Source organism: Amphibalanus amphitrite, unplaced genomic scaffold (assembly GCF_019059575.1).
Source record: "Amphibalanus amphitrite isolate SeventyFive unplaced genomic scaffold, NRLGWU_Aamphi_draft 001878F_arrow, whole genome shotgun sequence".
Lineage (NCBI taxonomy): Eukaryota > Metazoa > Arthropoda > Thecostraca > Balanomorpha > Balanidae > Amphibalanus > Amphibalanus amphitrite.
Window position 1 is genome coordinate 13,487 of NW_024883371.1, and position 70,054 is coordinate 83,540.

Sequence of the window (70,054 nt, forward strand, 5' to 3'; positions counted from 1 at the left end):
AGTGAGTGTCTACCTACATGCCAACTTACAGCGCAATCGGCCAAGTAGTTACCGAGATATTGCAACAATTACAAAAGTGACACCTCTTCGTTTTGCACGTGGCACGTGCATAAGGGGTCACCCACATGCATCGGGAATAGTCCAATACTTGGTAAAAGGAATGAAGCTACCCTACAAAAATTACCGCGTGTAAATCGGTCAAGTAGTTGCTGAGATATAAGCTTCGCAAAAGCGTGACCACGGCCGGCCGGCCGGCCGCTCATACTCAGAAATTTCCGTTAATCTAAGGAAAGACTACGCTCGCTTCGCTCGCTCCGTAACCACGCTTGCCACTTGACCTCTGAGGGACTGCTCAGAATGAGATGAGTGTCTTCTGTAATCGCAGGCTGTTTCAAATAGACAAACGCTGTTTGCTAAAATTGTGTTTTTCTATTGCTAATGTTAACCGCAATCGCATTTCCCCTTTCTGTTCTCTAAATTATTACGGAGCGAGCGAAGCGAGCGGAGTCTCATACTGAATTAAGGGAAAATCCTGAGTATGAGCGGCCGGCATGCCGGCCGTGGGGACGCTCTTCAAAAGCTAATATCTTAGGAACGGGACATCCGATTGACAAGCGGTCTTCTTTACTGAATGTCACTTGGACGTAAAAGTTCTGTGGTGTGATGGCCACCATGCGTTCTTGCCAACCACCGCACGTGACGCGTGGTAAAGTTGGACATTTTTTAAGAACCCCCAAAATTGCAACCTCAATAACGGCACAACGGTTGGGCCGATTGAATTGAAACTCGGTACACAGTTAGGTCTCCATCAGATAATTCATCTGCATGTGTTAAGGTTGGGGTGCTACAGCACGTGCGCACGTGCAGGGGGCGCTCCCAGATCTCGAGAACGGCTGGGCCGATTGCGCTCAAATTTGGTACACAGTTGGGGACCAGTTAGTAGGGTGCCGTGCAAAAGTCAGTTTGGATCCCGCTTGCACGTGCGCACGTGCAGTGTGCCGCTTCCAGATCTCGAGAACGGCTAGGCCGATTGCGCTGAAATTTGGCACATCGCTAAAGACCGGTTAGTAGGGTGCAGTGCACAAGTTAGTTGGAGGTACCCCCTCGCAATTTCGCACGTGCAAGGCCCATCCTCTCGCTCGCTCCGTTGGTCGCCCAAAAGGCGTTTTACTGGTTTTAGAGAACAGAAAGGGGTTAGTTAAATTATTTTAACTGACAGTAGCGGCGGAACACCTTCAATTAAGGGGGGCACTGCCGACTTTTGGTCCCATTCTTTCCATGCAACGCCCATAGGGCTAATGTTAAAATGCCAAAATCAAAGGGGGGCACGGTGCCCCGGTGCCCTCCCCGTTCCGCCGCCTATGTTAACTGATATTTGAAACTTGGACCTCAATCATCTTCCTACAAGACACAAGTCAACGATAAGTAGCTGGAAAAGGTTATCTTTGTCAGAGGCGGATCCAGCTCAGAGTTTTTTGGGGGCAAACCATAACAATTTATCGATTCTTTCCAAGCCTCGTCCATTGGCGTAATGTTAAAATTATGCCGTTGGGGGGGGGGGCAAATGTCCATTTTGCCCCCCTCCCTGGATCCGCCACTGATCTTTGTGTCAACAATGACGCTATCGGACAGATTATAGAAAAGATGTTCTTGGTTGGAAGTCCATAAATATGTATTGCTTAGTAACAGCCTAATGATATCATCAGCAGTCAGCACTTCAATGGGTATGAAGGAATTGTGCTCAGCGGACGAATCAAACATTACATAATGGACACTTCAGTTTTATCTGTCATACTTTTTATCCTGGCTTCATGTCTCTGCCAGTCTAAATGCATTTGTCTTGTTAGAGCAGTCCTTAGTTAGGTTCTTCTTTTTTAAGAAGTTAGGCTAAGTGGATACTCGAATACATGGCAGGGTACTCGAATACATGGCAATACACGTGTGTGTCGCACGTGCCACGTGCAAAAACTGAGCACCTTATAAGTGCCTACATGTGCGACCGTGTCCGACCCATAGCGCCCATAGCAAGCTATCGTTCCTATCTTTAAAGTTTATCAACTGTTCGACAACCTATCCAGGATCAATGATGTGTGATGAAGTTCTATGGTCTACTATGGACGTCAAACCCCTTGAGGCCCCACTTTTTTGCGATAATTTTTAAATGCGTCAGCTCTCGTTGACAATATTCTGGCAATGTGTGTTTTAGAACCTGCCGAAACTTTTATTACTAAGGTATTTTGACGCCAAACGATTATGAAAGGTACTTCTCATTCACTCGTAATGTTAAATTTCACGGAACGAATCTGCTGTTTGGGTAGAGGCTACGCGCTCATGGGGCGAAGCCACGCAATGACGTCAGCGCTAAGCTCCGCCCTACCCCTCCGGCGCTCCTTGCCCGGCGACCGGTCACTCGCGTCTCTCGCTCCATTCAGGCTTGATGGTGGGCGGTAGCTGGTAGCGGTAGCGGGCGCTGGTAGATGGCATTTAGAGCAGATGGCGCTGGTGGCGGGGCTCGAGTGTGGCCGAGCGCAAGCCTCTGCCCGGGCCTGAATTGACCTTAGCATTACGAGTGAATGAGAAGTACCTTCCATAATCGTTTGGCGTCAAAATACCTTAGTAATAAAAGTTTCGGCAGGTTCTGAAACATACATTGCCAGAATATTGTCAACGAAAGTTGACGCATTTGAAAATTATCGCAAAAAGTGGGGTCTCAAGGGGTTTGACGTTCATAGTAGTAATTGATGACCTCAACTTCGAGCGCCGTGTCGATAGTATCTACACTTTGAACTTCAGCTCCGTAACTGTTGACCTTTTGTGTAGCATGCAGGTGAGGTGGGCGTTATCTTCAATGCTATTCTATACGTCTCTATTTTATATGCACCTACCAATCATAAATATGCTCGTATTGTAAAATGATTTATTTGATCATTTGCTTGCATGGCAATTCAGTTTCCGACATTTAGCAGCAATATCATCGAAGTAACAACATCATGGCTCCCAAGCAGCTTCAGACGCAAAAATGCGACTTTCTGCGAATTTTGAATAACGCTATAAGCGTAAAATATCGCCGCATTATCCAAAGTCTTCATCAAAAGTTGCTGGAATTTCAGTGTTCAGAGAAATTAGAGCCAAAAGGTGAATCAATAAGTGACATTTATTTTCTTTGACGGCACAAATTATAATGTTATGATCGAATGATCTTATGATGATGATGGTACTGCATGAAACATTATATTAAGACCATGTTTTAAATAACGGAACAGAATCAAACTATGAGAGTCAAACCTATCCAGCAATGGGCCTGGCCAGCAGTATCCCCACGCTCAACTCGTTGAGCCTAAAATCCCAATGATTTCTTCTCGCACAAAACCGCTCAGCGTTTACAGTTGACCCGTTGGGCAGCCAAGGTTGACCCGTGAGGCAATCACAGCTCACCCGTTGCATTATACCACTGTGCATGTCGCAGCGGCCCGCCGTATAGAGCCACCCACTTGTCCTTTTTAACAATGCAGTTACTCCGAGCCCGGCAGAGTTTCTTTATACATTTGACGCCTGTGTCTATTGACAGTGTTCCGTTGACCCCGCGCCCGAGTTTACTGGCAATGACCTGTAGACCCTTTCATGTATCTACTGATAGTGAACAGTAGACCCCAGAGCTCACGTCTATTGACAATGATCTATAGACCCCACTCAGGTGTCTATTGACAGTGGTCGGTAGAGCCGGCGCCCAGCAGAGCTCGCTTGGAGACCATGGGCGCGAAGATGGCGTAGCCGACTCCTGCTCCGGCGCAAACGGCTATCATGATCCACGAGCTGTACGTCATGGTGGCCAGCATGAGGAAGTAGCCGCAGGTGACCTGAAGGCGGAGGTGCGACAATGGTCAATGCGGCCAGGGGTGAGAGGGTAGACAGTGGTAATGGTGCACAGTGCACACATTTCTGAGTTGTATTTGATGATTTGAACACCCATCTCTATCTGACTTGTTCCGTGGCGATTAGTCCTGATATTGGCCTGATGTCATCATCATCGATGGCCTTTACGTTGCGTAAAGTTGCAACTGAACCTAGCCTCTGTGAAATTATTATAATGTAGAAAAATAAATACTGCCCATAATTTTCCAAATTGATAGTGCCGCTGCCAGTGATCGATATACAGCAAAATACTAGTGCTAGATTAAAATAGATAATTTTCACCAAACCATATTCTACTAACCTGATAACTGGCAAGGCACGCAAATCCGACCACATGCAGGCTGGGATCGACACATTATCGCCTCAAGCGGTGGGGGTAAAATAATTTTTGTCTTCGAATGTCATACACGTCAGCACAATTATGTCAACTTTTTTGGAGAACAATCTTCCAGCGTCATATAAAATTTGAAAGAATCTTGGCTACAGTAAAAAAAAAAACTTACTTGCACAATATGCAGGAAGACTTGAACCCTGAAAAGAAAAGAAAAACGAATGTGAAATGTAAATAACCAAGAATTACGAAAGGCATACAAATTGGAGGCGTCTGCTATCAAAATAATCCAAAGTCTATAAACGAACATAAAAGAATGGAAGAATTGAATACCGTAATTTAACGCTCAATGCTTTATAAGCTCTTGCTGATAGATTTATTTAGCTAGATAGATATACTAGTTTTGGACTTTGTAAGGTGTTTTACTTCCTTCCTTCATCACTCACCAGTGTCCAGGAGACGACAGTCTGGAAGAAGCTATTTTGTCGACGAGGATTAACCTGCAAAACACACAATCGAATGTCATAAGAGCTGTCTGTTGTTGAAAAGTTAAGTCCAGGGTGTTGGTGCAAAGTACAAAGACCTTGTAAGTTGTAACATTAGGTGCTCCACCGTTGATCAAATTGAGATTCAGTTGATCAAGGCGAGATCAGGTTAAGTACGACGCAAGATGATTGGCCGGTACTTCATCAGCTGCCATGAGTTAACATTGGAAGGGTAAAAGATGTAGCTGTGTTTTCAATTAATTACTATCCCATTGATAAAGAATTTCTCACTGAACTAGAAAACAGCGTCCCCCTCCCCCTAAAGTGCGCTGTATAGCCAAAATTTACGATTGGAAAGTGTCGTAGAATTGGCTGCGCCTTCCACCAAGGAGTGGTCTCGCTGCACTATCCGGACTTAAAGTACTAAACCATCTGGACAGTGACCTGAAGACCTTGAGGCCCTCGTAGAGAGCGGCCATGACGCCGACTCCCAGACAGGCGGCAGTCAGCGTGCCGGCGTCGTGGATGCCGAAAGATTTGAACCAGAGCTTGAAGGTGTTATTGCCAAAAAACGTCATCTGAAACAAAGTGCATAGTTTATTTTAAAAGTTGCCAAGACGAGCTGCAACTAATAAAATGACTTAAGACTAGCAAAAATGATAAAAAGATGTATATTATTTGGTGGTGAGCTGGTTTGCATGCTCAAAAGAAGCGTCACATGATAATAAGCATTAAGCATGTCTATCACAGAATGGTGTAATTGTGAATCGCTCCTAATGTACCGAGTTCGAACATGCACTTACAACTATCTGATTTAGTTATTAAGTACATAGATTTATAGTGTCACGCACCTGCATCATCATCATATCGCCTAGTTCGGCACCCATAGAGTCTTCTGTGAGTGCCACGGGAGTGTCTCCACTGGCACCGGAAGGAGGCGGATCCACGGCTGTGCTGACCAGCATTGGAACCGCTGCTGGCGACATTTGGCCAATCAGAGACATCGCAGTAGCCATAACACTTCGGCATGCGACATAATTGAAGCAGAAATTGACAAAAGTGATGTGAATATCGGGATACTAACAACGATTAGTTTCAATTTTTACAAGCAGTATACTTCAAGCAAAAGTGGTGTTCGCTTTTTTTTTCTTTTTTGAATTACAAGCCCCGAGGACATTATATACTCATCACCTTCGCTGTTAATGTCATATTTTTCTGTACCTAATAAAACTAAGTGATCTTTTAAGTTGAGTATTTATACTGACACGATAGATATCAAGCTGAGGGAGACCATTTATTCAAAGTTTGTTGCATCGGACTGACCGACCTTGATCTAAACCTGAGTCCCGCTGGGGTGGACAGAATCTGCACCCTCCCGTTTTTCGCCAATAACTTCTAAGCGCGTTTGACCCGCGACGTCAAACTTTAAGCACTTCAGCATGATACATCAATTTAACATCTTTCCTAAAATTTTGAGCGAAATCCGTTTTTTTTTTTTTTTAGAAAATGACGTTTAAGTTACGTCGTGTCTACCATTTTCGCTTCAAAAACTGCAAAGCTTCAAACACCTTAAACATCTCCAGTTTTTTAGGAATCAAGACGTAACAAAAAAAAAAACTTGAAAGCAATCATACATTGTCTTTTGAGTAGCAAGCTCAGTTCTTTTTTGAAACTTCTTGATTTTGGTCCTGATCTTTTTTCCAGCTGTGTTTTAAATCAATATAAAATCAAAAATTTGAAGCTTATCGAAAGAACCTAAAAATATATATGTTAGAATAGTGGTCTCTGTGCACCTACCTTCCCATTTTTAGAAGAGTTTGGTAAAAATGTAGGAGTTATAGAACTTTTTATGACGTCATGTCACACACAATTTTCAACAAATGATTTTTTTCAGTTCTAGACCTCCTACGGGAACAAAAATAGCACCATGCAATTCATCGTGAAAAACTATAAGACGAATATCTTTTTAGGTCTTAGCAATCACTTCAAAACTTGATCTGACCTTGACCTGACCTCGAACTAAAATTCATTAAAGGGACCCTCCCACCTTCAAAAAAGTTTATGAATTGGCATGAAAGTGATGTCGCTCGGTTCAGAAAGAGCGAAAACGAATATCTACCAAATTTCACCGAAAAATATTCACCGGTTTTCAAGATATTAGACTTTTACTTTTGTTTACTTTTTGGGATCTCCGCTGTTCCTAGCGACTTTATTTGGAAGCAATAGTTTGGCAGCTGAAAGAGCGGCATTTGTTGCGCGCAAAGCAGCATATACCACCGCGTGCTATAAAACGTTTTAGTCAAACATTTAAAAATCGTTAGATATCTGCGCTGACGTCACACATTCAGAGGGGTATTCCTATGCATTAGCCCCTCTGAATCAAAATGCTGCAATTTTGAAATTCAATATTTCCGATTTAAGGCATTTCTCGATGCTGTGAGTGCCGAAACCGGTAATTGTGAGCCAGGGACCCCATTTTGGCTATCTCAACTCAAATCTAATGTTAAGGTGGGAGGGTCCCTTTAAACTGTGGTCCGTTGAATTCTATGAATAAAATGACCCATAGACATGTATCATACATGCCCTTTTCATATACCGTTTTTGGTGACTTAACCTGACCTTGAACTTGACCTTTCCATGACACTGTATGCAAAGTATCTTTTCTTGATGGCCTTGGAACACGTTTTGGGTCTCAGTCCATTCTTCGCCTACATACTGCGCTCCAAAGTCGATAAGGTAGAAACTTCATTTTTCACCCTTGACCTGACCTCGATCTGACTAATGACCTAGTTTGGCAAAAAAGACTCAAATCTCTGTCTTGTTGAGAGATTTCGATTGCCCTTTTCCCCGTTTTTCTACGACCATCGGTTCGTAAGTTAGGCAGGGGCAAAATATGCCACCCCCCCCCCCCCCCCCCAGCATGGCGCGTATTGCTGGAAAGCTCAACGGGGCGCGGGTTAAAGGAAATATATCACTTCCCCATGTTATCTCCTTTTTTGCTCTAGTTTCACGAATTTTATGCTTAAAATGATTAGGAAAAAATAATGAATACTTACATGCAAATATAATTTTTATTTTTTATACAGAAAAAAACTATTTTCTCTCTTTGGTAGAAGCTAGATAGTGTCTGCAGCGGAAGCAAATTACGCATTAACCCGGCACCGCCTGGGCTATTTCCGTACCCACGACAGCCTGGGGGGTCGGATCCGACCCCCCCCCCCTGTTATCTCGAGAACCAATGGTTGTATCGAGCCCCGCGAGGCGGCGTTCGAAAGGTCTCTACGAGACCTTCCTAAAGCACTCTTAACCCTCGCCCGTATTGGTGTTTTTCCAGCCGCGAACGTATACGGGGGGTCCGTTGGACCCCCCTTGCCGTTTCGCCCCTGATCGAGCTAGAGCTTCGCGGAAAAACGAGCGTGTTGCCCGTGACGAGAGGAAGCCGATGATACCCAATTTTAAGGTTCTAGGTTATTGGTTGACTTTGCAGGTCAGGTCAATGACCCCAAAGGTGGGAAAATCGGGACCTGTTAGAACGTCGTAAAGTGTGGCTGCTATGGGGTTTTTCGGGGTGCTGATCACGAATATCATGTTAGTTTTGATCACAGATGATGTCTTCATGTATTTAGGCCAGGTCGGGTCATGTCAGGTCAGGTCAACCAGTAAGGGTATTCGTAGTAGGTGGCAACCGCCTCTGACAGCTTCGTAACATGTTACGAAGGCACCAAAACCACTTCGTAAATGTTCATATGGTTGCTAAATTCGAATTCAGCTCCAAAAACTGGCCTAGAAACATGTAAAACTCGAAAAAGTGAACCGAGGTCATCAAAGGTCAATGACCTGACCTGACCTTCAGGTGACCTTGACACCCACCCTAATGCATGGGGGCAACATCATATCACATGTTTCAACGCTTGAAACCACGAAAAGACTGCAAACACGCGGCTAATGCGAGCCGACATACGCCGAATCGCGATTCCAGCCAAACATGGTCTCGAAAAGTAGGTCACAGGTCAAAGGTTATTTGGGTCAGGGTCATGAAATTTTCAGGGTAGGTGTGAAATTGATGAACGCGAGGGTACTGAAAGTTTCGTCGCGATCGGCCGCTTTTTACGCGAGTTATTCGCGAAAAACCATGGGGGGTCCGTTCGACCGCTCCCCTATACGGGCGAGGGTTACGATTTTAAGATTGAGGTCAACTTTCGGGTCAAGGTCAGGTCAAAGGTCAAATTCTGGGGTTTTGCATGATTAGGCTTACGGACAGCGGAATCGATAGCTGCTGCTCGAAACTCCCCAAAAATGAACTCAAAGACCTAGTGAAGGTACCATGTGCGTATAGGGGTCATACTTGGTACGGGTCAAGCTCAGGTCAGGTCACGAAAGGTCACGGTTTTCACTTTCTGCTACATGGGCGTGCGACACATGTTCTATGGCTTATTTTTCACAACGAATCCGATGGTAATGGTTATATGTAATCCCCAGGTCACTGTGCTGGTGATAAGTGTGCATTGAAAGCATAAAACATCGTTTATACCATACATAACTAAACGAGGGCTAAGAAAAAAAGTCAATTTTCAACTTTTTATTTTTGACATAAAAATGCACTTTTCTAGACGAGCGTTGTCCCAGAAATCTAGTGGTGCCATTTGTTTTTACATGCGATGTTCAAAAGTGCCTCTAATTCACGAAAGTGCTTATGACGTCACCACGCCCTATACATGTTGGAGCTATTTTTTACAATATGGGGGTCAAAATTCAAAAATCAAGATAGAAAGCTGGAATTTGGGACATCCTATGTTCTAATAGAGCTCTATAGCATATATTCCGGTTTTTATAATAGGTACTCAAAATTTTGGATTTTATTAGCTGTTTTCCAAAAAATAAAGTTTTTTGAATTTTTAGGGGTGAAAAACGCATTTTATGGAAAATCCGAGATGACCATTTTAACCCGCGCCCCACTGGGGGGGGCTATTTATAGCCCCCCTCCCGTTTTTCTGCAATAACTTCCAAACCGCTTGACGTATCGACGCCAAACTTTCAGTACCTTAGGCTGCATCAATTTGACACCTTGTGTCAAAATTTAAACTTCGTACCTACTATAGGTGGGCTGGAAATGACGTCAGAGTGACGTCATGTTCGGCCGATTTCGACGCAAAACATTGAACCACGGCAATCGCTCCCAAGAGCTCGGTTTTTAAGCTAGATCCAATTTCTTTGCATGAGAGGACTCAAAATAGACTGCGCTATCAAACTGCTATCTCGGATTTTCGAAATTTTGAAAATTTTGAAAATTTTATATAATAATATCCAAAATTTATATTTTTATATTTTTTTCAAAAAGTTTTTGACTTTTCGAAAAAAACCGGAATATATATAATAGAACGCATTATTATGACTAACTCTAGCAAGTTTTAGCTAAATATCTTTAAAAATGGCCAAGTTTTACGCATTATTGCAAAAAAATTCACAATTATTAATTTTTCATATCAATTTTTCAGCACGTATTTGACATCGTACGCCAATATAAATAGCACCATCGTGTTCCTGAGCTCAAACTGCATCCAATAGACACCTTTTTTTGAAAAATTTCAACTTCAAAATTTGACCTTTTTTGACCTGAAAGTGACCTAACATAAGCTAAATACGACACAAAATGACCTCGAATAACACAGACGACATCAAATTCGAAATCTCTGACCTAAATGGACCATGAAACATGTGTCACGTGACCGACGCATTATATAATATTTTCGTGACCTGTGATGACCTGACCTTGACCTGAAAATCAAAGTACAAGTTTGGTACCCTCAGGGTAACTAGAGCATCTGTTCCCGAGTGTATGATCCAAAAATGAGCCTGATCTGACTTGTAAGACGGCGGCCAGAGCCCAAAAAGTGATCAAGCCAAAATGCTAATAATTTTTACTTTGACCTGACCTGTGACGTCATCGGTGACCTCGAGGTCAATGAAATTAGGTTTCGCTCGACAGTTTTTCCGGAGCTATCAGGCGCCGTTTGAATTTTGACGATCGGCTCAGTAGTTTCGGAGTTAGGAGGGGGGCTATGAATAGCCCCCCCCCCCCCAGTAGGGCGTGTTATACGCAGACCCCAGCGGGGCGCGGGTTAAAGAACTTGTTGAGTTGCGTCGAATTATGTCCTTAACCCTCGCATGTGTAGGGGGGGGTCGGATGGACCCCCCCCCCCCCATGGTTTTTCGCGAATAACTCGCGTAAAAAGCGGCCGATCGCGACGAAACTTTCAGTACCCTCACATTGATCAATTTTACACCTACCCTGAAAATTTCATGACCCTGACCCAAATGACCTTTGACCTGTGACCTCTTTTCCGAGACCATGTTTGGCCGGAATCGCGATTCTGCGTATGTCGGCTCGCATTAGCCGCGCGTTTGCAAGCTTTTCGTGGTTTCAAACGTTCAAACATGTGATTTGATGTTGCTTCCATGCATTAGGGTGGGTGTCAAGGTCACCTGGAGGTCAGGTCAGGTCATTGACCTTTGGTGACCTCGGGTGACCTCGGTTCACTTTTTCGAGCTGTACATGTTTCTAGGCTAGTTTTTGGAGCTGAATTCGAATTTAGCAACCATTAAAACATTTACGAAGTAGTTTTGGTGCCTTCGTAACATGTTACGAAACTGTCAGAGGCGGTTGACACGTACTACGAATACCCGTCACGATGCCTACTGGTTGACCTGACCTGACCTGACCCGACCTGGTCTAAATGCTTAAAGACATCATCTGTGATCAAAACTAACACGATATTCGTGATCAGCACCCCGAAAAACCCCTTAGCAGCCACACTTTACGACTTTCTAACAGGTCCCGATTTTCCCGACTTTGGGTCATTGACCTGACCTGGAAGGTCACCTAATGACCTAGGACCTTAAAATTGGGTATCATCGGCTTCCTCTCGTCACGGGCAACACGCTCATTTTTTCCGCGAAGCTCTAGCTCGATCAGGGGCCAAACGGCAAGGGGGGGTCCAACCGACCCCCCCTACACATTAGAAGCTGGCAAACGCCGCACACATGCGAGGGTTAATTTGCAATTTGCTTTAACCCGCGCCCTGGTGGGGTCTGTTTATAGCGCGACCTGGTGGGGGGGGGGGCTATTTTTTGCCCTCCCTCGTATCTCCGAAACTACTGGACGGATCCACAAAACTCAAACGGCGTTCGAAAGGCCTGTCAAATTTGTCGAAGGAAACCAAATTTCATTGACCTCGGGGTCACCGATGACGTCACAGGTCAGGTCAAAGATGAAATGTTTCACCGTTCACGAGTCTTCTAGGGAATGCGCTATAACACCGAGGAAAACGCATTTTGTCGAGAATCAGCGATAGGGCGTCAGTTGCCTAGTAGATATGTTGCTATTAGAGGTCACTGACAATACCAGGTCACGTCACAGGTCAGGTCACCAAGGGTCACAGGTCAGGTCACATGAGCCCAACTTTACTAAGGTTGTGTGATGCATGTTTTATGGCCAATTTTTCATTTCCAACTCAATGGTGTTGGTTATAAGACTATCAGGTACGGCTTAGGTCACTTTCTGGTGAAGTTCAGGTCAAGGTCAGGTCAAGGTCAGGCCAAAAAAAGGTCAAATTTTAAAGTTGATAGTTTTGCATAAAATGGGTATTGATTCGATGCAGCTCGTCACGGGGAGTCTAATGGTGGTCTTTGTTTTGCGCTACAGGGTCTAGAATTGCTAAAAATTGAGTTTGAAAATTTGACGTCATCAATTTTGAACAGTTTTTTTCGTTATAACTTCACCAAAAAAAAGAGGTATCAATCTCAAATTTGGTATGTGGATGGAAGGCGGTAAGGAATATCACATATATTCCGGTTTTTGCGAAATTCAAAAAACTTTTTGGATTTTTCGATCATTAAATCAAAAAAAATATTTTTTGATTTTTGGGGGTCAAAATCCAAAAATTTCAAAAATCCGAGATAGCAGTTTTGTAGCCCTGTCAATTCTACAGCTTTTATGTTTAATCATTTTTCTGTATTTGCAAAGCTATAGGCCTGACAGCTCTTCCCGCGAAACCCTTTTTTGGGTCGAAAACGGCAGAACATGACGTCACTCTGACGTCATTTCCGGCCAACCTATCATAGCCTTTGGAAAAAATTTTTGGTCACCATGTGTAAAATTGATGTCCGGGAGGGTACTGAAAGTTTGGTGACGATCGGCGCAGCAGTTCTAGAGATATATCGAAAAGTCTGGAGAGGGGCAAAAAATAGCCCCCACCAGGTCGCTGGTTAAACATTGATTTTAGGCGATTTTTTAAACATTTACCACTTTTTGACTGAAAACGCCATGTAGTTACATCACTAAAATCGATATATATATATATATATATATATATATATATATATATATATATATATATATATATATATATATATATATATATATAATTGGAAAATTTTCTTAAAAATTACACAGAAGACGTCAAATTGATGGGGGAGAAGGTATGCCAAGTTTCAAGTTGATAGCGTAAGCGGTTCATGAGTTATTCGAGAAAAACGGAGGGGGGTCGGATCCGACCTCCTCCCCCCCAGGCGGTTGCGGGTTAACCAATCATATCACCTAGCTCTGACCAACTGCATGCTGATTGGCTGACGATTGGCGTCTGCCATAGGTGGCTGCATTCTTGGAATTCTTCCGTAAAGGAAATATTTCTGCGCAAGGGAATGATTTCGGGACGAGAAATGGAGTGGCTTTGCCTAGGGTGATCGTTGGGCCGTAAAAGCTCCTGATTTGTGCTAATCTCAGCCCAAGCTACAAAACTGCTATTTCAGTTCAAAACCCCTTTTTGAATGACAAATGTCGTATATTTCCTTTAAACATATATCGGCCTCAGCTTAAATATTATCTGATTGTAAAAATAAACGGAGATTTTGAATCCGTTCTTATGAATAACTTATGAGACCTTATGTCATCAGCAAGAAGACGGATGGTCAAAATATTTCAATGATATCTAATTAAAATATGATTATCAACTTTCCACAATTGTTCAACTGGCGTAGTCTTTCTTTCCTCTAAACGTGGAGACCGCGTACTTGTATATTTTTACCCAGTGTTCAATTTATAACAATTTTTCGACTTATCAAGCTTATGATGACGCAATCACACCATCCTTGTCTTGAATGTGTCTCCTTCACATGTGTATGTTATGTAGGTGCAATGTTCACCAAAGTGATGCACTCAATGCTCATGCATCTATGTATATTCTATATCTATAGAAGTTATATCAATCTTATCAATGGACAGGCGACACTCACAATGGTATCAATATCCTATTGTGGCGATAACCCACTGAACGTCCCACTTGAATAATTAGTAGGTATCTAATGCCTCTTGCCCGGTCCATTCATGGATGGAGTCATAGTAAAGCTCTTATGCCTGTAGGCCAAATAAATAACGAGATCGTGGGAAAAATCCCCAATGGCTCAAACATAGATAACATGAATCTGAATGGCTCAGGTCAAGAATGGCTCAAATAAAATTTAGATCCTAGCCTCGAGCTATGATGATCAGATCCACCCAGGTCACCGATCCAATACTTGAATTAATGCACAATGCACATTGCACATTGCACAAGTCTGATGCCATAGTACTAAATCTCGTCCCTGGCGTCTTCGCTTCGAATTTGCAAATTCGAACAGGTGCAACTGCGAGGGTTTTGTTGCAATGAAACAAGACACGCTAAGGCAAGTACGTTGTGTGACATAATGAGCAATAATTACACTCCTAGAGCAATAATTACACTCCTACTATCTATTCTGCTGGTTGCTCTTACCTGCTGCGGGGGCCGGGGCCGCTCGACAGCCGACCCCGCACACCACTACCGCCAGCAGCAGCGGCACCGGCAGCGCTCGTCGTGACGACCTCATGGTGCACCCTTTTCAGCCGCTGAGCACACACCGAGCACCGGAGACCAGCGCCGGAGCACACGCCGAGCACCGGAGAGCACCGCAGGAGCGCTACAACAGCAGCCGTCACCGGCAGACCCGTGTCTGTCCTATCGCGGCCGTCGCCGGGGACCCGCCGTGATTTGCAGAATGTGAGGGAGGATAGAGGGCTCGGCAGATAATCCGTGGGGGTGTCCGCTACTCGTCAAGAGGGTCTCTGCGTCAGCCAGATAACACGCGAATTGGAACGGCACGGTCCTTCGTATCTGAAGGACCGTGCACCAAATACGGGATGCAGTTCCCGGAATACAATGTACCAATCACTTTGTGTCTCATGTTCGAACGCCACCACACCAATTGCTACTTGAATCCGAAGTTCCAAAGGTTTGAGAGGAGCTTCTTAAAGTTTGTGTGAAGATTAATGATTCAGTTATCAGCATGCCGTATATTCCTATCATTGTCCTTGACTTTGATTAAGGACGCCAATGCAACTGAGAGTAAAGAACGTTATTAAATAATTGTATTTAATCCGCAAGCTGCTGGGGGAGGGACGACGAACCCACTTTTTTGCCGCGCTCTAGCTAAAAAACGGCGCGTGCCGCAGGCGCACCAAATTTTGGATACTATATAGTGGTAATTACTTCAAGTTTATTGTGACAAAGTTTTTTATTCTGATTGTTTTGGGTATTGAGGTTTTAGTGGCGTCATGATTTATGAATTAACCCTCGCACGACCAGGCCATTTCTCATAACACGAACGACCAGGGGGGGGGTTGTTACGACCCCCCCCCCCCCCCCTGGCGTTTCGAAACGGAAGGTCGTAGAGCTTAGCGGAAAAAACCAACGGATTGCTCTCAACGAGATCTCGCGATTGGTGGTATATTTTTTTGGTCCTAGGTCAACATTTGACCTACTTTTGACCGGTCAAAGGTCAAATTTTCGGAAAAATAGACTTTTTTCAACTTTCGGCGGCGATTGCGGCAAAACGGTGGGAGATATCGACTTGAAACCTTCACTATCGTGTTCCTTGATCAATTCTCTATCGTTTGGTATGTATTTCGTTTCCCTAGCTCTAAAAATGGCGCGTTGGGAGCGCCGGAAGTCGGCAAGGTCACAGTCGGCGGCAGAAATTCGAAAAATCAAAATTTAAATTTTTGAAATCTGATTGTATTTTTGGATTTGGGAGGTCCATTTGCTCCCTATAGAAGCTAATATTGCTGCATATTCCCATTGAGGTGACAAGAATTAGCAAAATAGTGGTTCGGGCGCTTTTCAAAAATAGTACCGGACGCTGTTCCTCTTGTGACGTCATAGCTCCGTGACCTGACCTGACCCGGTCAAATTTCTTATACCATATGATAGCCAATACTTGCCCCAACATGCATGGGAAGTTTCATCACGATCCATCAACCGATGTCCGTACCACCGGCAGGAAACCTCGGGCGTTGGCACTCAGTTTGTGAAAATCCGGCCGGAGGCTGTACCTCTTATGACGTCATAACTCCGTGACCTGACATGACCCGATCAATTTTTTTCGGCAAAAGATGCGCAAAGGTTGCCCCAGAGGGCATTGAAAATTTCAGCCCGCTACGACAAGCCGTTTAGCGTGCACTTCGAAAAAACCTCAGGGGGGGGGGTTGATACAACCCCCCCCCCTAGGCGTTCTAGGGTTAAACGGCATATGTTCAAAAAATCATAAAACCACAGAACAGACGTAGGGGCATGCCGTCAAAGCTATTAGACTGCCAAGTGCCAATACAATGAATAATCAAATGGCTAGCTTCGATTTTTGATTACCTATCGTTGTACATTTTTCAAAATCTTGGGCGGAATCTTGGAAAATTCTCGTGACAACTTCGCGACCATGATGCACGCATTTCTTACAATCGATCTTTTTCGACACAACACGTATGTGTATGTACGTATGTACTTGTATATGATAAAATAAATGTCACCATCGTGTTTTACGCTCAAAAGTACCCATAATACATTGTCCTATGCTACAAATACCAGCTTTGACTTTTGATTTTCGGTGATATATGCTGACCTGATTGACCTGACCAGTGACCTTGCCCCTGACCTATGCTTGACTGGCCCCTACATGAATCTGGCATTCGTGTAGCACTTCTATGAAGGGCTGTGCACAGTTTTGACAGAGTTTATGACGACTACGAGAGGCGCCCAGTGCGAGGTTCTAAGCTTCATGCTACTGAAAGCCCAATTTCAGGTGTTTGACCTGACCTTGACCCGACCTTTGACGTCAAAATTCATTTAGAAAATACTCGTCTGAAGCGTCTTGTCGCGTCCTTTCTTTTGCCGCCTCACGCGTTTCGCAGTGCCTATTGGTTCTCGAGTTATCGGCTGGGGGTGTATTAACATTAACGCCCCCTCCCCTCCCAGTGAACTGTGGTTGACCTGAGGTCATATTTGCAAGTTGACCTTCCAAGGTCAAACTATAGTTCATTCCATGCATCTTGACGATAGAAACACAATGCAAAAAGTAACCGCTTACAAGGTTTGAGCCAAAAGTTATTGTAGAAAATCTGTTTCCTCAAAAATCGTATATTTCGGCAGTTTTTGCCCCCAGCAGGCAAAACTGTTGACGTTTGGTCAAATCTGAGAGGAATAATCAGAAAGAACGTTGTATAGGGCTATCAAATGTGCTTTTCTGGGGCGCTGTAGCTCTCTTAGTTTTCGAGGTACGTACGCGTTGGCTTGTTGAATATTGTCGACCTTTGACCAGAAAATCGGCGAAATGTGGCCTTTAATGACCTCTGGTGACCTGACCTTTGACCTGACCAAAAAGTGACCGAAGTAATTTCGTCATAATTTTCACATTATTTCGAATATCGGCTTCTCCGTATCGCTACGTGGCCCAGGAGCCGGGTTAGAAGCGGAGTGTTCTAACACATCCCCTCCAGCCCCCCCCCCCCCCCAGCAGGGGATGGAAAGCCAGGACCCCAGCGGGGTGCGGGTTAATGGTTAGTCCCTAGCCTGAAACAAAGCAAACGCCTTGTTCTGAGCTCTGTTCGGGCGTTGATCGCAGATATCTAATTGGGAACGGTGGGGACATCAGAAGTCGTAGGTAGTGAACTGAGTACAAAGGCCATTCCAGTGTGACTCACCATATATTTATTCAACAGAACAAGACACTAATCAAGCGTTCATAAAGGCTCTATATGCGTAGGAGCACAACGCGAGCTCGCTCAGCAGCGACACACACAACATTGCCATACCTATCTTCATAGTTCATTTGACGCACGACGCTAATAAGTTTGGCGATAAGGACAGCTCAATGTGCGTTGTGCAGGCCCCCATTGGTCGGATTTGGAAGCGATGTGAGCAATTTGTTTGTTTTATTTCGCTGGCTTATGCCTTTTCAGTTTTTTACCGCATAGAAAAGATCTATGTAACGCGCCGCGGTGATTGAGCTCATTCCTTGGGGACGGGGCTGCAATGGTGGGCAGTCAGGCTGAACAGGTTTTTCTGTGACCAAGGATGAGGATGGGTTGGTCCTGAGGATTGATGGGACGGACGAAGACAAGCGCCGTGAATGTGTAGAGCACCGAGGCGAAATTTCTAATGAAGAAACTTGACGTCATTCAGCCAGAAATTCACAGTTCACGCAATGTCACGCCGATTTCGGTATACTCGTCACATATCCAACACTCAGTTACACGACTATCCTCAAAAACTGTTCGACCACAACATTTGGCGAGTGAGGCTCTCCACCCTTTGTGACGTAATTTCGTTGGCTGCCCACCTGCGCCGGGTTTTAGTACGGCCGTATACTCTCGAGCAGTCCCGTCCTCTGGCGCTCCAAAGGTGCTGCCATCTAGTAAACCTTCCGCTGCTGGTCCGGTGTAGTCGACAAGAAGAATGGAGATGCTGATTTCCACGACTCGATGTTGGGGTGACTCATGACTTCATCGGCCAGCGGGTGTCGAACTCGTTAGACAGACTGATGTCCCAAAACCTGCGGGATGTTATAAATGTCATTCAGTGTTCAACCATAAATGCTCACGATCATGCAATCAAACAATTCCGAAAGAAGCCGTGAACACAGTTAGCTATGCATAAAGGGAAACGATGTTCCACATGAAAAAGATCACGAGAAACGGAAGCTAAATAAAGCACAGAAAACTGTGAATTGTTTCTCAGATGTATCATTATAAAAAAAATTACTATCTAGTATCTAAACATTTGAGCTGATGCTTTGACACGAGCGTTGCTTCAATAGGTACCTACCTAGCCAATGCCCATGATGTGAGCAGATGAACTTTCTCTAACACCCCTCCCCCGGACCCCCCATCCCCCGACCACCGCGTCCCTCTCTCCGTACTCACCAGATGTCCACTATTTCTCCTGCACCTTGTAGCGGAAGCTCTCGCAGGCAGACAGGTTGGTACTGTACGGGCCGCCGGCCGCCAGTGGCTCGCCCGCCTTCATCGTGTACGGGTCCCAAAGGAACACGTAGTACAACGACAGCATGATAGCCGCCGAGGACACGCAAAACACGTAGCCGAGCACGGTGAGGATGCGCACGATCTTGATGTTGGGCCGCGGCTGCTGTTCAAACAGACGCTCCACGCCGCGATCGTCGGTGGAGGAGGCACGCTCCTCGCGACGGGACTCGTCGCGACCGCCGGGGCACGCCATCGCTGCCGATCTGAGCCGGTCGATAGAGCGGCCGTCGGAGACGACGACCGTCGGTGCCGATGGGCCGACGGGGTCGTCGGGCGCGCCGGCGCCGGCGCAGCACCATGAGAGGGGCCGGGCGGGCGGGGTAGAGCTGTTTATATGACGGGTAAACCTGAACTGGCGAGGAGGGTGGGAGCTCTCTTTATCTCTCCTCTCTCTCTCTCTCTCTCTCTCTCTCTCTCTCTCTCTCTCTCTCTCTCTCTCTCTCTCTCTCTCTCTCTCTCTCTCTCTCTCTCTCTCTTCCTCTCTCTCTCTCTCTCCCTCCCTCTCTCTCTCTCTCTCTCTCTCTCTCTCTCTCTCTCTCTCTCTCTCTCTCTCTCTCTCTCTCTCTCTCTCTCCCTTGCTTTGTCTCTCCACTGGTTTTACTTCCCGAACCCGCTTTTAAATTCCATGCAATCATCACGCATTACAAAATACTAATACAACTTAGTGGCTCGGCGGAGTCGGCGCCCGCCAACAGTCTGTTCCCGGGACCAAGGCCGCGTTCGGACGACGTGATTGTTGACACGGACGTGGCGTCCCTCTTCGTGCGAAAAGCTATGTGTATGTAACGGATCAGTCTAATTCTGTTCGGACACGTATGCACGATACGCTGATTACCGACCTCATAGCTTGGACACTGAAGGGAAGAGCCTTCTGTGGGCCAAAGCAAGGCCGTATAAGGTCAAAGAAAACAACCAAACGAAGAAGTGTCTGCTATTGAATATGATGCAGCCTATAATGTGTCACGTGAGTCACTGCGACTTCGCCCTGCTTGCGCCCACTGTAAGAAACCTGAATGTCCGGAGACGGCAAATATGTTATGAATGGTGATGTGCATTTGTCACTTGTCTATTGTCAGTGTCGGTGAACGGCGGTGGCATGTTTGGCCCAAGAATCCGTTTGGCCCACCCGAGGAGGGGGCACTCAAAATGTCTTGACGCTTGTTGGTGCAATCGTATAAAGTATGCTGGTGCAATCTCAAATGGTGATTGGTTATAACTGCAGGAATTGTTCACTCTGAGTTCAGAGGGGATGAATTTCCTCTTTGATCGACATTTGTATTTTATTTGGTATCACAACTACAAAGCATTTCGCCGCCAGCAACCTTCATCAGCTAGGTTGTGATCAACATAAATGCGCATGCATTACAGATCCGGGAAATGTCGGCAGTAATTTCTTCAGGCAGTGGCGGGCAGCTTGCAGAGGAAATGGAGCTCGTTTTCGCAATCTTGATCATCCCACTCGGCCCCGTTCGGGTTGTTGTAATACGGCAGGTGAACGCAGTCCTGGCCATGGATATCATCGGGCTGCTCCGGAGCCCAGTTGGTGAAGTCCACCTTGGAGCCGTCTCTCCACTGGAACGAGCCCTCCGTTTCGATATCGTTCAGCCCAATCCACGTGTCGCCAAAGTTGTAGGTCTGCATGACAAAGGCGTTCTCGATTAACGAATGAATCGAGGCGAGCTGGGAACCAGCTCCGACCGTGGGACAGGCGATGACGGCCTGCTGCCACGAGGTGGCGTAGGTGGAGCGCCAGTAGCAGAAGCCGTCGAACTCCTGCCACTCGACGTTGGTCGGACAGCCAGCCGAGGCCAGGCAGGCGCACAGCGTGACAGCCAGCAGTTGGTACAGCATCTTGGCGAACTGATGAGGTAGGTATTCTCCTGTGTTTCTGAAAACGAATGGCAGTCAGCATGAGTGCACCATAGTTAAAGTTATATCCCCATTATTGACATGACAATGTCGTCAACAAATGGGCAAAGCAAAGACTGGCGCACGTATACTTCTCGGCTGAAGTGCCCTGATTTACATATTGTCTTATCATGAGACATTGCAACATCAATAACGTGAAAAAAGGAATAGGCAGCATTAGAACCAGATGAATAGGTACCTATATGATCATGTAGTTTGAACACTTCCCTATCTTGAAGTTAGTACTAACAAACATGAGATTTCGCTTTGGCACATTTTGGACCGTTTGACATACCATGTGAAGAATTAGGAATGAATTATATGAATTGCCTGCGTTATGGTTTCTTACTTATTCCAAGTTAAAGTAATTTACATAGTCACCAAATTCCACGAGTTCTTCAACACGAAACATTATTTAGATATATAGGAACATGTTTCTACCAGGCCAAGCAAGAAGCCCCTCTTCTAACCTGATCGTCAGTCGCGCAGCGTTGCTGCGAGGCCCACCGAAGGACGACCCACTGAGTCCCAGATACCAGCCTCCGGGTGTAGACGGCCGTCGCGCCTCCGACAGCTGTGCCATTCTCATCATGACCGCCCCCCAGGTAGGAGAAGATAGCCCCGATTTGTCGATGAGAATGTTTGAGTGTAATGTCTAGGTCGAGGCTTCATGAGGTGTCTAAAAGCAAAAGGGAGGATTATGTTGCATTTCGTGGCATTCTTGGCACGTGGTTCCATAGACCGAAAATTTAGAATTTGCATGTATATGTGTACAATGTACATACATGTGTGTATAATCTACATGTACCTATATTGTATATGTGTGATACCTACACCTAGATAAAGGAATAGCCTGAAAAAGAAAAATATAGCTTAAAGGGACACTCCCACCTTAACATTAGTTTTGAGTTGAGATAGCCAAATTGGTGGCCATGGCCTGCAAATACCGGTTTGGACACTCACAACATCGAAAAATGCTTTAATTCGAAGATATGGAATTTCAAACTTGCAGTTTTCGGATTCCGTTAGGCGGCACGGGCGGACATCGATAGCAGCGCCTCTATCGGTCACTAGGGAAAGCTGGGCTGTAGGCGACGAAATACCGGCTGAGTTGTCACACGTTGAATAGGTTTATAGCCATCCGTCTTGTGAAAAAGTTGAACGTTTGCCTTTAATATTTCTACAGGCAATTTTAGAAGTGTCTTCACATGGATTACAAAACCGTTTAGATTATTGTATTCACTTCAAGCCTTCCCTATTGTTCTTGATGATGCGGGAACTATTTCTAATTAGTGTTTCTAGCTTAGTAAAAGAACATACTGTGCAAACGATGAAAAAAGCATAAATGGGGCATTCCACGTCAAGTGGGACAAAAAATGATCATTTTGAACCTCACCTCCTCCGATTTTTGCGAAACTTTGTGAACCTAGTCATCTATATGTGAAAAGAAAGGAGACATTTTTTTGTCAAGATATGACGTCACGTCTCCGAGATACACGTCATCAAACATTGACTTAGGCAAGGCACATTATCATTTTTAAAGCGTCATAACTATTGAAGTTTTAGACATATCACCACGAGACAAAGTGTGAAATGGAGGGAATAGATCAGGCTTTCATTTGAGGATAACAATATTGACGTAATTAACTAATTAGTGAACTTAATTAAAATTCAAAAAATAAATTTTGATTTTCTGAAAAATGGGTACCCTTCGATTTTGCTCATTTTTACATATTTTATCCTCCTATACATTAGCTACATCATATAAAAAATCCAGAATGGGCCGACGTCTACGTAACTGTCTTTTGGACTTTGTAATGTCTGGGGCTCGCGTGTTTCGTTTTAGCAACCAAGGAGAGGCGCTACCCGGAGATGCTTCTTTCTACCCCAAACTAAAGCAAACCTAACCTGACCTGACGTGACCTGACCTAATCTAACACGCGTAAATATGTACAGCCCTCACGGCAGTTGCCGACTGGCCAAATGCTACCTAGATAGGTGCGAACATTAGCCCTCACGACAGTTGCCGGCTGGCCAGATGCTACTTAAAAATGATTGCGTGTTAAAACACTTCAGGGCTTAGGCTGACCGGCCGCGAGCCAGCGACCTTTAGCTTTCGAGGTGGGTACACTCGGCACACTTACTACTAAGCCACGAAGATAACTGGTCATCGTAAGCCAGTTTTTTAATGATGAAATTGGGTATTCTCCGGGCAGCGCCTTTCTTTGGTTGCAAAAAGGAAATACGCCTGCCCAGCGCTAGGGGAGAAAGGCCCGGTTTAGCCAAAAAAGGTATTAGAAAAACGGAATTTGAATTGTAGGTGGGGCGATGGGGAACTTTATCGTGTTCCAATTTCATGGTCCTAGATCAATATCTTCAAGATCAAATGAGGTTAAACGTGATCAAATTTGCTATAGTGACTATTTTGCGTTTATACGCCCATAGCTCTAAGAGTTACTGGCCGATTTTTCTATTTCTTCCTTTATACGACATTTGTAGTGTTATGAGAATCTCTAGTTAATCTTACCATAACTTTGGCAGTAAGTGGCCTGCTAAGAGTAAGATGGCGCCGGCAGAGGCGGGGATCGGCCGACGCGGGAAACGTTTCAGTCACAGCTTGTGTTTGCACCCTAATACCTCAATTTTTACTAGTTGATTTTCGTATTTATTTGAACATTAGATTGCCTGTACATTTTTAAGCCTTCACACAAAATTTGACACGAATCGATCATAATCAGCGGTAAGAAGCGAGGTGCAAAGATGGAACCGTCCCGCGCCGGCACAGTCTACCATTCAGGCGGCAACGGCCGGCGCCGGCCGCCAAGCCGCTCCGCCAGGAATGTTTGACTTTACACCGCTATTACTAGAAAAGTTGTGGACCGATTTACCTATTGCTTGCACGGGAGGATTTGCAATTCAATTCTGGACAGATACTGAAAGTTTGACGTTAATATGATAATTATGGCGTGAGTTATTGGTGATAAACAGGTGGAGTTAGCGAAATCGGCCTCTTCCACCGCCCGTGCTACGTTGCACTACTTGTTGCTATATCATCCAAAGTTATCGTTGGCCCACTCTAATTTTCTCAGCACGTGTGCCTTACGTGTAGTGGAAGACAATATCTAAATTTGAGCGAAATCGAAGGGTACCCATTTTTCACAAATAACATTTTAAGAAATTAATTCAAAATAAAATAAATTCAAAATCACCAAAAAATGTAAAAATTGTCAAATTTAACTAGCATAACTCCTTATGTACACGTTTCAGTTTGTTTGAAATCAATAGCTTCAAAAATGTTGAAGCTATAGATCTTTCAAGATTGCAATACACGTCCAATTCTGCTCAAAAAGCAAAAGTTTAGCGACTTGTATCTCTGTAGCCCGAGGGCATATGACAAAATCCTTTCACCCTCAGAGGTTTCACCCAATAGCCTATAAGTATACCAAGTTTGAACAAAATCGCAGAGGTGGCCGATTTTGGCTGTCCCGGTTGACATGGAATGCCCCAAATGGAAGATTTTAAATGCAATTTTCTCTAACAATTAATGGTAAATTCTCTACATATCAAGGAAAAGGTGCATGCTAACTGATAATTTAAAGTTCTTGGGGCCAGTTGTTTTCTTCTTTTCTTACGTCGCCCCAATGGCCGCGAATACACTTGTGATAACGCCTATCGCTAAGGGGCTAATGCATTGGAATGCCCCCTTAGAATTTGTGACGTCAGCGGAGATCTAACGATTTTTAAATCTTAGACTAAAACCATCGTTAACACGTGGTGGTATACGCTGCTTTGCGCGCAACGTCTGCCGCACTTTAAGGCTGCCAAATTATTGCTTCCAAATAAAGTCGCTAGTAACAGGGGAGATCCCAAAAAGTAAACAAAAGTAAAAGCCTAATATCTTGAAAACCAGTGAATATTTTTCGGTGAAATTTGGTAGATATTCGTTTTCGCTCTTTCTGAACCAAGGGACATCACTTTCATGCCAATTCATTAACTTTTTTGAAGGTGGGAGGGTCCCTTTAATTTGATCCTGAGGCATTCTGGGTGACAGGAGAGGCGTAATCCTCCCCTGCCACTTGAACATAAAGTTAAACAAACTCAGTTCTATTAAGTATCTAACCGAAATTCGGCTCGTTTATTTGATAAAAATTCATGTAAATGTGCATAATGTCACTATTTAGTTACTTGGCATCCCAGCTATGAGGTGCTCTCCCACCACGCTGGATAACATGGTTCTAGTTGCTTGGTCATTATTACGCTGCTGGCGAGCGTCGGGCGCAGGAACTGTTTAGGCAGTAGCGGGCATCTTGCAGATGAAGAAGTGCTCGTCTTCGCATTCTGAGTCGTCCCACTCCGCTGCGTGCGGGTTGTCGGGGTGGGGAACGCGCGTGCAGTCCTGGCCGAACTGGTTGTCGGGCTGCTGGCGAGCCCAGTTGGTGAAGTCCACCTCCGAGCCGTCTGACCACCGGAACTGACCCTCCGTCTCGATGTCGTTAAAGCCAATCCAGGAGTCAGCGAAATCGTAGGTCTGCATAATAAAGGCGTTCTCGAGCAGAGAGTGAATGGAGGCGAGCTTGGCTCCGGTGCCGACTGTGGAACAGGCGGTGACGGCCTGCTGCCACGAGGTGGCGTAGGTGGAGCGCCAGTAGCAGAAGCCGTCGAACTCCTGCCACTCGACGTTGGTCGGACAGCCAGCCGAGGCCAGGCCGGCGCACAGCGTGACAGCCAGCAGCTGGTACAGCATCTTGGCGAGATACTGACAGGTCTCTGGAAAACATGGCGAACGAAATTCATTAGCGGAACCCTCTCTCATTGGCTGCGCGATGAAATGACAATGATTACAGGCCAGCAGATTGATTCGTTGTATCACATTATTTACTCTCCAGCCTGTTTACAACGGGCGCCCGGGACCTTGGCCACCTATTTTTTCTGCTTCTCTCTCTAAATATGCATTGTTGGCCATTGCTTCCCAAGAACTGGGGACTCGTTCTCCTCCTTTTTAGGCAATGGCGATTAAGAGAGTATACCTCACTATTTGTGGCGCAGCTGGGAACGCGTTGGGGGTCAAGCGGCGCCGGGAGTCAGATCCACTTCCTCCTGATTCCCGAACAAATGCCTGATTACCAGCTGCGCCACCAGGGCTGCCATCCTATCATTGGGACCTTATTTGCATAATGATGCAAGCCTATACATAATAACCTATAGGCATAGGTCTCGTATACACATCAATAACGACTCGGTAGATGACAGCGCCAGCCTTCAAATTTTATTGTGCTTCGCTCAACTTGTTTTCATTCTGTTAAATGACAACAAAAAGACACACAATCAGTGCAATCCGAACAAGCAATTAATTGTCGAAAACAAACAGAAAACATTATTACGCAAAAAAGCAAAATAATGCGTCTTACATATGTCGTGGTCCTGTGCCATAAGCAAGACTTTTCTGTGGATAGGTAAGAAGTCTGTCCTCAGTCTCCACCGCCCCAGTCTGTCCGAGTGTCTGACCTTCTTCTCACCTGACTGTAAGACGTGAGGCTCCGCTCTGAGGCCGAGCGGCGACCTCCTCCAGCTGATAAAGGGCCGCTGTCGCCGGCAGCTGCGTCCCTTCTCACACCATGGCGTGACCTCGCACCGCCTCCCACACCGGAAAGATAGCTCTGGTTTGTCGATGAGAACAGTCATGTGCCGCCTCGAAAATGTTGGCACATGCTGCTAAAAAACGATGTGTACACATAAAATACACTGGTTTTTAATGATACGTGTCCCATGCGTAATCACGGTTACATAGTAACTAAGAGTAATGATGTAACAGCAGTGAAATGTTGTGAAGGTTGCCGGTATATTGACAATAGGATAGGGAGCAGAAAAACTTGTAAAATTCCATGAATGAAAGAGGCACTTATGTGGCTATTGCACATGATTCATTAACATGTTCACCGATGCTTCCGATAGGCCTTCAGCAATCTACTAAGCCTTAAAAACATTCTTAATTTCAAAGGTTCTGATACTGATGTCAAACACAAAACGCACAGATCTCTGCCAAATTTATGTTGATCCAGAATGATCTGACTGAAGTCCCAACTGTAAACTCCGCCTATTTTATTTTCATTGACTATTTATATTTGTCAAACATCATCTTTTTTTAACCCACGCCGGGTCGGGGTGTTTGAACCACCTGGTCACCCCATGCGGTGTTTCGCGGATATCCCATAAATGGAAGCACATCTTTTCTACAAATGTTGTGAAAATTTTAGACTCAGGTCGCTCAAGGTCAGGTCATCAGGTCACGCATTGTCTCAGAAAAAGTTATTATGCAATAGCTAAACTAACCGAACGATCGTTTTTGAACTATCCATTGATAAGAGCGATTGATAAGAGTGGCAAGATGTAGAAAACGAGCAAGAGGTAGGTATTCCTCTTGAATTTTCCTATATTGGTAACCTAAGGTCAGGCCAATTTTGCGACCTCTCTAGTATAAGCCAATGGGAGAAAATTAAACTGAGACGCTTTTGAACGAAAGCCATTGTGAACAGTCACAAATATCGGGTAATGAGCCTAAACATGACAAACTGAATCGGAATACTGCACATATTGCCCCTTTGTATACCTTTGAGGTCATATATAAAAGGTTCCCAACAGTTTTTTTTTTACAATAACTTATGAAAGAGACATGCTAGAGCGATAAAAAAAAAAACATAGATGTGTTTAGCCCAACGATACGAATCGACTGATACGCGGCATGGCCTTTTCCAGTCAGGGTGTAATCTTGACCTGTATATTGCATTAGCGAAGCATTCCAATGATGGATTAGTGTCAGCTTCTAGTCAATGACAATAGTAAAAACATATAAAGCACAAGCACACACACGCATACACATTGTACCAAAATACCAAAACGCTAGTCACATGTCGAGTTTAAAAGTCGTAAAAACTCTGCTCTAGTTCGAGAGCCGGTGGTGGCAGGCGGCAGGCGATTCCAGGACGAGGCCGCTCGGTATACGACAAGGCCCGGCGCGACATAGACAGCCGGTAAGCCGGCAGCTCCAGTACACCGGCACACGTTGCCCGCGTTGAGTGCTGCGACACAGCGGCTCGCCGAGTGAATAGGGAGCGGATCGCCTCCGGAGCGCAAGGGTCACTCAGCGCCCTGAACACAGTGGAGCAGTCACGGTGGACGACAAGATCAGCAATGTCATGCCAGCCGAGGGCTCTCAACACCGGTGAAATATGTTCAGAAACCCGCGCTCCGGAGACGACCCTAGCACCCAAATTCAGGATCTTCTGCACCTTATGTAAATGACAGCGAGCGGCCCCGCCCCAGACGGAGAGGCAGTAAAGGAAGTGGGGGAAAACATGGCACTGGATAAGGAGCTTACTGGTCTCGGGGGTAAGATGATGACGAATTTTATACAAACATAGAAGGATGGAATTGCACTTTTTGACAACATTTGAAATGTGCTTTTCCCAGGATAGGGTTGAGTCGACCGTCACCCCCCAACATAGACCTGGATAAGACTTTTTAAATGACTTACCTATAACTGGCGTTATCTTTAGTTAATCCCGTAACGCTTCGGCATCGTATGCTCCATACTCATGTGTTGGCTGTTTATCAGCCGGCCGTCTCTCTCTCTCTCCCTTATATCCCATTTACCTTCCAGGCGACCGTTAAGAGAGAGGAGACGGTCGACGAGGTGAAGAAATGATGGTAAATAAAAACCAATGCAATGCAGATGGTTGGAGGGGGTGGGTGGAGGAAACGTGCTCAGCAGCGACCGCTGCTGGTCCGCTCTACTCGCCCGGGCCGCGTTGAGTGCGTTGAGTGGACCTCAGCCGTCCCGCTCACCGCCGGCCCGCTGGTGACGTCACGCACCCTCCGGCGAGGTCAGGTCGGGTCACCGCTCGACAGTGCCGGCCGGCGTGGCTCTAGAGGCCAACCGCGGATACGCGTTTGAGCAAGGATGCGGCGTTACCATTAACTGGCATTTCAATGCCATGGCATATTACTTTACCTACCTACATTTGGCACGTCTCGACGAGAGTAATACGATGCCGGTAAAATCAATGTGCTGCAAGTTTAAAGCAAATGCTATTGCAGAAAGAAAACAATTAAAAAACATTATCTTAAAAAAACTCTGCAGGCTAAACCATTGACCTTGGTCATATCTGAGAGTTCACTCCAAAGTGATGTTGAATGAGCTACCAAAAACGTTTTCCGCGACGGGCTGTAGCTCTGTTCGTTCCCGAATTAGCCCGCGCCCCACTTGAGAGGGCTGTTTATAGCCCCATCCACTCTCGTTTTCTGCAATAACTTCACAACCGCTTGGCGTATCGTCGCAAAACTTTCAATACCTTCGGCTGCATCAATTTAACATCTTGTGTCAAAACCAGAACTTCGTAGCTACCATAGGTCGGCCGGAAATGACGTCAGAGTGACGCTATGTTCGGCCGATTTTGATGCAAAACATTAAGCTACGGCAATCTGTATTAATAGCTGAGTTTTTTTTAAGATAGGTCCAATTTCTTTGCATGAGAGGACTTAAAATACACATGGCTGTCAAACTGCTCTCTCGGATATTCAAGATTTTGAAAATTTTGAAAATCCTATATATAAAATACAAAAATTATGCTTTGTCTTTTTCCAAAAGTTTTTGTCTTTTTGGAGATTTAAATCCAGAGTATAAAGAACACATATCGATCAACTACTCTAGGAAGTTTTAGCCCGATATCTTCAAAAATAGCTAAGCTATCGGTAACCACGCATTATGGTTAAAATTTCATTATCATACGTTTTTCAAATAAACTTTTCAGTGCGTTTTTTTTCTTTTACATCGTACACCATTATAAATAGCACCATCGTGTTCCTGAGCTTAAACTAACTACATCTGATAAACACCTTTTTTGTTAAAAACTTTTAACTTAAAAAATTTGACTTTTTTTACCTTAAAGTGACCTGACCTCAGCTATATTCAGCTGAAAATGACCTTGAATGGCACAACACAAACGACTCTGAGTTCGACGCCTATGGCCTAAATGGACCATAAAACATTTGTCACGTAACCACTGAATGATGTAAGATTTCCGTGACCTGGGATGACCTGGCCATGACCTCAAAATCAAAGTTCAAGTCTGGCAGCCGCAGGGTATCTAAAGTATCTAGTACCGAGTGTGTAAACCAAAATTTAACCTGAGCTGAACAAGCCAAACATTAATAATTTTAATTTTGAACTGACCTGTGACGTCATGGGTGACACCGAGGTCAATGAAATTAAGTTTCCCTCGACAACTTTTTCCAGCGCCATCAGCCATCGTTTTAATTTTTACAATCCGCCAAGTGGTTTCGCGCCGGAGTTAGAGGCTATAAATAGTCCTCCCTTCAGTGGGGCGCGTTATAGACAGAGAGACCCCAGGGGGACCCAAGCGGGTTAGCACCCATTTGTCAAAATAAGAAAAATGCCGCAAAAATTTTCCTGAGATGACCTCCGGAGACGTTGTTGGCCTGACCTAAAAATTTGCTAAAGCATTTTTTCATGAATTTCGGCGCTCTTTCGAATGTCGCTTACCGCGTGTCGCTACATGGCCCAGAAATTCACTGTTTCTCTGTCCCTTGCTAATCCCTACTGAAAAATCTTCATATCATTTCAAGAACACCTATTACGTCATCGGCCTTAGTTACTATGTAACCGTGATTACGCATGGGAATCTTATCGATAAAAGCATACGTTGTTGCGAGTAAGTTGTGTACACGTCCTTTGTTTTGTAGCATGAGGCGTCGTTTTGGAAGAGGCACATGACCGTTCTCATCGGCAAACCAGGGGTATCTTTCCATAGCGCGGCTCGGAAGGTGGAGGGTCAAACACCATTCTGTGGGAAGGATGCAGCTGCCGGCGACGGTGGCCCTTTATATTCGGGGAAATGGTCGTCCTTCGGCCTCAGAGTCGATCTTCACGTCCTGTGCTCAGGTGAGATGGCTGAGGGTCACCCGTTCGGATGAGGTGGATTACCCAGGAGGGACGCGTACCATCAGTCTACAGCTCTAATTAATGACTCGCTTTTCATTGATTAATGACTTATTAATAATTGTTTTCAACCTTTGTAGCCTATTTAAGATGACCTGATAAGGCGTCGATTTCGGATTAGTTTTAACCCTCGCCGGAACTATTGGTTTTACACATATGTGTCGGCCGAAGGGGGTTGGAACGACCCCTTTCGCCCCTGATGGAGCTAGAGCGTCGTGGAAAAAACGTGTGCCGTAACGAGACGCAGCGACTGGTACCCGATTTTAAGGTCTCAGGTTAACCGGTGACCTCTGAGGTCAGGTCAAGTGGGCAAAGGCACGGGTTCGGTTTTGATAAATAACTTCGCAAAAAACGACCGTAAAGTCACGATTTTGGCATCATTATGTTCGCCTTGCTCAGGCGCATCGAATGGTAGGGGAGAGTGGGGTAAGATGCCCAGGGTGGGAAAGACGCCCCACCCCCTCTAGCGGCGAAACAAAGAATCGAACCTGGAAATTAATGTTCTTAGCGTAAAGCGGAAGCCTGCCTTGTTAACCCGGCACCGCCTGGGCTATTTCCGTACCCACATCAGCCTGGGGGGGGGGGGGTCGGATCCGACCCCCCCCCCCTGTTATCTCGAGATCCAATGGTCGTATCGAGCCCCGCGAGGCGGCGTTCGAAAGGTCTCTACGAGACCTTCCCAAAGCACTCTTAAGATTTTAAGATTGAGGTCAACTTTCGGGTTAAGGTCAGGTCAAAGGTCAAATTCAGGGGTTTTGCACGATTAGGCTTACGGACAGCGGAATCGATAGCTGCTGCTCGAAACTCACCACAAATGACCTCAAAGACCTAGTGAAGGTACCATGTGCGTATAGGGGTCATACTAAGTACGGGTCAAGGTCAGGTCAGGTCACGAAAGGTCACGGTTTTCACTTTCTGCTACATGGGCGTGCGACACATGTTTTATGGCTTATTTTTCACGCCAAATCCGATGGTAATGGTTATATGTGACCCCAAGTCACTGTGCTGGTGATAAGTGTGCATTGAAAGCATAGAAAATCGTTTATACCATACATAACTAAACGAGGGCTAAGAAAAAAAGTCAATTTTTCAACTTTTTATTTTTGACATAAAAATGCACTTTTCTAGACGAGCTTTGTCCCAGGAATCTAGTGGTGCCATTTGTTTTCACATGCGATGTTCAGAAGTGCCTCTAATTCGCGAAAATGCTTATGACGTCACCATGCCCTATGCATGTTGGAGCTATTTTTTACAATTTGGGGGTCAAAAATCAAGATAGAAAGTTGAAATTTGGGACATCTAATGTTCTAATAGAGCTCTATAACATATATTCCGGTTTTTTGGAAATTCTCAAAATTTTGGATTTTATTAGCTGTTTTCCAAAAAATATAGTTTTTTGAATTTTTAGGGGTGAAAAACGCATTTTATGGAAAATCCGAGATAGCCATTTTAAAGAACTCGTTGAGCTGCGTCTTTTCATGTCCTTAATTAGCAATTTGCTTAAAACCTCGATTTTTGGCGATTTTTTAAACATTTACCATTTTTTGACTAAAAACGCCATGTAGTTACATCACTAAAATCGATATATCTCAGAAATTTTTGAAATTTTTTTCTTAAAAATTGCACAGGAGACGTCAAATTGATGGGGGAGAAGGTATGCGAAGTTTCAAGTTGATAGCGCAAGCGGTTCATGAGTTATTCAAGAAAAACTGAGGGGGGGGGGTCGGATCCGACCCCCCCCCCCCAGGCGGTCGCGGGTTTAACTGCACAAAAATTTGTGAAGCTCAGTTGGGCAACGGCTGGCTGGTGATAGCATGTTTTTTATTTGCTGCTTTCAAAAAATATTTTGTTGTCAAAACATTGTAAATATCAAAGAAGGTAGATAATTTTTGCTCCCCTTGCTATAGTCGCGATACATTAACATGCGTGTACTGTGTCCCAAACAGTTTGTTTCAGGGTGTGGTTTTATGGCTAACAAATTGTACTGATTTAATATCAATTCGGTACTTTGGGGTAAGATGCCCCCTGCCCTGATGGGGAAAGACGCCCCCCTAAATCCGTAGGCTGTCCTTAAAGCAGCCCCTCAAATCATTTATTACATACTTGTGATGAGAGACAAAAGCCGATCTGGGACTATTGAGAGTCCAGTACGGTCGGGTGCTCCCCATGCCGGTCTCACGGCCCACACAGCGACTTTTTGGGCGGCATCTGACTCTGAGAGCCCTCACGACGGCCTCTGTGGGCCCCATTATTGGCTCCAGGGCCCCTCACAACATCATTTGAGGGCTCCCACGTTGGCTCCACGGGCCGCGCTGGCATCTGAGGTCCCCACGATGGGCTCGAGGACCCTCAAGCATCATGAAGACCTATAAGGGCCCCACAGTGGTCTCCGAACGCCACCACGGAGGCTTGTTTGGCCGCGCTGGACTATGATGGCCCTAACGATGACCTCTGAAGCCCCTTACAACCACTTTTTAGGGCCCTTACGATGACGTTTGGTGTCTACTACAGGCTCGAAGGGACTACTGATTCGTTCAGGTGATTCACGTGCCCATTTGTGTCACTTATAGTGCAGGGGGCGTCTTCCCCAACGCCAGGGGGCGTCTTTCCCACCCCGTGGGGTAAGATGCCCCCTTTCACTTCTTCAGGAAAATGCTTAATGGCAAAAAAAGTTATCATATTTCAGGCACGGAAGTGTGATATTTTTGGAGAAAAATGATGTCGGCTTCCATTGAAACTCCAAGTTTTTGCTTTCCGATCGTCATTTTCGAATAATATATGACATAGCAAAACCCTGGGCATCTTTACCCACTCTCCCCTATACTTGTTGTTCGGTTGGTGTCAACTTGAGGTGCTGACCTCGGGTCGAGGTCAGGTCACAGCCCCCAGGTCACGAGTTGGTCGAAGGAGATTATATTGCATATCATTCGATTCGGCAGGTTCTCCTGAGGCCATTGGTGACTTTCCCGACTCGCTACCTCAATTCGATAGGAAGTTATTGACGAAAAACTCTTATGACGCAAGTGACGTCATAAATGACGTCACAAAGTCAACAATACAAAATTGAGGTATGGGACATTGCAAGGAGTGCATGATATCACGAGTCCGTGTGCTTGAGATAGTTTGAGATCGTTTCCGGCGCCTAAATAGCAGTTTTCATGTTTCCCAATTGCCTTATAGGTAATGGTGAGGTCACATGACCGACCTGACCTCATGTAAACTTTAGGAAAAATCCGAGATACGCAAGTTTTGAGACCTTTGGTGGATACTACATCCTGTAAGTTTCATCTCCTTGTATAGGTTCCTCTGGGCTCTGGCACTGAGGGGCGAGGGCGTTCGAAGTTGCGAAATCTGAGGACCGTGCAGAGGTTCACTTATGACGTCATAGGTCATTGATCTGGCATGACCTGAAAATGCTGTTGGTTTCGCGAGATTTGACTTGAATCTAAGATCAGATATTCCAAGTTTCAACCTTCTATCGCTGGCGTGTTAGGAGCTATCACGAAGAAAAAAAAAACCTATGGGTGGGGTGGCACTCACCCCCCCCCCCGGCCGAGGAGGGTTAAATGTCTTGCCACAGGAAAAAATGGCATATTTTGTCACAATGGCCTCATTAAATAGCCCACGAAAGCTTGGTTGTTATCGTCCCGCAGCTCGACGTTGAATAAAGCATCGATGATCGAACTCCCCCAGGATGAGGCCCTGGTTTTGAGTTGTTCCGGCCAGAGGTCTATGCACCGGCGCTTGATATGCACAATGAACATGGCCTCTTAACGGTTATGGTCTGCAGTGGTTGATGGGAAGAGTCATGCCATAGCATAACATTGATAGAGACATCTCACCAGGCAGTGAAGCGATATAACTATATGTATCCCGCATCCACAAATGAATTCCTCCGTCGTTTGTTTCCAGAGACCCGAGAGTACCGATCGTCAAGATGCTGTACCAGCTGCTGGCTGTCACGCTGTGCGCCGGCCTGGCCTCGGCTGGCTGTCCGACCAACGTCGAGTGGCAGGAGTTCGACGGCTTCTGCTACTGGCGCTCCACCTACGCCACCTCGTGGCAGCAGGCCGTCAACGCCTGCCCCACGGTCGGAGCTGGGGCCCAGCTCGCCTCGATCCATTCTCTGCTCGAAAACGCCTTCATCATGCAGACCTACGACTTTGCCGAGACCTGGATCGGCTTTAACGACATCGCTCAGGAGGGCCAGTTTCAGTGGTCGGATGGAACCCAGGTGGACTTCTTCAACTGGGCTCGTCAGCAGCCCGACAACCAATTCGGCCAGGACTGCACGCGCGTTCCGCAGCCCGATAACCCGCACGCGGCGGAGTGGGACGACACAGCATGCGACAAGGAGCACTTCTTCGTTTGCAAGATGCCCGCTACTGTCTGAACAAGTGCTGCTCTCGTTAGCTCTGGTATGTGACTGCCGACTGAGCAACTAGAGCTGTGCACACTGGTTTTACTGTGGCTGGAAGCTAATGAGTCCCAAATGATTTTAAGTGTATCATTAATGTACATTTCCATGTGTATTTATTTAATAAATAAACCAAATATCGATTACATGCTAAGAACTGAAATTGATTTAGCACACAATTCATGGTTCAGTTTGTCGTGCTGCATTTTCATACATACCTACAAGTACAACTGTCAATTGATGTATCGGTCGACTTTTAAAGTATCGGACACAGTCAAGTCAGCTACTACAACGATGTCTTTATAAAAGACTCGGATATGCAAACATCAGCAGGTAGTGCATCTTTCAGCCACCATAACATGACGAGCCCCTTCCCCTCTCTCCCCCTCCCCCTCCTCGAAAGACATCGATGTGTAAAAGTCTGTTTATTAATTATGTAATACCTATTAACAGAGTCCACACAATCATGACTAGGCGACAGACGCACGCTTGTTAGAAAACGCTCGGTAGTGCCCTTGGCCTTGTACGGACTCCAACGAAGCGCGAGATCTCCGTCAGCCTCACATCAAAGAACACGCCTCTTTCACACGCACACACGCACACACCTGGCAAACGCACACGCGCCGAGACCCACGCACGGACGCACACTCGCACACGCGCGCCGCGGTGACGTCACCCAGAGCGGGTGGTAGTGTTTGTTATGACGTCACAGGACCACTGTCCGGTTACTCCACGTCATCCTCGGTGATGGAGGCGCTCTCCTTGGCGGCAGCGGACGCGGCCAGACGCTGTAGGAGACAAGAGAGTAAGCTTCATCTAAGAAAACAACCCGACCTGCTTTGGAACTTATGTAACTTTGATTTCACATGTTTATTTTTTGGTTCTACGCGTGATGAACCTATGATCTATGCATCTATGATGCATCTCTTGATGCATTTTTAGATTATCTTCAGCTTTTGTCACAATATTTCTTTATTGCATGATCATATTATAAATAGCAGTATACCAAACAAGAATGAACGAAAGCACATAAATGGCATGTAAAGTAACCGGTGATAGCTATGTAATCATATAGCTGTCATAACACTTGTCTTAGAAAGTCTGGTGAACATAACTTGCAATTGGATATGAGGAGCCAAACCTAAAGCCGCCTACTTTAGAGCAAATAAAGTTGAAGGTAAATTTATGTTTTGGAGAAGAAAATTGCATATAACAAAAGCTGATTATAAAAAGGCATTAGGCCTTTATAATTACAAAATTTCCGCACCTTCGAACAGCGCAAAAAAAATAGATGAGGGTAATATAAAAATACCAAAGAAAGATTATGAAAAATAGACAGGTGCAACCATATGTTGCATTTGATAACAGTCACAATGAAAGTACAGCAATCTTCCCCGTCCCGCCCTACACGTTATCCTCGGTTAATTGGTTAGAACTGCGGTAAGGCAGCCGAGACGCACCTGTCCAGCGAGCGGCAGTCGCTGCAGCAGCAGCTGGAACACCTGGGGCGGCACCGTCTGCTGGAGCACCTGCAGCAGCTGCTGCGGCTGGTGGCACACCGCCACCGCGTTACACAGGTGCTCCACGCCATCCTCCATGTTACCCTGCGCCAGCAGCTCCTCGCCAAGCTGCACCTCCTGCAGGAAGAACGTCTGCACCTCCTCCTGGGAGCGCAGATCGGGCAGCGCCGAGCCGCCGGCCGCCGCGCGCGCCCCCTGCTTCCGACCTGGTGGCACAGCGGCGCAAACAGCGGGTCAATGGCGAGCCACACAGCGTAGAAAACAGGATCTAGTCTTACTCTAATTTTGAGCGGTAGTGTTTCAGATCATCCACAGACAAAATTTTTGATGTATACAGCCTTTTCATGTAAATTTTGTCCGAAATTTTTGAATGGAGGGATTCACAAAGGCAGGGCCCCCGCTCAGAAGAGCTTGTTGCGTTGGCCCTGCCCTCCACCCTCCGATCGCGCAATTCCTGTCTATGACAGAATTTCGAGTCCAAAGTTTAACGTACGCACTTGGCCGGGTACCGCCGGTCCCCTCGCTGACTTCTCCAGACTACGGCCTGCCACCAACCGCAACCATACCCGCCAGGAGGCTCGTAAACATCAAGCGCCCGTCGCGCCTCGAACCCCGGACTGTTGTAGCCGGGAACGCGTGCTCTCACCATTCAGAGTCCAATGCTCTACCGACTGAGCTACGGGACCACCGCAAAACTCAAGCCAAAACGCTCAATAATGCAAGTGTCTGAGCATGGTGAACACGATGGTGGCAATATAGCAGTTTTGAGTCAAATTCCGGCAAACATATTACCCAAAGTCAGATACTCATTTGAAGTCTTTGAACTGAAGTCATAGGTAACATATTGGTCTGAAACCCTCATTGGATACCCAGTAGGTATATAGTCAACAGTTGCTGCATCCGGAACACTTAACAGTGCACACTTCTTCTTCTTCTTTTTTTTTTTGCTGCAGGCTCAGGCTCACTTTGGAGCAAAACGGTCATGTAGGTGGAAGTTTGCAGTGCACTTTCAATCACCCCCTTCCCCACCCCCACCCCTTCTAAAGACCATGGTGTATGTAGAAAACCTGTAGGTCCAGCAAGGGTTAAAGGCTAAAGTGTCCAATGAAAAACTCTCAATTACAAAATTTGTCATTGTCTACCAGCCCAATCTAAACTTATGTCAATTTTTACCCATTTAGGGTTGAGATTTTGGTCATAAAAGGCCAAGAGAGCCATTAGCTTTTTTTGGTAGATTGAGCCTTTTTTGATGAGCAGTTGTTAACTTCATCTGCTAGTCGTTTTGTTTGTTTGAATCCAATTGTTTGTTTGTTTATTGGGGCTTAAGGGCGCGCCGACTACAAGGTCATTTTGCGCCCATAACTATATACAAGTAAAGCAAGTGTGTCACAAGAAAACCGACGTAATAAAAGGCTTAAAAAAGCCTAAAAGCTGGTTAAAAAGAACAAAGAAGGGTAAAATACTCCAAGCGTATCGTAAAAGACAGCTGACTAGGCGTAAGGACTAGATTAGAATAGACGTATGGACTAGTTGGTTTGGTATCAGATCGAGTAGATTACTTGGAATTTGATTGAACGGATAAAGGAAAAGATGTTGCCAGATAAAACCCAGGGTGACTCGTCACCCAGCAAGTGGCGGACAGTGATATCCGGAGCGATGCGGCCCAGGTAGCGAGTCCGGTCCGGTTCCAAGCGTCGACAAGATAAAAGCACGTGGGCGACGGTGAGAGGCACGGCGCACCCGCCGCAAACGGGCTGCTCATCTCCGCGGAGAAGGTGGCCATGCGTCGCATACGTATGACCGATGCGGAGCCTGCATAAAATCACTTCGTTTGACCTGTTGTCTTGCGAGCAAGACCTCCAATGCTCCAGAGTCGGCTTCACCTCTCGGAGCTTCCTGCCTCCACGCAGGCGCCACTCTGCCTGCCACTCCGTTAGAATAAAAGATCGTACAGCAGGGTAAAAATCACGCGCCGGCAATGGCAACCGACGAGTGCAGGGTGCTGCAGCAGCACGCCTTGCAGCCGCGTCTGCCAGCTCATTGCCATGAACGCCAACGTGACTGGGAATCCAGCAGAACTGAACAGATTTACCCGATTGTTCTACTGACTGAAGCCGAGCTAAAATGTCTTGAACGATCGGGTCGGCTGGATTAAAACTCCGTAGGGCCAACAGGCTGCTTAGGGAGTCCGATAAAATCAAGTAAAAAGGTCCGTCCGATACCTCAATAAAACACAAAGCCTTCTCGATGGCAACAAGTTCCGATGAAAACACCGAGGCGAAAGATGGCAACGAAAATGAACGGGTATCGTCGCCAGCGACGAAAGAACAGCCCGCTCCCTCAGGTGTTTTAGAGCCGTCTGTGAATACAGGAATAAAACCATCGTAAGAGGCAAGGTGTTCCAAGGCTCGGACTCGTGCCTCTGCAGGCAGCAACTTGCCCTTTGCAACTGCAGAAAGCGAAAGATCCACCTGTGGACTGACACTTTTCCACGGTGGAGGGGGCGCAGCCCAGGTACGACGAACGTTACGCAATGCTATGTCAGCTATTGAAAACAGTTCTTTCATGCGCACTCCGAACGAGGGTCGTAACCTTCCGTTACATCGGGTGGCATGCCGTGAAAAAACGTATGGGTACGTCGGGTGCATAGGAAATTGGCGCAGTTTCAGCGCGTACCGCATACCCAACATCTGACGGCGGAGTGAAAGTGGCGGTTCATGCGCCTCAGCAAGAATGCTGCTCCTGGGCGAGGTGCGGAATGCTCCGGTGGCTACTCGGAGTGCTGCATGATGGACTGTATCCAGGACCCTCTTGCTAGATTCACTCGCTGAATCGTAGACAAAAGAAGCGTAATCTAGCTTCGATCGTACAATAGATCGATATAGAAGAAGAAGGGTCCTGCGGTCCGCACCATAAGATGTGCGGGCGACACATTTTAAAACGTTCAGGGATTTAAAACATCGTTCCCGAAGCGTTCTAAAATGTTCTTTATACGTTAAACGACTGTCAAAAAAGATCCCAAGAAACTTCGCCACCAGACGAGTAGGAATCACCTGTCCATAGAGCTGGATTCCCAAGGGAAGGTCGCCGCAGCGGCGGCGGCAAAAGTGCATAGCGACGGTCTTCGTTGTTGAAAAACGAAGACCGTTGTCACGACTCCATCTCTCCAACCGCGTCACTGCAAGCTGCAGCTGTCTGGCCATATGCCGAGGGCTTGAAGCGGCAAACCAAATGGCAAAATCATCCACGAAGAGCGATCTACCGATCGAAACCGGCAGATCATCAGCGATGTCATTAATCGCCACTGCAAAGAGAGCCACACTAAGCACTCCGCCCTGGGGAACTCCGTTCTCTTGAGTAAAACTGCTCGAAAGACTACTGCCAACTCGGACTTTGAACCGACGACCCGATAAAAAGTTCTTAATAAAGAGGCCCATCCGGCCACGTATGCCGTACTTGTGTACTTTGGAAAGTATTCTGTGTCGTAACACTGTATCATAGGCCGCCTCAATATCAAAGAACAGTGCTCCAAGGTGCTTCTTTTCAGTAAAACAGGTGCGTATCTCGGTGTCGAGGGCTAAAATGTGGTCAACAGGGCTGCGGTGCTTTCTAAAACCGCACTGGGCGTTTGTAAAAACACCGTGATGTTCCAAAAACCAGCTAAGACGCACATTGACCATCTTCTCCATCAGCTTTGAAAGCGATGATGTGAGAGAGATGGGCCGATAGTGGAGAGGGTCATGTCCCGACTTGCCAGCCTTCAAGATAGGAATGATAGTGGCTTCCCGCCAGGTCTCAGGGAAAGTGCCAGTCTCCCAAAGCGAATTGAAGGTTGCTAGCAGCGCCTCGAGGGCAACTGCGGGGAGATGACGGAGCATGTCGTTGTGGACAGCATCCGGACCTTCTGAGACGCTGCGCAACGAGCTGATGGCAGACGTGAGCTCAGCCATAGAGAAAGGCTCATTGTACATCAAATTTTCAGCTGTGCTGAAGTCCACGGCGGCTGGTGCAGGTCGTGAGGACGGCTCTCCTCGGCAGCGCTGATAGAGTGCACAGCCTATCGTCTCTGCGACGTCTAAAGGGTGGGATATGTCCGTGTTGTTCACTCTTAAAACCGGAAGCGGAACAGAGCTGAACCGGCCTTCAATGCGCTTCATGCGTGCCCATATCTGGGTCGTAGGAGTAAAACGGTTTAAGGAACTCACGTACGTGCGCCATGAAACAGCCTTTGCCTCTTTTAAAACGCGACGGGCAAAAGCCCGCGCTTTCTTAAAAGCGATGAGGTTCTCAGTAGTACTACTCCGGTCAAACTTTCTAAAAGCGCGCTTCCTGGCACGAATCGCATCTCCGCATTCCTTGGTCCACCACGGGACCGGAGGACGACGAGGCTGACTCGACGTCTTGGGTATGCACCCGTTTGCGGAGTCAATGAGTAAACATGTAAAATCATCTGTAGACATCACAGAGGCGTCGGCTCTGGATAAAACCGTGGCCTCTACGGCGGCCTGGAATTCGCCCCAGTCGGCCTTCCGAACATTCCACCTAGGTGGACGGTTGCCTGACACTGGGGACTCCTGGTGCTCCAGCCACACTGGGAAGTGGTCGCTCCCGAGTGGGTCGTCATGGACGGACCAGGTAAAAAGCTGAGCTAGCCGCGGACTGACTAAGCTCAGGTCCAGAGCCGATGTTTGACCGGAGGGTGTTGTAAAATGGGTGCGCTGTCCTGTATTTAAAATACACAGCGCCTCATCGCGGATAAAAGATTCTAAAAGTCGACCACGAGTGCCAGTCGTGTCGCATCCCCACGCCAGGCTATGGGCATTAAAATCGCCGACTACCAGGACCGGAGGTGGAAGCTCATCGACAAGTCGATGCAGCTCAACCACCGGGAGCGCTATACCTGGTGGTAGGTATAAGGAGCACACTGTCAGTTCCCGGTGGTTGAAATCAACTCTGGCGGCCACCGCCTGCAGGGGAGTCTGCAGCGGCACCTGGCGAGCAGGTACGCTGTGGTGAACTGCCAGAAGCACACCTCCATGGGCAATGGTAGGGGTGTCCAGGTCTCTTCTAAAAACAGAGTAGCCCTTGATGGCAAAGGTAACGTTTGGCGCTAGCTTGGTCTCCTGGAGACCTAAAACAAGGGGTGTGCGCCAACGGATAAGAGACTGTAGGTCCTGGTAGTTGGCCCGGAGGCCTCTACAGTTCCACTGTAGAATAAAAGGCGTGGTTAAAAAGGCGCAAAAAGGGCGCGTATAACATGAGGCAAAGGCGCACACAGATACCTGACTGACCACAAAAAAGGTAAAAAGCACCGAGAGAAATGCACCTGGTAAAAAAGCGCAATAGCGCGAAAAAGATAAAAGGATAAAAGAGGAAATGACTAGACTGAAAGACTAGACTAGGTCCTCTAACTCCGAGGAGGCGCTCCCCCCGTAACGGATACGGGGATGCCCCGAGCCCTCTCGGTGAAGCCTCCCTTCAGCAGAGGCAGATCGGGCGTGGCTCGAGCCCTGCTGGGGCTTTTTCGCCCGGGGGGCGTCACCCTCCGAGGGTGACCAGCTCGGGGGCGTCTGCCGCTTGGCGAGGCGCCCTGGAGCCGCGGAGGTCTGTTGCCGCCCCGACGGGGATGTCGAGGCGGCGGCCTGTGTCCTCGACACAGGCGTCTCTGGCAGCGGCGGTGGTGGCCGCCGCTGCGGAGGTGGAGGAGGCGGCGGGGGACCCATGATGGGCCGAGTCCCCGCCTCGGGTGTCTCCGGGGTGTCAGCGGCAACAGCCGCTTTGGCACTCCCGGAGGCGGAGTCGGCAGACGAGGCTTCCTTAGCCTCGAGGGCCTTCTGGACGAGGCGAGCCCTCCTCGCCTCGCGTGCCTTCCTCTCCTCCTCCCCCCGCCGCAGCGCCTCCTGCACCGCCGTGGGCGGTCGGGGGCGGGGCGGGGTGGGCGGCGCCTTACCCTGCGCCGGGGTGCGCCGACCACCCCGTCGGCGCTGGACGACGGCCCAGCCGTCTCCATCACCGTTCGCGGCTGGAGCGGGACTGGGTGGACCCCACACTGACTCTAGAGCAGCCTGCTCTGTGTTGCTCGGCGGCGCACGAGGCGCCGTGGTGTCCGCTGAGTCACCAGTGGCTACGACGGTGAGGCCGAATCGTTTGAGAAGCTGCACGAGCTGTGCTACGCTCATCTGGGAGGCATCGGTAGAGTTTGTGACTCTCACCTTCTGGGCATACGAGGTCTTCGGGTGACTCTGGTTGTACACCTCCCGAGCCTCTTTGAAAGGCAGATTTCTGGTAGCCTTGATGGTCATGATCTCTTTCTCCTTGACGTATGCAGGGCAAGACCTATCATACGCGGAGTGCGGCGTCTGCCCCTCTCCGCAGTTGACGCATCGGGGGGTCTCCGAGTCACAGGTTTCGTCAGTGTGGTCCTGCGAAGCACACTTGGAGCACGTGGGTCTTCCTCGGCAGTTGTCCTTTGTGTGGCCGAAACGTTGGCAGCGGAAGCAGCGCATGGGCGCTGGGACGAAAGGCCGCACGCGAACCTTCACGTAGCCCACACGAATCTCACTCGGCAAGTCAGTCGAGTCAAACGTCAGAATGATGTTGTTGGTCGAGACCGTGCCTCTCTTAGTCATGATGCGGCGAGCCGCTGTCACGCCGAAATCGGCGAGCCCGTCCGCAATGTCCTCGTCGCTCACTCCCCTCAGATCGAAACAGTTAATGACCCCTCGTGAGGAGTTCTTAGATCGGTGAGGTTCCACTGTAAGCGGGATGGAGACGAGCCTCCGGCCGGATGCCCGTCCCTCGGAGAACACGAAGCGAGTAGCGTCCAACGCTTTCGCCGCCTCCTCGCTTTTCCTGAACTCGACCTCCAGCGCGCCATCACGCATCCGGTCACAACGAACGATTGAACCAAACCGGTCGCAGCCATCCTTCCGCTGGAAGGGCGACAGAGAGCTCAGCTCCCTGTCTGCGCTCCGGAAGATAAGGATCTTAGGAGATCGTGGACCTTTGTCGAGCACCGTTCGCCTGTCGGCCGAGGCCAACGGGCGAGGATCGGCCGAGGCCGAGGGATTGGACTGGGGGGAAGGGGGATCGGTCAAGTTATCCATGTGAAAGAGTTGGTCTCCGCCAGCTCGGCCGCCGACGCTCCGCAACGGCGCCGCTACAAGGCCTAGGACGGCCGAGCTGACTGTACGGGACTTGGCGGCACCTTCCGCGGGGGAGAGAGAGACTCACCACCCCCCACGGTCGGATACCGCCTCCTCCCTTGACGCCTAGCCGAGTCACCGCCAGCGGCAGCGACAGATCAGTCCCACCGACGGAGGACGAGCACAAGTGCCCGAACCCCGCCGGCGACACCTCTCCGACACCACCCCCGGCGGCGTCACGACTGGGAATGGCTCCTCAAGTGCGGCGCCCCACTGAGTGTCCCGCCCTTACAGAACTCAGGGCCAAAGAGGCGTGTTGCCCAGTCACCGCGACTGGCTCCGCACGGTGGGGGGCTCAACCTTCAGGATCCCGTTGTCCTGGGGTACGGGTCGGCTCGCCTAGCCTAGTAAAACCGGCTGGTACCCGAGGGGACGCCACTCCCCTTACACTAGCCCAACTCGGCTGTGTTCCTGCGGGTGCAAAAAACAACGAAAAAGGGGGAAAGAAATCAGAAAGCTGTGATCGAACGAAACGCGGACATCCGGTGAGAAGCAAAGCAAAAGCAAACAAAAGGTGCTCAAGAGAAACAAAACCACGGAAACCAAGAAAAGTCGGACCGTACCATCTGTCCATCCAGCAATCAAAGCAAGTCGCAAGCAAGCATGGGTCAAGCTGGGGCCGAGGGGGCGCTACTCCCCTTGCTGGCCGAGGCCAGGGCCGCCGCGGGGCAAGGGCCCAAGGAACCCAGTCCAACAGCAACCCAGGCCGCTGCCAACCCCCTGCGGGGCCAAACCTGCAGACAATCCATCCAGTAAGCAAGGCAAGTCCAGGTCAAACGCGCGTCAAGCTGGGGCCGAGGGGGCGCTACTCCCCTTACTGGCCGAAGTCACATATCTCTGGTTTCCCTTCAAAACGTGTTTGAATCCAATGCAACATCTGAAAAGTTGTCTGAGCATGTGTATTAGATTTGGATCAATAAAAGCCAAATTTGAGCACCAGAGCACCTGGCTGGAGCATAACTATAACATTCATGGTATAGTTTAGCATAAAACCATTCAAACTGTAAATTAAATGTAACTAGATGGCCATGTTTGCGCGATAACTGTATGGTATTTAATTGATTTTACGGGTTCTGTAGTGTATACCAAGTTTGAGAGAAATTGGCCCAGCCGTTCTTGAGATAGGAAACTGCTCCTGTCCAGGTGTGCACGTGCATTAGCATTTAGCACCCTACATATGGTAATGTGTCGTTCGATATGTGCCCGTTGATAGTCCCAAAATTCAGCACAATCGGCCCGGTAGCGGCTGAGTTATTGCAAGAATAAATTTATTTTATTTACTGGCGAATTCCCCTGGCGAGAGGTGCCTTCCGCTACCGTTTGTTGTCAAAGGTTCAATGGCCTGCCTGGGCCTGCCTGCCGAAGCCACCGATCCGATTTCGTCGGAAAATACGCGTAACGTTATCAAAACACGGTCGCAATCTTGAGTCATTTTCACAAAAGTTTATTGACTTTTCGATAATACTTTGGGTGGATATTGGTCAGAAAAGAATGCTCTTTCCGAATATGTAGGTTTCATAACGATTGATCATCGTTTTCAATACGTTTTGGTGTTGTAAAGGACATCGCGCTCCGTGCAAATCACATTTTCAAATTAATCTATTTTTCATTATTAAGGAAATGGTACGGATCATCAGTTTTTATTTGCTTTCCTATCATTACGCGTATATTTGTCTGCAAAATGGCACCACACCGATTTCATTCCGTCAAGCCGTTTTCCAGCGGCATCGATTTTCCCTCACAATGCACGAAATCGGTCATTTTTTCACAACCGGCGGTCCTGTCTTGCACGTGGCGCGTGCTATACTATGAAACCATGTCAATACGCTAGGCCCATCTCTCCTCTATCGAGTGGTGTAAACCGCTTCTCGCTGCGACCCTCCGTTGCCGATTTATACAGCCGGGAAGCGGGCGCCGCAGGCCGGTTTTCGTCCGATGTTCGTTTTGACCGTTTGCCATGTTAACCCTATGGCGCACGCGAGCGCGTGCTGACGGCGCACCCCTGGCCCGATCACCCCCAAATTTTAATACAGAGGTGACATCAATCCACCGATTCGGCATGCCAAATTTCACGCCGATACGCGGCGCCGTTCCGGCGCATTAAGACACATAAGGCATGACAGTCGCACGGACAACTTATAAATCATAATATAGACTAGAATACAGGTTTACGCGATAACTGTACGTTTGGATAGATATTGTTGATGGGGCCATTAGTTTGGTTTGTATGTTTATATAAGTAGGGTTGAGTTTGATAGTCGCTTTATATAATTGTATAGTAAGTAGGTAGGGCTTTTCGAGGAGCACTACGGATCCAAAAGTTTGGACATTGAATTATTTAAAAAAATACGCCCGCCCGCCGCCAACCGCAGACGCCGCACAAATAAAAAACGACCGCCTCCAACCGCAAAAAAAAAACACCGCAAACGCCGCAAAAAAATAAAAACCGCCCGCATCGCGCGCCCGCCCGCCAACCGCAGACGCCGCAAAAATCAAAACCGCCCGCATCGCACGCACGCCCGCCGCCAACCGCAAACGCCTCGAAAGAAACGGCCGCTCGCCGCCAAACGCTAAAACCGCAAAATGCGCCAAAGGCACGCCCGAAATGCCTACGCAAACGTCGCAAAAAAAAATAAACAGTCGCCCGCCCAACGCAAAAAAAAAGCAAAAACGCCTAAAAACGTCCGCATCGCACGCACGCTAACCGCCAACCGAAAACGCTTAAAAATCGCCCGCCCGCCACCAAACGCAAACACCGTAAAAAAGCGCCCGCTCGCCCCAAACGCAAACACCGTAAAAAGGAAACAAAAAAAATCGCCCGCCCGCCGCAAACTGCAAAAAAAAACGCAAAAACACCGCAAACAAATCAAAACCGCTCGCATCGCCCACCCGCCCGCCGCCAAACACAAACACCGCCGCAAAAAAACCGCCCGCATCGCACGCCTGCCCGCCGCCAACCGCAAAACACCGCAAAAAATGGCCGCCCGCCGACAAACGCAAACACCGCAAAAACGAAAACATCGCCGCAAAAAAACGCCCGCATCGCACGCCTGCCCGCCGCCAACCGCAAAAGGCCGCAAACGCCTTTAACAAAGGAAACTGCCCGCATCGCACGCCCATCCGCCGCCAATCGGAAAAGCCGCAAAAGACCCTACCCTACCCTACCAATATACATACCCTACCCATACCCTAGACGTACCCATACCCTACCCTACGTTTACCTTATACCCTACCATACCCAACTTAACCCTATCATACCCAACTTTACCCTACCCTACCTAAATGACAAACCTACCTCTACCCTATATCTTACCATACCCATACTTAACCCTACCCATACCCAAAACTACATCTATCTTATACACTACCCTACCCATAAAATAACCTACCCTACCCTACCCATACGTACCCTATCCTACCCCACCCTACCCATACGTACCCTACCCTACCCTACCCTACCCTACCCTACCCTATCAAAAGCCTACCCTACCTATACCCGGCATACTCATGCCCTACGCATACTTGACCGAGGAGGTTTACCAAATTTGAGCGCTATCGTCCTACCTGTTCTTGAGATATGTATAAATGGGCCCCTGCACGTGCGCACGCGCTTAATAAACTCCAGATGAGTTATGTGAGCCACCTATCTAAATTGTCCCCAAAAGTGTACAAAATTTGAGTGAAATCGACCCAGGGATTCATCAGATGTAGAAGCGGACCCCCTCACGTGCGCACGTGCATGAGTCCACCCTACCTGTGACACATGACCCTACATCGCTTGGTGAGTGCCCTGCCTGTCGACAGTCCAAGTTTCAGCGCAATGGGCCCAGAAACGGCTGAGTTATATGCAACTAAAATTTTCAAGGGCTTGCAATATCCGTAAGCGGGCGGTGCCTTGCAGCCTATGCCGTGCTGAATGGCAAAAGTGTAATGACATGCCGACTATAAGCCATCGATCGGATTTCATCGGAAAATATGTCTAACGTTAACAAAACACGATGGTATGCCTGACTCATTTTCACAGAAGTTTATTGACTTTTTGATAATATTTTGGGTGGATATTGATCAGAAAAGAAAGCGCTATCCGAATATGTGCGTTTCATGGCCAATTTTCAACATTTTCGATACGTTATCGTGTTGTAAAGGACAGCGCACTCGTCGCCCATCAAACTTTCAAATAAATCTTTCATTATTAAGGAAGTGATAGTAACAATCACTTTTTCTTTTCATTCATTGCATCACACGTACAATTACCTAAAAAATGGTACCACACCGATTTCATTCGGTCAAACAGTTTTCAAACGGCACCGATTTTTCCTCCACGAGGCACGAAATCGGTCATTTTTTCACAACAATTGGTCCTGATGTGCACGTGACGCGACCAACGTTATAAAACCATATCAATACGCTAGCTTTAGCTCTCCTCTATCGATCGGTGGCAACCGCGTGTCGCTGTGACAACTGGTCGTCAAGATATAGGCCCGGAAAGGGACACGCGTCGGACCGATTTCGGCCAATATCGCCATTTTTCGCGCCCCGTGCTAAACCAATGGCGAGCGTGCCTCGTGCTCCCGACCCTGTCAGAGACGCACCCCTGGTCGGGTCGCACCCAGATTTTGATACGATCGTTCGATTTGACCACGCTTCGTGCCTGCCAAATTTCACGCTCCTACATGGCGCCGTTCCGGCGCAAGACACCCAGATGTGGATGACACTTTTCGTTTGTGACACACGGACCGACAACTTCTCTTTTATAATATATCCGACTAGAATACAGGTTTACGCGATAACTGTATAGGTTCGAGATATATTAAGGGGATTATCAGTTTGGTTGTCAAAACTTCTAGGTTTAATAAGTAGAGTTTGGTAGTTTCTTCATTAAACTGTATAGTAGGTGTGTATGGCTTTTCGAGGAGCAATGGAGATCCTAATGTTGGGACTTTGAATTGTGAAACGCCGCCCGTCCGCCGCAAAACGCAAACACCGCAAAATGCGCCAAAGGCACGCCCGAAATGCCGACGCAAACGTCGCAAAAAATAAAGAATCGCCCGCCCGACGCAAAAAAAAAAAACGCAAAAACGCCGCAAAAATAAAACCGTTCGCATCGAACGCACGCTAACCGCCAACCGAAAACGCCTAAAAATCGCCCGCCCGCCACCAAACGCAAACACCGCAAAAAAGCGTCCGCTCGCTTCAAACGCAAACACCGAAAAAAGGAACCAAAAAAGCGCCCGCCCGCCCCAAACGCAAAACGCACGCCCGAAGCGCCAACGCAAACGTCGCAATAAATAAAAACAAATAAAAAATCGCCCGCCCGCCGTCAACCGCAAAAAAAACGCAAAAACGCCGAAAACAAATCAAAACCGCCCGCATCGCCCGCCCGACCGCCACCAAACAAACACCGCCGCAAAAAACCGCCCGCATCGCACGCCTGCCCGCCGCCAACCGCAAAACGCCGCAAAAAACGACCGCGTGCCGATAAACGCAAACACCGCAAAAGCGCAAACGCCGCCGCAAAAAACCGCCCGCCCGAATCGCACGCCTCCCCGCCGCCAACCGCAAAACGCCGCAAACGCCGCAACAAAGGAAACCGCCCACATCGTACGCCTAACCGCCGCCAATAGGAAAAGCCGCAAAAGGCCCTACCCTACCCTACCAATATACATACCCTACCCATACCCTAGTCCTACCCATACCCTACCCATACCCTACCCTACGATTACCTTATACCCTACCATACCGAACTTTACCCTATCATACCCAACTTTACCCTACCCTACCCAAACGGCAAACCTACCTCTACCCTATCATACCCATACCCAAAACTACCTCTATCCTATACAATACCCTACCCATACAATACCCTACCCTACCCTACCCTACCCTACCCTACCCATACCCTACCCTTCCCATACCGTACCCTACCTATACCCGGCATACTCATGCCCTACTCATACTTGACCAAAGAGTTTCACAACATTTGAGTGCTGTCGTCCTACCGGTTCTTGAGATATATAAATGGCCCCTGCACGTGCGCACGCGCTTACTGAGACTCCAGATGACTTATGTTATGTAAGCCACCTGTCTAAATTGTCCCTAACAGTGTACAAAATTTGATTGAAATCGACCCAGGGATTCATCAGATGTAGAAGCAGACCCCCTCACGTGCGCACGTGCATGAGTCCACCCCACCTGTGACACATGACCCTACATCGCTTGGTGAGTGCCCTGCCTGCCGAAAGTCCAAGTTTCAGCGCAATCGGCCCAGAAACGACTGAGTTATATGTAAGTACAATTTTCAAGGGTTTGCAATATCCCTAAGCGGGCGGTGCCTTGTAGCCTATGCCGTGCTGACTGGCAAAAGTGTAATGACATGCCGACTATAAGCCATCGATCGGATTTCATCGGAAAATATGTCTAACGTTAACAAAACACGATGGTATGCCTGACTCATTTTCACAGAAGTTTATTGACTTTTTGATAATATTTTGGGTGGATATTGATCAGAAAAGAAAGCGCTATCCAAATATGTGCGTTTCATGGCCAATTTTCAACATTTTCGATACGTTATCGTGTTGTAAAGGACAGCGCACTCGGTGCGCATCAAACTTTCAAATAAATTTTTCATTATTAAGGAAGTGGTAGTAAAAATCACTTTTTCTTTTCATTCATTGCATCACACGTACAATTACCTAAAAAATGGTACCACACCGATTTCATTCGGTCAAACCGTTTTCAAACGGCACCGATTTTGCCTCCACGAGGCACGAAATCGGTCATTTTTTCACAACAATTGGTCCTGATGTGCACGTGACGCGCCCTTCGTTATAAAACCATATCAATACGCTAGCTTTAGCTCTCCTCTATCGATCGGTGGCAACCGCGTGTCACTGTGACAACTGGTCGTCAAGATATAGGCCCGGAAAGGGACACGCGTCGGACCGATTTCGGCCAATATCGCCATTTTTCGCGCCCCGTGTTAAACCAATGGCGAGCGTGCCTCGTGCTCGCGACGCCGCCAGAGACGCACCCCTGGTCGGATCGCACCCAGATTTTAATACGATCGTTCGATTTGACCACGCTTGGTGCCTGCCAAATTTCACGCTCCTACATGGCGCCGTTCCGGCGCAAGACACCCAGATGTGGATGACACTTTTCGTTTGTGACACACAGACGTACAGACCGACAACTTCTCTTTTATAATATATCCGATAGATACTGAACTAAGAGATAAGGGTGATGCAACTGCAAGGGAGGGGGATGTTTCTCACAAGAATAAAAGGGTTGCCAAAGATGATAATCTACCTGAATGGGAAGTGCAGTCACCAACTCTCATAGTTCAAGACTGCACTGCCATAGAAACAATTATCCATGACAACATCATTAGTTACCATATATAGATTACACATTCAGTACCTACCATAAAATCCAAAAGACTTAGCTAAGAAAACAATATCAATGGTGAAATCCCCTTTGGCACCCTAAGCTCAAAATTGAAAAAGTACCTAACACCCCATATTGTCACAAACCATATGTCATCCTAGGAAATTGTTCATATGATCATTTAATGCTAGAAAAAGCAGGTACACTACAAGCAGAAATATTAAACCTAATCCAACCTGACCTAACCTTGACTTACCTAACCTTATCTGACTCCACAAGTAGTTGGGTGTTAGTTATATATGTTTTATGTAAAAAGTATCTAAAGCATTAAAGTGTGGTCTCACTTTTCAACCTTAGAAGGATGTGTTCTTCCTATTCACGTTTTTTGTGAATATATTTAGTTCTTAAAGGGTGCAAAGGGAGGAAATCACCATATGAATATTTGCTTCATCCATTGCCAACATCTCCATTCCCTGCCTTTTTGTGTCAGACCAAACCATTACGCTACATAATCCTTAAGGTAAATTATCCTTCCAACACATTTCCCAAGTGCAACATTGTTACAATGGTCCCTACATATTTTTTTATCACGCAGGCATTTTCAAAATGGAGGATTCTGAAAAATGGTCATGCTGTAACCTGTATTGGTCATAAATAAAGTAATGGTAGACTTTTGCTTTATGTTTTATAGTGGTGATGGAATGATGGTGCTTTACATAGCAATGCAAGAATTACCATGCAGCTAAAGACATCTTTCTTGACAACACCAATGCTATAGTCTGTTTATTTAACAATGGAGATCCACTCAAAGTGCTTAGGTGAAAAGCATAAGCACATGGTCAACATCCATACATTAACATTGGGCAGCTTAAAATATCAAGCTTACTATTGATTTTGCCTTTTGACCTTCTGTTCAATCCTAATGCTCGTCTCATGAGGTACCTACCGTAAACTGGGGTGACTTTGTATCACTTTTGACCAGTTTGGTACAATATCTTGAGATTTCACTCTGGAAACTGTTTCATCATACCAATTGGACAATTCTCTATCTAACTGAGTACAATAAATGCCTTGAAATTTATCATAAATATTTTATTTTTTTACCAAAAAATTGATCATTCTCACCCAGACGTCGGGGTGACTATGATCACTACATTAAAATCACCTTATGTGTGCCATAGGAGCCCTCAGAAGGGGCTTGTGTGATAAAATTACATGTTTTGAATAAAATCATAGGCTTTGCTTGACAAAAACTCACACATTTTACAGTAAAACTATGAATCATTGAGGTATTAAAATAAAGTTGCATGCTCTGGGTCTAAACTGACATTACAGAGCTACCTATAAGCAGCAAAATTAGCTACTTTAACCTCTGACTTCAAGATTAAGTAACAGTCACAGATGTCCTAAGCCACAGGCTACCTGTTCTACATCACACTTTGTCTGCTGGTGGCTGTGGGACCACTTGCCACACTGTTCATGCCCCTCCCAGCTGATTGTCTTTTTCACTTCCCATTGACGCTCCAATTACCACTGAGATAGAGCAGCTCAATGCTCATCCTCCATCATCAGTACCTATCTAAGCCTTTCCTTTCTCTTTCTTTATCTGGGTCTTTCTCATCTTTACCCTTATTTTTGCTGGAGATGCTAGCGAATTTATACTTCATGCCAATGACAACAAAAAAAAAACAAGCTGTGACATGAACATGATTATTCTAAATGGGACCCAAAGTGTCTGATATAATGCTTCATTGCTTTATTTAACTATTGGCATAGAAAATACAGTTCACAGCAGCTAATTGCTCATTTGAGGCCCAAAATTGGTCTACAGGGTGTTTCACTAAAAGTGTCAAAAAGTAAAAGGCCCTTATGCACATAATAACAATGTTTTCTATGGACATTTGCACATCATTCCATCCGCGATTGTTGAACATTTGAATATATAAAAATGATATCACCGTCACTCAAACCTATTCCACATATCCGCCGCTTCTTTTGATGCACCGTTTCGGCACGTGTCCGGAGGTGCCTCACAGCCCGTTTTCATCTTCAGCGTCCAGACTGTCGGCAAATCCTTGCATTGTGCTCTTCAGCTCCAAAAGTGATGCGACTTAAGTCTTCCTCAGCTCTGCGAGAGCTACTGACCAAAACCAGAAGGCTAGCGGTGACAGATCGGGGCCTCGCGCTGGCCAGGGGCGGGCGGTGAGGCAGCTGATTATTCGGCCCGGGAACGGAACTTCTGGTCCAGCCAGTTCTTGGTGGCTACAGCCGTTACAGTGGGGGCATTCCACGATAGATCGACCAAAATTTTATCAGATTTACACCCGACCATTTTTGATTTTGATGAAATCTTGTCTACAGGGTTCTCTTATGCCCTGAAGTCAATGGTGACAACGCCAGACCCCTACGGTCAGCGGTTTAGGAGATATAGCCCCGGGCATTTTGACGAGGTCACTCTGCAGAGTGATTTTTGAAGTGCTATATCTCCTAAAGGAATGAAGGAAATGCATTAAACCTTTGCATCGTTGTGATCGTGGTGAAATGGGCAATTAATTGGCCATCTCGGATTTTCAAAAAAATGATTTTGATTTTTAGCTGTGACGTCATCAATTTTTAAACTTTCTGGCTACCCCCCTAGTACATTAAAATTTGCCATTATTTTTGCTCAGAAATAAAGTTCCGTCAATTTCCTTTCGACTGGGAAAAAACAAAAATGGTACTCTTTCTACAAATATTTTATTTTATTTTTTGAAAATCGCACTACAAACTCTGATTTACAGAATCGGGTTATTAAGCAATATAAGACACATCTGCGAGGACCAGTTACTTCCAAAAAGAGGTTATCTGGGTTTCGGCATATAATATTCTTCTCTTTAACTTCACTTTTGATAAAAAAAGAACTTTAATATTACTTGCACAGGAGTCAATATAATGGCAAAATTATACATACTTTTGAGCTGCCACAGCTGCCTTGTTTATCAACGTAGCTCAAATGACCAACCGACAGTCGATTTGCAAAGCATATTTACGAACCGACTAATTATAAACGAACAAAATAATTGGTAGCTTCAGGAAGGCAAAAGGTGGTGTAATGTGACTAGGTATTTCATCAGCGAATCATCATTTTCAACGCTGGATGCAATAAAAGCCATAAACAACGGAGTGCATTTCTATTGCAGTTGCAATAACAGACGGCAAAGCACCAAGACAGGAACGAGATCACGGCCACACAAACACACTTTTTACTTATTTGAGCTACGTTGATAAACAAGGCAGCTGTGGCAGCTCAAAAGTATGTATAATTTTGCCATTATATTGACTCCTGTGCAAGTAATATTAAAGTTCTTTTTTTTTTTGTTATCAAAAGTGAAGTTAAAGAGAAGAATATTATATGCCGAAACCCAGATAACCTCTTTTTGGAAGTAACTGGTCCTCGCAGATGTGTCTTATATTGCTTAATAACCCGATTCTGTAAATCAGAGTTTGTAGTGCGATTTTCAAAAAATAAAATAAAATATTTGTAGAAAGATTACCATTTTTGTTTTTTCCCAGTCGAAAGGAAATTGACGGAACTTTATTTCTGAGCAAAAATAATGGCAAATTTTAATGTACTAGGGGGGTAGCCAGAAAGTTTAAAAATTGATGACGTCACAGCTAAAAATCAAAATCATTTTTTTGAAAATCCGAGATGGCCAATTAATTGCCCATTTCACCACGATCACAACGATGCAAAGGTTTAATGCATTTCCTTCATTACTTTAGGAGATATAGCACCTCAAAAATCACTCTGCAGAGTGACCTCGTCAAAATGCCCGGGGCTATATCTCCTAAACCGCTGACCGTAGGGGCCTGGCGTTGTCGCCATTGACTTCAGGGCATAAGAGAACCCTATAGACAAGATTTCATCAAAATCAAAAATGGTCGGGTGTTAGGCCTTGGTCGATCTATCGTGGAATGCCCCAGTGGTTGTTTCTGATAAATTGGGGGCTTGGCTATTTCTGATGTTGAAATAAGCTTCTTGTTATCTTAAGAGGCCCTAAAAAAGACCCTGACCTTTTCAAAGATTTCCGCCGAGAGGTGGGGGCGACCCGCCTTTTTTGGACTGGAACCGGCATCAAAGGAACCCTTTTAAACCTCTCAAGAAGCCCTTTGAAACTTTTATAATCTGGGTCGTAGCGAGGTGAGAGAGTGAAACGTTTCCTGAAAAGTCGGCGTACGGTTTCAATGTTTCTGACAGCACCAAATGTAAGTGTAATCCACCGCTCCCGTTGCGGTGTAAATAACCTGTTCTTGTTCTGCATAAGGAAAAAAACGACTAGTAACTTTGGCCTCCTGCCCTTGCTCCGTATGAGTGTAAAATATATCTTAAGTGGCCAAAGCATAAATGTCCAAAAATTTGCAACAAAGCCACGTGGCAACCACGTGCTTTGCGTATTTTATGTATCTTTAATAAGCATTTTCTTTTTGACATTTTTAGTGAAACACCCTGTATGATCAAAGTCACCCCGGGTATCATTGTCACCCCGGTTTACGGTATTCATTTTAAACTGTTACATAAACAGGCCATATATAGCTACAGAAAACTTAGTGTAGGTACCCACTAAAGTCATAAAGCAGGTGTCACACTTACCTATAATCTACAACGTACAACCTAAAATCTACCACCTAAAGCCTAAAACCTACAGCCTAAAACTGGACGACCGCAAAAACAGGGCACCTAGCGATTTGATCAAGGCTCTTGAAATTCACTCACACAAACCACATGGCAATTACTGTGTAGAAGGCACTAAGAGGGGGAGAACTTCTCAACAGTCATGTGACCTAATATGCCCTCCGGCGCCGTTTTCACCAGCGTCCCTAAAACCTACCCTACAGCAGGCATCGGTAAAATCCTTTTCGAAAGGATTGCATTCCCAATCCACATTCCTAGTGCCGCAGTGGATTGCATTCCTGCCCGCAATCCCCTTTTTTCACTTGGATTGTGATCAAATCCGCAATCCTTTTTTGCAATCCTGTTGTATTATTATGTGCACTAGTAGATCTGGGGGAGGGAGGGGGGCATAGGGCCGTGCTTCCATGCCCAAATCACCCATTTCTAGTACCTAGTCTTGCGAGTAATTCCTATCTAAGGCACAGGTATTTTATGGGAAAAATTTTTTGCCTCAAACACCCCCACATTTAAACCTCTACCCAACCAGTGTTTTATATTTTAAAAACTCGCCCTCAAATACGTAATTTTTCCATTCCTATGTAGTTCATCAGCGTATATTATTTTGAGCGTTTAAATTAAAAGCGTTTAAATTATTTCAAGTTTCAATGTAAAGCCCTTGATAGCAAAGTGCATTAAGCCGATGAAGCCGATCTCATAATTTTCAATCGCAACAAACCATTTCAAAGCACTAATCAAGCACAATCCGGATTGGATTGCAAAAATTGGAAGTATGATGCAATCCAATCTGCAATCAAATCCTGTTTTTTGGAATGGATTTCAAATCCAGGTGCAATCCACCAAAAAGGAATGCAATCAGGATTTTGCAATCCTGCAATCACAATCCTACCGATGCCTGCCCTACAGCACCTCTCCTTGGTTGCAAAAAACAAGTGTGCCACATGCTTTACTTCTACACAACTATTTTTATTCAAAAATTATCCAGAAAAAGAGGTGCATGGCGAATGAAAAAGTAAATATCATGGTGACAAAGCAAAAACATTCAATGATGTAACGTGCGGCAAAAGGGAGCGAAAGTGGCGCACTTTACTCACGCTTTTCGCGGAGCTTTTTCTTGAAGTCGGGCGCACTTCTCCTCTTCTTATCGAAGTAAATGCAGTACCCCATGAAAAGGGTGCCACAAACTGCGGCAATCCCAACTGTTGTTCGAGATAACATCGTCATTTGAAGGATGCGCGGGGCGACGACCAGCACTCGTCACACGCGGCTTTGAGAAAGGAAGATTCGGGGCACGCAAGGATGACAGTAAATTTGTATTTCAAAAGCAAAAAATAGAAAGTTGATGACGTCATAGAAACAGTCATAGTTCATGGGTCATAGCTTGGGTCATAGATAAAAGTCATGGGTTCACAAAAGTAGCATAGGGTAAATTGTTTATAGAAGTCATGGGTAGCACAAAAATCCATGCTTTAAAAGCGTCGGGTAAATTGTGGTTGGAGCCTGGAGGTAAAATGAATAGTACTAAACACACGCCGGGCCGGTACTTGGCGCCAACCACACCGGGATATGGGGCTGGGTAGGTTGAACACCAGCCGTATGCACCAGTGCCCGACCTCCCCAAGACTAGGCCGTAGGCGTCCAAGTGACACTTGAAGCCGAAGGTAGTGACTAATGACACTATGCGGTATTTTACACAAATCGGCTAGTGGCTCAGCGCGAATCGAAACCGCCTAGTGACACTTGAAATCAAGTGTCACTAGGGCCTTACTTATTAGCTTCCTCTGCTGTGCGCCATCTCGAACCGGCCCCTGGGCCACGCGTAGGTACCGTACCTACCTAGCGACACGGGGTAAGTGGCATTCGAATGAGCGTCAAAAATCATGAAGCAAGTAATCCAGTCTTTCTGAATAATCCTTTCAGATTTGACCTAAGGTCAACGGCTTAGCCTGCAGGGGGGCAAAAAAGCTAACAAGAATAGTTTTTCCGCAATAATTTTCACATAAAACTTGCACGAGCTTACTTTAAGGAGCATCGCGTTCCAGTCGTCAAGACGCATCGAATGAACTATGACCTCAAAAGGTCAACTCAAAAAGTTGACCTTAGGTCAAGGTCATGGCCTGACTGGAAAAGGCCATGTTGCATGTGGCAGTCGATGGCCGTATCGTCGAGCCGGACAAATATGCTCGACACAATGTAAAGAATTCTTAGGTAGCGAAAAAAAACCATCCGTGACCCGATATGGCCTCAAGGGACATAACGAGGGGTCACGCGTGTTTTTCAGGTTCATTGTGTTGTTGGTGTTATGTTTACTTGTAATTCGATGCTTAACCCGCGCCCCGTTGGGCTCTGCCGAGCAACGCGCCCTGTTGGGGGGGGGCAATTTGGCCCCCACCCCCTAAGATCTCGAAAACCACGCAACCTAGCGACAAGCGGCAAACGGTGTTCGATAGCCCTATCAGAGAACTACCTTGTGTCCTAATTTTATTGACCTAGGTCAAACCGATGACGTCACAGGTCAGGTCAAAGGTCGAAGTTTCACCGTTTACAGGCATTTCAAGAAATGCGTTGTAAAATCGAGTAAAATGCATTTCATTGAAAATCATCGATAGGGAAATGTTCTTCAAACACATATTTTGCTATTTGAGGTCACTGATACCAGGTCAGGTCACAGAGGTCAGGTCACTGAGGGTCACAATATGAAAATATGTGATGCATGTATTATGGTCCATTTTATATGTCAAATACGATTATGTAGATCAGGCAGCCTTTGGGGTCAGTTAAGATTATGTTCTGGTGAAGGTCAGGTCAAGTTCAGGTCAAGGTCAGGTCAAATTAGGTTAAATTTCAAAGTTGATATTTTTGCATAGAATGGGTATCAATTCGATGCAGCTCGTCACGGGGAGTTCAATGGTGGTCTTTGTTTTGCCCTACGTGGTCTAGAATCGCTAAAAATTGAGCTAAAAAATCTGACGTCATCGTTTTGAAGTTTTTTTTTTTTTTTGCTATAACTTGGCCAAAAACGAGCTATCGATCTGAAATTTGGTATGTCTATAGAAGAGCGCAGGGACTATCACATTTGTTCCGTTTTTTTCGAAATTCGGATTTTTTTTGGATTTTTTAAGTTTTTCTTTTAAAAATTCAATTTTTTTAACTTTTGGGGTTAAAACCCAAAATTTTAAAAATCCGAAATAACAGTTTTGTAGCGCCGCTTTTTGTCTACTAGACCATATAAAGAACTTTGAAATTGCTTAGTAACTGTAGATTTGGTGAGCGTTTTAAGATTGCATGTTTTTTTGCTCATTTTTGCTCGAAAATGACCTCGGTTTGACTTGACCTCAATAACTCCTGACCTAAGGTGACCTAAGACTTGAAATTTGGCGTGAAGGTTCAAATTGATGCCCGGGAAGGTACTGAAAATTTGGCGGCGCTGCGCAGTGGCGGATCCAGGGGGGAGGGGCAAAATGGGCATTTGCCCCCCCCCCCCAAACGGCATAATTTTAACATTACGCCTATGGACGATGCATGGAAAGAATCGATAAATGGTTATGGTTTGACCCCCCCCCCCCCCCAAAAAAAAAACTCTGAGCTGGATCCGCCTCTGGCGCTGCGCGCCGCCGTTTTCTTGCTATTCAGGAAAAACCAAAGGGGGGGGGGGCAAATTGGCCCCCAACGGGGCGAGGGTTAACCCTCGCCGGCTAAGGGGGCGGGTGCCCCCCCCCCCCGGGTTTTTCGCGATAGCTTCCAACACGCTGGCGATAGAGTGCTGAAACTTGGCATACCTGACCTTTGATTCAAGCCGGATCTTTTGCCACCAACCGCATTTTCGGGTCAGGTCAGGTCACTGACCTGTGACGTCATAAGTGAGCCTCTGCATGGTCTTCAGATGTCGCAACTTCGTTACGCCCTCACTGCCAGAGGAGCTTTCGCAGGGAAATGAAACTTGCAGGATGATCTAACCCGCGCCCTGCTGGGGGTCCTGGATTTCCACGCCCTGCTGGGGGGGGGGGTGTTTGAACACACCCCCTTGTAACTCGGCTCCTGGGCCACGTAGCGATACGCGGAAGGCGGCGTTCGAAAGGGCGTCAAAAATAATGACGAAATCATTTCGGTCGATTTTTTGGTCAGGTCAAAGGTCAGGTCACCAGAGGTCATTGAAGGCAAAATTTCGCCGATTTCCAGGTCGAATGTCGAAAATTTCCAAGAAGCCAACGCATAACTCGGGAACCAATAGAGCTACAGCGCCGCGGAAAAGCGCATTCAATAGCTCTTTTAACGCCCTTTCTGAGTAATTCTCTCAAATTTGACCTAACGTCAACGGTTTTGCCTGCAGGGGGCAAAAACTGCAAAAATAGCCGATTTTTTCGAAAACAGTTTTTCTGCAATAACTTTTGACCCAAGCCTTGTACGAGCTTACTTTTACCGGCATCGTGTTCCTCTCGTCAAGACGCATCGAATGAACTATGACTTGACCTTGAAAGGTCAACTTGAAAATTTGACCTCAGGTCAAGGTCATGACCTGACCGGAAAGGGTCATGTTGCATATCAGTCGATCCGTATCGTCGAGCTGAACACATCTAAGGCGTTCTCATCGCTCTAGCATGCCTCTATCAAAAGTTATTTGCGAAAAACTGTTAGATACCATTTGTGACCTAAGATGACCTCAGGGCATAAACAAGGGTCACGGACACCATTTTCAAGTTCAGTGTGTCTAAACCACTTGTAATTCGGTGTTTGGGAGTGTTTATAATGTCTTTCATCCAAAAGAGGCGCATTTCAATTTTCTCCCATTGACTTATACCTAATGGGGAGGTCGCAAAATTGACCTGACCTTAGGTCATCGATATCAAAATTCTGAGATATACATTTTGTACATGCTATTGCTCTTAGCAATCGAGCTGAAAGTTTCAAAGCGATCGGTCACTCGGTGTAGCTATGACAGACATTGAAAGTTTTTATGAGGTGAGGTCACTTCAAGTGACCTGGTGACCTGACCTTGAATGACCTTGGTCTGAAATTTTAACAACATGTGCAGAAATGATGTATGATAAGGTGTACCAAAAACGGCGGCGCTCCGCGCCGCCGTTTTTGAGATATTCGCGAAAAACCACAAGGGGGGGTGTTCAAACACCCCCCCCCCCCCAGCAGGGCGCGGGCTAATATCCATTACGGGTCTCACAACTTGTATATCTCTGATTTTTCCTAAAGGTCATATGAGGTCAGGTCATTTTCGTGACCTCACCATTATAAGTCAATGGGGAAAAATGATGAACTGTTATTCTAGCGCCGGTAACGATCTCCAACTATCTCAAGCACCCAGAATCGTGATCTGGTGCACTCCTTGTAAGGTTAGATACGCCTCACTTTTGCAATGTTGACCTTGCGTGACGTCATTTATGACGTCATAAGTGACGTCATAAATGACGTCACTAATGGATAAATTATCATAATGACGTCATTAGGGTCATATTAGTTTTTCGTCAATAACTCCCGATCAAATTAAGCTAGCGAGTCGGGAAAGCCACCAATGGACTCAGGAAGACCTGCCGAATCGAATGATATGCGATACTTCGATAAAGTTCGTGACCTGGGGGCGCTGACCTGACCGTGACCTGAGGTTAACACCCTAAGTTGACCTCGCCCAAATAAAAAGTATATCATTCGACGCGCCTGAGCGAGGCCAACACGATGCTGCCAAAACCGCGGCTCTGCGGCCGTTTTTTGCGAAGTTATTCACCAAAAACGGAACCGTACATACCTTGGGGCACTTGACCTGACCTCAGAGGTCACCGGTTGACCTAGGACCTTAAAATCGGGTATCAATCTCTGCGTCTCGTAACGGCGTACACGCTCGTTTTTTCCACGACGCGCTAGCTCCACCAGGGGCGAAAAGGCGAGGGGGGTCTTGTCTTACCCCCCCCCCCCCACCTTGGCCGACGCGTATGTAGAAAACCAATAGGTCCGGCGAGGGTTAAAAGTGCTTAGAATAACGTTAGTCTAAAAGAGGCGCCTTTTAACTTTCTTCCATTGACCTACAGTGAAGACACTGGAGAGCTCGCAAAGTTGACCTGACCTTAGGCCAGGTCAGTAATATTAGGCCACCGATATCAAAATTCCTAGATGTACAATGTGAGCATACTGTTGATCTTATCAATGATAATTGAAAGTTTTAAAGGGACCCTCCCACCTTAACATTAGATTTGAGTTGAGATAGCCGGCACTCACAAGATCGAGAAATGCCTTAACCCGCGCACCGACGGGGGGGCGGATATCCGCCCCCCCTGAGGTTTTTCGCGAATAGCGGGAAAACCGCGGCGCGTAGCGCCGCGAAATTTGGTATGACTATAACCACATCAATTTTACACATGGTGTGCAAGTTTGAATCTCCTACCTTTCAAGGTCAGGTCACCAGGTCACTTTGAATGACCCAACCTCAAGTCACTTTTTTTGCAACTTTGTCACCGTGCCAGAGCTACAGTAGATGTCGGAGGCCTTTGAAAGTCGCAGGATGTTATTAGGTCATTAGTAGCTACAATTTGTATATCTCGGAATTTTGATATCGGTGACCTAAGGTCAGGTCAATTTCGCGACCTCCCCATTATAAGTCAATGGGGGAAAAATCAACTCCCTGTTTTTACCACTAAAACGGGTCGGAATGGCCCCATATACCATACATGACTTCATATACGATCAACCTTCACTACCTTGAGGTCTGTTTTGCTGTTGGGCAGCTGTGAGGTCATGTGACGTCATCAAAGGTCACCAAAGGTTTTTGGCCAATAACTCCGTACAGGAACAAGATACAGACGCGTGGATGGTCTCATTGTGTTCAGCTCGTCAAGACGCATCGAATGATATACATGATGACCTCGAGGTCACGTGACCTGAGGTCAACCTTTGACCTTGACCTTTCGAGATCAACATATATATCATTCGATGCGGATTGACGAGAGGATCACGATGATGCCCTTAGTTTGTTCCTATCTTGACTAATTCGAAAGTTATTCGAGAAAAACTCTCTCCATATCTAGCGCCGCCATTTTGACTTTTTCGACCCCTGTGACGTCATCTTTGACCTGACCTGAAAATGACCTTTGTAAAAATTGTAGATCTTGGCCGTGCGTATCCGATGCCGTTTACCGCTTGCCGCTATCTTGCTTCGTTCTCGAGATCTCAAGGGGGTCATCCGCCCCCCCCCCGTCGGTGCAAAGTTGGCGCAGACCACCGTCGGTGCGCGGGTTAAAGGTAGTGTGCCAGCTTTCCTGGACCGTATGAAGTTAATGGCCCAGCTAAGGAGAACCGGATTTTTAGAACTTATCCATGCCTTCAAAACTCATGGAAACGTCTTAAATTCTTCAAATTTTGAGCACCTCAGTGCGAAATTCGCCCCGACGGGTTGTCGGTCCAGACTTGTAAACGATTCAAAAAATTCAATCAATTCAATCACGACTCACTTGATGAAATGACCGATTCAATCATAACTCAATCAAACAGTCTGATTTTCCAAGCGATTCAATCACGACTCATGGACCTTGTGATTCAACTCAATCACGACTCATCCCATTATGAGTGATTCAGGGAATGACTCAACTCATGATTTAACTCAACGCGATTCAATCAAGATGTTATATAAAATATATACATATGTGATATCAATTTAAGACATTTTTGGAAACTGATACCAACCAAATACACTAGGAAAATACCAAAAAACATAGAAAAGTACTAAATCTATGCTTGCTCACAAATGTCCTGATGAAACAGGGTATTGAAAATATAAAGATTAACATGGTATTTAAAACATGTGTGTTGAGCAATGTGCGCCTGCTTACTGCTACTATTAACTTGATTACTATACTGATTTTAGGGCACTGGAAAGACACTTTACATTCATTTTTTAATCTTCATGCATTAACATTTATGTATAATTTTGTGTTTACAGTTTGATTAAAAACTTAAAACAAAATTTTTATGTTTTATCAATACTGATAGCAGTGCGCATTTATAATACTGACAAAATACCTAAAATTTTTGCAGTGCATTGTGTGTGACTATGATGCAAATGCCACATATATTTCTACATTATATAGTACTAAATATGGTCATAACTTCAATTTCCAGCACATGTTGATTGAATCATTTTATTAATTCAATCAACTTGAATCGATGAGTTGCCGATTCAATCACTAGCAGTTGCCATGTGTGACCGATTCAATCAGGATTCATATGGTGACAAGAGGTGATTCAACCGACTCAATCACAGTGAGTCGGCATTTTCAAGCGATTCATGAGAATCGATTCAATCAGAATTGAATCGCTTACAAGTCTGTGTCGGTCGTACCCCAACCACATTTCACACCACTATGAACAATAAATGCACACACTGAAATCGCTATTACCGATATACTTATCCAATCAAGTTTCGATTAACCCGTTCATCATCATCTCCTGCGGTTTCGAACACGCCTGTTAGGTGGTGCGATAGACCGTGCCCAAAGCCAGGGCCCCGGTAACATGAGGTAGCCGAGTCGGGGCAGCGTGCGCTGACCCAAGCCGGGGCCGCGCGTCCTCCCGGTGTCATGTGATAGCCCGGGGCTGCCCGCGGGGATGCGGTAGACCGCGCCCAAAGCTGCGGCCCCGGCTTGGGTCAGCGCACGCTGCCCCGACTCGGCTACCTCACGTTACCGGGGCCCTGGCTTTGGGCGCGGCTTCTGCTCATACTTTGTGGTGCGGTGGTGGTGCGTCGCGCCGCGCGCTCTGACTTCGGCCAAGAAAAATGCGTCAGCTGATCATTGTCATTTCTGCCACTCGTGTGTGGTGAAATGGGGTCATAACTTAAGAGACGGCTTTTTCATATCAATTATTTTACATAAAATCATATTTCAAACCATAAATAATGTTCGACAGACAAATAAAAGAAACAATACCAATACAGGCTTACAGCTTAAGGCTCGACATTGTGTTGTCTACGTTTAGACAGCTGATAACTCATTCCCGTACGTCGTAACTCTATAATGACCTTTGCTTATTGTCACATGTGCGCCGCATTCGCGATTGTTGCCGACGCCTGTTTGCAGGTCAGCCCACTACAGTTGTTATACATATCGAAAAACCGATAAACTTTTAGGCGAAAAAGGCACTATTCCAGGCCCATTTTTGATTTTTTTTTTGCAATATTAGTTAAAAACAGAAGCTTCTTATCCTAGGAAAAATAAAATGGGAAATCTTTCAAAGGTGGCACACTACCTTTAAATCGGAAATCTTGAATTTCAAAATTGCAGCATTTTGATTCAGAGGGGCTAATGCATAGGAATACCCCTCTGAATGTGTCACGTCAGCGCAGATATCTAACGATTTTTAAATGTTTGACTAAAACGTTCTGTAGCACGCGGTGGTATATGCTGCTTTGCGCGCAATAAATGCCGAACTTTCAGCTGCCAAACTATTGCTTCCAAATAAAGTCGCTAGGAACAGCGGAGATCCCAAAAAGTAAACAAAAGTAAAAGTCGAATATCTTGAAAACCGGTGAATATTTTTCGGTGAAATTTGGTAGATATTCGTTTTCGCTCTTTCTGAACCGAGCGACATCACTTTCATGCCAATTCATAAACTTTTTTGAAGGTGGGAGGGTCCCTTTAAGTGATCCGTCACTCTCTGTAGCTACATATGACAGGCACCGACACTTTTTTATGAGGCGAAGTCACTTGACGTGACCTGGTGACCTGACCTTGAGCGACCTTGGTCTGAAATTTTCACAAAATGTGCGAGAAGCCAGAAGGTGTATGATAGGGTGTGCCAAAAACGGTCAAAACAAATGACGTCAAACCACAAATGACGTCAGAATGACGTCATGTTCTGCCATTTTCGACCCAAAAAAGGTTTCGCGAGAAGAGCTTTCAGGCCCACAGGATACAAAAAAAAGATCAAAACGTAAAAGGTGAAGAATTGACAGGGCTACAAAACTGCTCTCTCGGATTTGTGAAATTGTTGGATTTTGACCCCCAAAAATAAAAAGTGATTTTTTTCGGATATATTAGCAAAATAAAATCCAAAAAGTTTTTCATTTCGAAAAAAGGATTACATATGATAGTACATACCGTCTTCTAGCTACATACCAAATTTCAGATCGATATCTCTTTTTTTGGCCAGGTTATAGCGAAAAAAATGTTCAAGAATGATGACGTCAAATTTTCAAACTCAATTTTTGGCAATTGTAGACCACGTGGCGCAATCATAGGCGCGGGAGCCGGGGGGCAGTGGGGGCAGCTTGCCCCCCCCCCCCAACTCTTGGGCCGTGGGGGCGGTGCCCCCACAACTTTGAGACGAAATACTGCACTTTTTTGCAAATGTTTTTCTTTTTTGTTGAAAAAGCCAAGGGATGAAAAATAAGTGGCCTAAAACCGGTGAGAAAACTAGATTTGGGGGTACCCTAGGTTCATCTCCATTATGGTGTGCCCCCCCCCCCCCCAGTCTGAAAGTACAGTTCCCGCGCCTATGGGCGTAAAACAAAGACCACCATTAGACTCCCCGTGACAAGCTGCATCGAATCAATACCTACCCGTTTTATGCAAAAATATCAACTTTGAAATTTGACCTAATTTGACCTGACCTTGACCTAACCTTCGCCAGAACGTAACCTAAACTGGCCCCAAAGGCTGGTTGACCCACATAATTACATCTGTCATATAAAATGGGTCATAAAACATGTATTACACGACACTTTCTTATTATGACCCCCAGTAACCTGACCTCTGTGACCTGACCTGGTATCAGTGTCCTCAGGTAGCAATATATGTGCTTGACAAACAATTTTACATCGATGATTTTCAATAACTTACAAATTTACTCGATCTCACACACTGGCGGATCCAGGGGGGCACGGGGGCCATGCCCCCCCCCAAAGGCCTAAAGTGGCCTGTTTGCCCCCCCCCCCCAAACGTCAGAAAAATTGTTAAATAAATATACCTTGATGGAGGTTTTTAGCCACTTGGTGAAGTAAACCTTTCCACAGCATAATATGGAAGCAATATGGTAGCAGTGAGGGTCAGTCAAAAGTTGCGCGAGTGGAGTCGACCTTCAAAAAAGACTGTTGTTGGCACGTGTTTATGGCGCGGTAGCTGGGAGTTGGCGGTGTTTCGCGTGGTGTGGCATCACTGGCGGATCGGGGGGGGGGGGCACGGGAGCCTGAGGTGCCCCTGACAGGCCCGTGGTGCCCTTGCTAGGTCTGTGGTGCCCCTGGACCCTGGCAGGCCTGTGGTACCTCTGGCGGGCCTAGGGTGCCCCTGCTAGGCTGCTGATGCCCCTGGGACCTGACAGGACTGTGGTGCCCCTGACAAGCCTAAAGTGCCCCCAACAGGCCCGTGATGCCCCCGACAGGCCCAAGGTGCCCCTGCGTGATGCCGTGATGCCTGCGAGGCCGGTGGTGCCCCTGCGAGGCCGGTGGGACCCCTGACAGGCCCATGGTGCCCCTGACAGGCCCATGGTGCCCCTGCGAGGCCGGTGGTGCCCCTGCTAGACCGGTGGTGCCCCTGGCAGGCCTGTGGTGCCCCTGCTAGGCCGCTGGTGCCCCTGGGCCCTGACAGGACTGTGGTGCCCCTGACAGGCCCAAGGTGCCCCTGCAAGGCCGGTGGTGCCCCTGTAAGGCCTGTGGTACCCCTGCTAGGCCTCTGGTGCCCCTGACAGGCCCATGGTGCCCCTGTGAGGCCGGCGGCGCCCCTGGCAGGTCTCTGGTGTCCCTGACAGACCTGAGGTGCCCCTGACAAGCCTGTGGGGCCCCTCACAGGCCCGTGGTGCCCTTGCTAGGCCTATGGTGCCCCTGGCGGGCTGGTGGTGCCCCTGCTAGGCCGGTGGTGCCCCTGACAGGCCTGTGGTGCCCCCGGGCTCCAAGGGGGTCATGACCCATGTGGCCCCCCTTGGATCTGCCACTGATACATATTATATTGATTTGTAATGGCATTATGGCTTATGCAATATGCAATTTACACTGGCGGATCCAGGGAGGGGACATTAAAGGGACTATCCCACCTTTAACATGGGGTTTGAGTTGAGATAGCCAAGTTTGCGGCGAGGTTCAGAAACCACTATCTATCTAGGTTGCAACCCCCGCGGCCTCTTGGTGTTGAAGAAATTCGTTCCCTTCATTTGAAAATGGGCCTTGTATATACAAGGCCCTATCTTCAACATGGAGCGACCGTTAGTGTGACGTCACCTCATTTAGTCATTCTGGTTTAAATGGGTTTTTTCGTTGAAAAATCGCTTAAAACTTGGTCTGAACTTTGTTGTGGTGCCTACAGAGTAAAAAGAATCAGCTTTATGACAGTAATGTGGCCTGGGGAAGGAGGTAATTTTGGGCTGTGACGTCACATATTTGAAAGTTTGTGTTTGTAATATGGGAAGCCTAAGATGTTTAATGAAAAATAAGTGCCAGAACCGTGTTCCTGGTCATCCAATCTATAAAGTCGGGCACAATTTAACTGGTTTTAACAACATTTTAGAAGGTGGGATAGTCCCTTTAAGGGCCATGCCCCCTTCCCAGAGGCCTAAAGTGGCCCCCGTTTGCCCCCTCCCCCAAGCGATAATGAAACATAGTTCAATCAGTGCCTGTCCCAGGAGCCGAGTTAGACGGGGGTGTTTTACCACCTCCCGGCCCACAAAGGGACCCAAGCACTGACTCGAAGCGGGTTAACTGGTCGACAAAAGCAATGGTAAGTGTTTACAAAGTAATATAAAGGCATGGGTCGGGTGGGCTACCATTTATATATTTTTATTTTTAGTTAAAAAAAAATATTCATAGTGTCTCAGGGCTGTGACGAAAAATAGGTGGCCTAAATCCGATGAGAAAACAGGATTTGGGGGTACCCTAGGTTTGGCTCCTGCAAGAGTTGCCCCCCCCCCAAAAAAAAAAACGCAAGCCTGGATCCGCCAGTGATCTCACAACACATTTCTTGAAATGCCTGCGAACGGTGAAAATGCGACCTTTGACCTGACCTGTGACGTCATCAGTTGAACCGAGGTCAATGAAATTTGGTCACAACTCACAAAGTAGTTCCCCGGTGGGGCTATCGAACGCCATTTGAATTTTGAAAATCGGCCGTTAACTTTCCGAGATCTTATGGGGTGCCGAAACGCCCCCCCCCCCCCCACCCCTACGGGTGGTAGGGTCCGCCGATAGCCCTACGTGGTGCACGTTAAATAAAACCGCTTATTTAGCGACAAACCTCCTCAAGTTTGCCCCCCAGAGCACTTTTCACTTAGCGGGGGCGACTTGCCTCACTCTCCCCCAATGAGAGGTTGACCTGACGCTATAGTTCGTTTTTTTTTTTCAAAAGGACGCTGGCTCTAAGTTCATTATCGAGGCTCCCACGTGAGTTTCGGCGGCTTCAGCGTTTGGCTTGGTAGCTATAACGAGCATTATAATTCTTTCCTGAGGTTAGGTCACTTGGCGAGACCTGGTGACCCGACCTTGAGCGGCCGGGGTCTGAAATTTTCACAAAGCGTGAGGAAAAGATGAATAGGGTAGACCGGGGCAAGTCACCCCGCCGAGGTAAAACGCCTCACCGATGTTTCTCGGAACTGGCAGAGTTCTGGGGAAACATCCTCTCTTCTATAAAACGTGCACTATATGATCATTATATGAGCAGACTGGAAAGAAATTGTGATGACTCTTTCGGGAGATATAGCCAAAAATGTGTTTTTTTAGTGATTTTTATGTTTTGTTGTCAGATTATGCATCATGGCGTTCTTTTATAGTCCTCATCAGGTTAACGACTTTTATGTATTTTGAACAACTATTGTCTAACGCTTATCATGCCGGATTGGTTCGTGTT

The 70,054-nt window shown here is 46.6% G+C and overlaps 6 protein-coding genes across 10 annotated transcripts; 1 reads left to right on the forward strand and 5 right to left on the reverse strand.

Annotated features, from left to right (window-relative positions):
- Positions 1-3,136: 3,136 nt before the first annotated feature.
- On the reverse strand, positions 3,137-14,823 carry LOC122375589 (high affinity copper uptake protein 1-like). Of its 3 annotated transcripts, none has more exons than XM_043355087.1 (6): positions 14,538-14,823; positions 5,580-5,701; positions 5,077-5,306; positions 4,690-4,743; positions 4,416-4,443; positions 3,137-3,857 (listed from the first exon to the last, which is right to left on the reverse strand). In XM_043355087.1, exons 1-6 carry the CDS (start codon positions 14,629-14,631, stop codon positions 3,699-3,701), a joined length of 687 nt encoding a protein of 228 aa, XP_043211022.1. In that variant the 5' UTR covers positions 14,632-14,823; the 3' UTR covers positions 3,137-3,698. The 3 variants fall into 3 exon arrangements, with proteins under 3 accessions (XP_043211022.1, XP_043211024.1, XP_043211023.1); XM_043355089.1 differs by having other exon boundaries at positions 5,173-5,306; positions 14,538-14,811; XM_043355088.1 differs by having other exon boundaries at positions 5,173-5,306; positions 5,580-5,704; positions 14,538-14,786.
- A 2,940-nt stretch (positions 14,824-17,763) lies between these two features.
- On the reverse strand, positions 17,764-19,315 carry LOC122375584 (putative transmembrane protein INAFM2). The gene is made up of 2 exons (XM_043355079.1): positions 18,995-19,315; positions 17,764-18,624 (listed from the first exon to the last, which is right to left on the reverse strand). The coding sequence occupies exon 1, from the start codon at positions 19,305-19,307 to the stop codon at positions 19,005-19,007; it is 303 nt and encodes a 100-aa protein (XP_043211014.1). The 5' UTR covers positions 19,308-19,315; the 3' UTR covers positions 17,764-18,624; positions 18,995-19,004.
- A 1,065-nt stretch (positions 19,316-20,380) lies between these two features.
- On the reverse strand, positions 20,381-21,885 carry LOC122375585 (lectin BRA-3-like). Its single transcript, XM_043355080.1, has 2 exons — positions 21,493-21,885; positions 20,381-21,002 (listed from the first exon to the last, which is right to left on the reverse strand). Exons 1-2 carry the CDS (start codon positions 21,612-21,614, stop codon positions 20,510-20,512), a joined length of 615 nt encoding a protein of 204 aa, XP_043211015.1. The 5' UTR covers positions 21,615-21,885; the 3' UTR covers positions 20,381-20,509.
- Positions 21,886-25,129: 3,244 nt separating this feature from the next.
- On the reverse strand, positions 25,130-26,719 carry LOC122375588 (lectin BRA-3-like). Of its 3 annotated transcripts, none has more exons than XM_043355084.1 (2): positions 26,539-26,719; positions 25,130-25,789 (listed from the first exon to the last, which is right to left on the reverse strand). In XM_043355084.1, exons 1-2 carry the CDS (start codon positions 26,702-26,704, stop codon positions 25,311-25,313), a joined length of 645 nt encoding a protein of 214 aa, XP_043211019.1. In that variant the 5' UTR covers positions 26,705-26,719; the 3' UTR covers positions 25,130-25,310. The 3 variants fall into 3 exon arrangements, with proteins under 3 accessions (XP_043211019.1, XP_043211020.1, XP_043211021.1); XM_043355085.1 differs by having other exon boundaries at positions 26,528-26,569; XM_043355086.1 differs by having other exon boundaries at positions 26,431-26,566.
- Positions 26,720-30,885: 4,166 nt separating this feature from the next.
- LOC122375586 (lectin BRA-3-like) lies at positions 30,886-35,597 on the forward strand. The gene is made up of 2 exons (XM_043355081.1): positions 30,886-30,980; positions 34,950-35,597. Exons 1-2 carry the CDS (start codon positions 30,934-30,936, stop codon positions 35,428-35,430), a joined length of 528 nt encoding a protein of 175 aa, XP_043211016.1. The 5' UTR covers positions 30,886-30,933; the 3' UTR covers positions 35,431-35,597.
- Positions 35,598-35,864: 267 nt separating this feature from the next.
- Positions 35,865-57,708, reverse strand: LOC122375587 (mitochondrial import receptor subunit TOM20 homolog). Its single transcript, XM_043355083.1, has 3 exons — positions 57,326-57,708; positions 36,915-37,180; positions 35,865-36,242 (listed from the first exon to the last, which is right to left on the reverse strand). The coding sequence occupies exons 1-3, from the start codon at positions 57,453-57,455 to the stop codon at positions 36,180-36,182; spliced, it is 459 nt and encodes a 152-aa protein (XP_043211018.1). The 5' UTR covers positions 57,456-57,708; the 3' UTR covers positions 35,865-36,179.
- Between the last annotated feature and the right edge of the window lie 12,346 nt (positions 57,709-70,054).

Excerpts from the sequence above, each read along its gene's own strand:
- LOC122375586 (XM_043355081.1), top strand. The coding sequence starts at position 30,934 with ATGGTCGTCCTTCGGCCTCAGAGTCGATCTTCACGTCCTGTGCTCAG. Across the intron at positions 30,981-34,949 it reads TCTTCACGTCCTGTGCTCAG|AGACCCGAGAGTACCGATCG; the intron begins GTGAGATGGCTG and ends GTTTGTTTCCAG.
- LOC122375589 (XM_043355087.1), bottom strand. The coding sequence starts at position 14,631 with ATGAGGTCGTCACGACGAGCGCTGCCGGTGCCGCTGCTGCTGGCGGTA. Across the intron at positions 5,702-14,537 it reads GGCCCCGGCCCCCGCAGCAG|CGGTTCCAATGCTGGTCAGC; the intron begins GTAAGAGCAACC and ends TGTCGCCAGCAG. Across the intron at positions 3,858-4,415 it reads TCTTCCTGCATATTGTGCAA|GTCACCTGCGGCTACTTCCT; the intron begins GTAAGTTTTTTT and ends CTCCGCCTTCAG.
- LOC122375584 (XM_043355079.1), bottom strand. The coding sequence starts at position 19,307 with ATGGCGTGCCCCGGCGGTCGCGACGAGTCCCGTCGCGAGGAGCGTGCC.
- LOC122375587 (XM_043355083.1), bottom strand. The coding sequence starts at position 57,455 with ATGACGATGTTATCTCGAACAACAGTTGGGATTGCCGCAGTTTGTGGC. Across the intron at positions 37,181-57,325 it reads GAAAAAGCTCCGCGAAAAGC|GTCGGAAGCAGGGGGCGCGC; the intron begins GTGAGTAAAGTG and ends CTGTGCCACCAG. Across the intron at positions 36,243-36,914 it reads GACTGCCGCTCGCTGGACAG|CGTCTGGCCGCGTCCGCTGC; the intron begins GTGCGTCTCGGC and ends TGTCTCCTACAG.
- LOC122375585 (XM_043355080.1), bottom strand. The coding sequence starts at position 21,614 with ATGATGAGAATGGCACAGCTGTCGGAGGCGCGACGGCCGTCTACACCC. Across the intron at positions 21,003-21,492 it reads GCTGCGCGACTGACGATCAG|AAACACAGGAGAATACCTAC; the intron begins GTTAGAAGAGGG and ends ATTCGTTTTCAG.
- LOC122375588 (XM_043355084.1), bottom strand. The coding sequence starts at position 26,704 with ATGACTGTTCTCATCGACAAACCAGAGCTATCTTTCCGGTGTGGGAGG. Across the intron at positions 25,790-26,538 it reads GCCTCACGTCTTACAGTCAG|AGACCTGTCAGTATCTCGCC; the intron begins GTGAGAAGAAGG and ends CATGTTTTCCAG.